Source organism: Sesamum indicum, linkage group LG7 (assembly GCF_026168435.1).
Source record: "Sesamum indicum cultivar Baizhima isolate 11 linkage group LG7, ASM2616843v1, whole genome shotgun sequence".
Taxonomy (NCBI): domain Eukaryota; kingdom Viridiplantae; phylum Streptophyta; class Magnoliopsida; order Lamiales; family Pedaliaceae; genus Sesamum; species Sesamum indicum.
Window position 1 is genome coordinate 5,535,328 of NC_142663.1, and position 63,235 is coordinate 5,598,562.

General features: G+C 32.8%; 2 protein-coding genes across 2 annotated transcripts; both read right to left on the reverse strand.

Annotated features, from left to right (window-relative positions):
• Positions 1 to 22,862: 22,862 nt before the first annotated feature.
• Positions 22,863 to 23,913, reverse strand: LOC105166019 (auxin-induced protein 6B-like). Its single transcript, XM_011085208.3, has one exon. It carries the CDS (start codon positions 23,792 to 23,794, stop codon positions 23,348 to 23,350), a length of 447 nt encoding a protein of 148 aa, XP_011083510.1. The 5' UTR covers positions 23,795 to 23,913; the 3' UTR covers positions 22,863 to 23,347.
• Positions 23,914 to 39,403: 15,490 nt separating this feature from the next.
• On the reverse strand, positions 39,404 to 42,834 carry LOC105166018 (DNA-directed RNA polymerase). Its single transcript, XM_011085206.3, has 7 exons — positions 42,638 to 42,834; positions 42,300 to 42,451; positions 42,069 to 42,178; positions 41,893 to 41,978; positions 40,801 to 40,905; positions 40,508 to 40,697; positions 39,404 to 39,813 (listed from the first exon to the last, which is right to left on the reverse strand). The coding sequence occupies exons 1-6, from the start codon at positions 42,745 to 42,747 to the stop codon at positions 40,550 to 40,552; spliced, it is 711 nt and encodes a 236-aa protein (XP_011083508.1). The 5' UTR covers positions 42,748 to 42,834; the 3' UTR covers positions 39,404 to 39,813; positions 40,508 to 40,549.
• Positions 42,835 to 63,235: the final 20,401 nt, after the last annotated feature.

The following is a 63,235-nucleotide window of genomic DNA, read 5'->3' on the forward strand; positions in this document are numbered from 1 at the left end:
AGAGAAAATATTTAGTGATTTTATGAGAATTCCGAAAAGTCGTAATTTCTTTAATTATATAATTAAAGTGTTATTAATTTTTGTTCAATTATTCATCAAATTAAATATTTTGTTTTTTCATTTCTTAAAAATAAAATTTATGCACCAAGAAGTTCAACTTAGGTGGGGGCCACTCCTGATGTTATCATTTTTTTTACATCTCCTATTTTATTTGTTGAAAAAAATAATAATTTACATAGGAAATTTGTGTATATATAAAATATTTAAATTATAAATTCATATTTTTTAATAGTATAGCATTTTATTTGAACAAGAAATGGTGTTTTCCTTTAAACACACAAGTAAGAATTCAAAAGAGGTAAAACCCAGGCATCCAATGTTAGTTCCGCCGTCCCATGCTTTTCCAGAATAATTCTACTTACTGTATTTTTTAAAATTAAATATGAAAATCTATAGAGGAAAAAAAATTAAAATAAAAAAATTACTATTCATAGTCCACAAGAACAATTTGGTCAATTCACCATAAAAATGGATGAAAGCCTAACAGAAACTAATAGCTTGACTAATTATTATATGGCTATAAAAATCATGGGAGTATTGATAATTTTTTAAACAACGACTGAGTATCTATATTATGTCAAAGACAGAAGAGAATACGAGCAACAAAAAATTAAAAGCGACATTAAAATTGCTATTAATAATATATGTTAAGTGATAAATTTTTTATTTCATTACTACAATGATTTTCATAATTTTAATGAACATAATTATAAAACTGTTGTCACTAGGTATAATTAGTAACAGGATTTTGTTTTTATTACAAACAACTACTAGAAAAAAATTAATATTTAACCATGATTAATTGTCATGGTAAAATAAATAGTCGTATTAAATAGTTATTCACCACAGTCACGAATGATTAATTTTTGCGAGTACGACTAACAAATTTAACATGGTTTATAGCCACGGCAAAAATAATTTTTATGATGAATATTGGATATTTAAAATTTTACTTCAATTTTTATTTAATCACATGAACGAGGAAACATGTGCATTGGAGAAGACAACATAACTCTGCATAGCAACAGAGTCGGCGTCTACTCTGATGATATTTGGATGTGGTGCTGCTTTTCATGAATTAATTTCATTATTTTAATTAATTGCTTAATTATAATATTCTTTTACTTTGTAAATTTAATTAAATAATTTGTTTTTAATCTTGATAATAAGACGGTAGAATATCCTCGACGAGATGCACTTAGCTCGTAACCCCAAAAACCTGAATTGACTAATTTTCCAATTGTTATTTAATGACATAAAAAATAAATTATAAAGATTTTTCAAGAGATTTTGCATAGTTATAAATATTTTTTTGTTATTTAAAAAATTATAAATATTCCAGTTATTTGATGTAATTATGTCACTTTTGAATGAAGGTATGGAATTTTCAATTATGTTTTTATTGGATTTTTTTCCTAAAAAAATAAATTTTGTAAAAAAATATTGAACAGGAAGGATGATAAAATTTGAAAAATTATAAAAAAGTTATTCACTTAGTCAATAAAAAAATACTTTTTAATTTTTAATTCATTAGGGTATTTAGTCAATTCACCACAAAAAATGGATGGAAACCTAACGGAGAGTAATGTAATGGGCTAATTGTTAGACAGACGACTGTTAAAATCAGAGGGTATTAGTAATTTTTCAAAACAACGAGGGAGTTTTCATTATGCCAAACCTCATGGAGGTTGTCGTAATTTTATCCTAGCATAAATTGTTAAAATGTAATTTATCGAGTCAGTACACTACAAAATTTGAGCTTTAGCTATATTATAAATGACCATGGCTTAAAAATTATGATAAACCAATACCATTAATTATATTTAAACAAAACAAAAGCAAAAACTTAAATTTTACCACGATTAATCAATATTTGCCACGATTTTTAGTCATATCTAAAATATTTATCATGATTTTAGCTATGACTAATATATGTGGCCACACTTGATAAAACAACAGCTAATAACCTTTGTAAAGCCGTGGTTGATTTGTATTTGTCACGATTTTTTTCTTATGGCTCTAGTAATTAACCGTAACGAAAATCATAATTTTTTCTAGTGGTATTTTAACTGTAGCAAATTGGGCTAATTATAATTTTGGTACTCAAACAGAATCGCTTATGAAGTTTTGGTCCTCAGCCAATTTGACGTTGTAGTTTTAGTCTTCGAATTGTTGTTTTTTGACCTTTGTAGTCGTTTCATTAATAAGACCGTTAAAGTGAACGGATGTTTTATTTGAAGGGGGAGGAAATAACTTTTTTTTTTTTTTTTTTTCCATTTTATGGTATTTTTCAAGTTTTAGTCAAATGTATTCAATTTTTTTTTTCAATCAAGGGAAAAGAAATCAAAAAATGAATTTAAGCAACAATTTTTCTATATAATTTTAACTTTGACTTTCCTTCATTTACTTTATCTTTTTTTTCTTCTAAATTTTTCTAATCTATGGATTAAAAAAATATGTTAAAGCCAATATTATAAAGACAATAAAATAAATATGATAAAGTTAATATTTTGCATTGCATATATATTGCAGGTATTGCATTACTCAAAGCAAGTTATTGGTAATATTTTGTTAAAATTATATAGAAAATTTATTTCTTTTTTTTTCTCTATTGAAATTTGTAAAATATATAAAAGTACATCCCAAAGGATGTATTAATGTAATTTATCTCAAGAGTGTTTGTGTTAGTTTTTACCCCTACAAAATCATCGATATAAAATACAATTACAACCTTGATAGGGTGTATCACACATTTAAAAAAAGGACAAAAATAACCTCCTTTATAAGCAAAAATGACACCCAGGCCCCAAGCTCCACGTCCTTGACTTTGGATCGGGTCACCTGACCTGACTCCTTTCAGGGATCCAAAATTCTGACCGCATACTGTCTGACAGCTTCGGCTTGAGATGACACCACGTGGACCAAGCATATGCAGACATACGGTGCTATAAATATTTTATGCTACTGTATTTATGATAAGATACATTTATTACTCACGACCTCATTTACTATTTGAGATGGTTATTTACTATCTCGAATTTGACCTCAAGTAGGTATTAGAAGGTCGTCGCCAGGGATCATCCCAACTAGTCTAACGTGTTTTCCTCTTTTCAGGAACAACCAAACATATGAGATACTCATATAAGATTGCAAACTATCACTTCTTGAAAGAACGCTGGTATGACCCGAATCAAATTTAAAAAAAATATATTTACATTTTGCAAAGAATAGAAAATGCTAGTGTAATCAAACTTAATTTTAGACAATATAACAAAATTTCATAAAAGTGTAGGAAGGAGTGAATGCAAAAGAATAGTAATAAGTAGATGTCCTTGAAATTGGTAAGGGTATGATTGCACAGGAAATGGACAGTGAAGTTCCGGGAAAGACCTCCCACCCCACCCCACCCCACCCCACCCCACACTCTTCTGGACCACTAAATTTAATGGGGTAATCAAATTGCATTTGGTGATGGGATATAAATAGCAACTTATGTATTCCATCATTATGAATTTATCATTTGCTTCTGTAAATTTTGGTTGTCGGACTTCCCAACTCTAATGATGAAGCGTGTTTTGTTTTTTTGGTTTTCTTCCCCTCTCTCCCCATTAATGCTGCTAATGCTATTGTTTTTATATAGAAATATAACAGTTGTTTTATTATTTTATTTTTTTTTAAAATATTATTTACTATATTACTTGATACATTTAGTATGAAATAATTATAAATTACTTTCAAAGTAAATTAATCGCTTTCAGGTGACTGAAACAAAAAGAACAATATTAAAAAAGTTAATTAATAATATATTTGTAAAATTATATCACGAGGAGTATTTTGCTCTAATATTTGACAAAATACACTCGTTGTACATATTATTTCGATTAAATCGTTTAGTTGAATAGATGTGAATAATACTATGATACTTCACATTTAAATTAGTCTATCCATAATGTATTTATACAATATTTTGCATTTATATTTTATTATATGGAAATCCATGTGATGTGTATTACATTATTGATTAATATTTCATAAGATAAATAATTACCTTAACACCCCCACACTCCAAAGAGTAAATTACAATAGGCTCCTCAAAATTTGGCACAATTACAAATATATTTTCGTTGTTTGAAAAATTAAAAATACCTATGGGATTAACGATCGTTTAATATATACTCTTTCGTGATAGCTTATTTTAGGAGGTACTTGTTAGACGACAGTTAATTTCATGAAGTATTTATATTTTTTCAAACAACAAACTGGGAGAACTTAGGACGGAAAATTGTTGTTTGGTGGTCATATATGGGATGCCTGGGCTTGCGGCGGATAAAGGTCAAAAGTCCCAGTAGGGACAGCAGCATCGAGAGGCGGAGGTGAACAAGAAGGAAAAATAATTGTAATTATATCAAATTTTACGTGAAATCGTTGTAATTTAAATAAAAAAAAAAACAGAGAGAAGGGTAATGATAATAGATAGGGTGTATAGTAAGGGTAGAAGAGTAAATGCAGCGGGGAATCCAGAAGGAACAATAAATAAGGAGATCATCATCCTAGGTTTTTCCATGTATAGAGTCAACCCCCCTGCCAATCTTTTCTTTTTCAACAGTTACCCCTACATATTTTTATCCCTAAAAACTCCCCCCCCCCCCCCCCCCTTCTAGCTATAGGGTATACCCACTGTCTGTATAACCTTCTGTTTTTGGACGACTGAATTTGTAAAATTATGTCGTACTAAACTGTTAAAAATACAATTTAAGGGTGTAAAGTGCTAATTGAGTATAATTGGAGGGTACAATATGTAAATTTCCCCAAAATCAATTATTTCAAAAATGCCCCAAAATTTGTTTTTGGTAACTTTTCTCCTGAAAATAGTTATTATAATTTATATATTTATGTATGAATAAAACTTATTTTATCTATATCACTTCATACATATTTGATTATAAATTTGTATAAATTTTATTATTATTGGTGCATTATATTTGAAAAAAATAATTTTATTTAAAAAAATTCTTCAAGTAACTTTTCTAAAGTTTAATTTTTTTTATAAAATATAATTTTAATTATAATTAAACTAAATTCGTGCATACCACAAATCACACATCGGTATATATATTATAACATAGGCCCCATGACATCACATTTTTGGTAAGCATTAATTTATAGAAATGGTTCTTGTTTTCTTTTTTTTGGTTTAATTAATTGTTACATTTTAATATTTACTGAAGAGCAGGTAAATACATATATATATATATATATATGTATTGCACCGTCACAACAGTTGAGGGAGCTGGTAGCAGAACATGGTTGGGTTGGTGAGAGACCAGATGAACCCCAAAGTTTAATTACCGTAGGCCCCCTCCTAATTTCACTAATTACTACTTTGTCCCACTTCTCTTACATTTAGGTTACCTGTCCTTGTTCTCTGCTCTTCTTCATTCATAACAAATCCTATAATATATATACACCCTACATCATAACATCTCCTTACATTTTACTTCTTGGATTAGTCGTTTGATTTATGATATTGAGTAAGGAGTCTACCCTAATGTTACATTCAGGCTCCGTGATTGGGAATCCAACTCCATATTAAGTTGGCAGGGGTTGCAAAGGCTAGTTTTCGAGATTATTTTTTGGTCGGGGGTAAAATTGTATTTTAACAATATTTTATAGGTGCTAATATAAAATCGTCGATAGTTGGCTTTTTATTGTAATTCACTGAAATCAATTTTAGTAAAAAATCGATGTTGAACGATTTGGACGTAGAATAATTGTTCAAACCACGTAAATCTTGTGTCTTACAATTATTTTTTTTAATTTTGAGTAACACGAAATCCTAACAAAATGTTTCTAAGGATATCTGAAATGTTGGTAAATAGATCCATTTACAGGACGGGAAAAACGTTGTTGGCCTGACTGAAATAAATGATCAGAAACTCTGTTTATCAATCGATAAAAGTTTTTTAAATTAGGTAAATAATTCTAATATAATTTTTGATTTTTGAGTAATACGAACTCATTCTTATAATAAATTTTATATCATTGCAGAAGAACTCATAATCCAAGTTCCAATAAATAGAATCATCAAATTATTGTTAGAAACGAGTTAATAAATAGTCGAAAATAAGAAAAGAAAATCAAACCTAAGATAAAAAAAAATGTACATGGTCTAAAAAATTATTGTATTTCAAAATCAAATTTTACTAGAATAAATATTTATGAATTGTAATAAAAAGCCACCACCTATAATTTATTTATAATATTGTTCCTGTAAAATATTGTAAAATTGTAACTTTACTCCTAATAAAAAAACCATATGCTAATTCTCTCTAGTATTAGACAATTCTAAGCGCATTGTTAGACCATATTTCATAGCGATAATTATGTTGTAATAACGAGTATTACAAAGCGACATTTTGTATATGAGAAATTTGAGCGGTTTATAAGTCTTAATTAAGTTTTCATTTCTCTAACAATAATATTTTACGAAATAAAATTATGAAATTCATACGAAATCAGAGCAAACAGTATTTCGCACAATGGGATTTCAATTGGATCACAAGATACGTGAAAAAAATATTATTATAAGATAATGACTCATTTAGAACAAAAAAAAATAAAAAAAAAAGGTGGAAGAGGGAGAAAAGTGGAATTAGTCCATAATGAGGGTTTAAAACTCAAAATCCCAACAACAAAAAAACACAGGGGGACCAGAAAACCACACGTTTCAGTGAAGCAAACGCTTTTTCTCTGAATTTGGGGGGTGGGGGGTGGGGTTGGGAGTGCATAGGCGAGGCGTCACCTCTCCAGCGCACAGTAGCGTAGGGGACACGTGTCCGGTGTTGACGCACTGAGCTGTGAATGCCCGAACAGGCATTTGTCGGCAGAGTAAGCAGTTACAACTATAACCCCTCAAAAAAGTGAAACCTACTCTAAACATAATATATATTTGAAGAGTTGATGTGACTTGACTAATTTGTCCTTGGGAGTTATACAAAATGCCAATCGGATCCCTCCACCTACACCTACATGCCTTCAGCGTGTAGCAAACGGGGGGCAGTTTGTTTGTCGGTTATGTACTTGTCGGAATCTGAATCATAATAGACCAAAATCCAATTACCCTAAACTCTTTGGGCTGTTTTGTAATATTTAATTGATTTTTTTTCTATTCCTTTTTAATGTGAAAGAGAAGGAAATGAGAAAAGAGTTCATTGGTCTTATGACTATTGGTGATGGTGTATTGAAATTTATCATAATTATAAATATTTTATTATTATTTAAAAAATTATAAATATCCATTTGAAATTAATGATCATCTAATAAATATCTTATCGCGACAATTCATTATAGGGAGTATTTATTAGACAATCATTAATTTCATATGATATTTATACTTATGACAAACCCATAAAAAACCATTATAAATCAGTTTTTCTTTTTTTGAGAAGAAATCAGTGGTTTCGGCTCTAATTACCACCACATGTCAGTAAATGATTCGAAAATCAAGATGTCAATTACAATCTCATCGTATATAAAGAAAATCAAACCCACAATTATCTAATCTGAAATGACTCGCAATTACCTACTAAACCAACAAATGTTCAAATTTTTTAGAGTAATTACCGTATTTATAACATATTATAAAACAAAATTCTGACATATTTTGAAATGAAAAGGTCATACGTTGATATCACCTGTCCTAATTTCCTAAAGAAATGGTTGGATGATTTTGCACCAAACAATGGTAAATATCTCCGTCGCTTTAATGGGAATTTCTACTGTTTTTACTCACAGAGATTCTAACGTTTCTCTTTGCTTTTAAAATTTATGTATTTGATTCGTTACATCACTAATTCAAATAAACCAACATGTTCAAACACTATTATAAAAATAAATAAACACTATTTTCGTTGTGGTCGAACTCACAATCTTCAGATTCCTTTTTAATTTTTTTCACTGTTGATTATAGCGTTTACGTACTGTCAAGATTGAAACCTCAAAATTCTTCGTTTAATAAAAATATGTCTTGAGTTTCAATCCTCTTTGTTTTTCACTGTATGTTTAATGTGGAATATTATATTAATTTTCATACGTTTTATATATCAAATAATATGACCAATAAAATTTTATTTTTTTTAATTTTATTTTCTAGGAAAAAAAAAAAAAGAAAAACCCATTTGGTTCAGAAAAATCAGGTTTATAGTAAAGTATAATATAATGGGTGGGAAGTCGCTTTTGCAACAAATATTACATTACATGACAAATAATGTTTGGACAACATTAAAGAATCAATTGGTGTTATGGAAAATACAAATGAAGTCCTCTGCTCTGAAACTGCTTCTCCATTTCTATGAATAAATATTGTACAATTCATATAGTCACATCAACCCGTGTTCCTCTCCAGCTCATCAGTAACTTATATTTATTCAGTACACGTATGCATATACATCCCGTATTAGTTGTACATATACAGCTTTACTGATTTTTAGTTCCAAAACTTCTTCTTTTTAGCGAGACGAGAGCTTTAACGGCTTATAAACTCCAAAACTCTCTCGTCCTTAATAGGACAAAAGTGTACATTTTCTTTTTACAGGATTGAAGTCAAAGTGAACAAATACCTCGCTACGAGACTCGATGGACTAAGAGCACCTCTCCTGTAAGCCGACAATACCTCTCGCAAAGAGACACCAACCAAGTTACAATAGTACTGAAATAAAATAAAACAGATACAACTTGTCAAATTTATATGATACTTATGTTTTTATTATTGCTTAATTATATGAAAAATATCGTTAATTTACTGATTTTGGTTTTATGTAGTGAATATTGAACAATATTTGTAACTATTTGAAAAATTTTAATCACACAAAGTTATCAAGAAAATGATTTAATGTTATTAACCAGTAGAAATATTTATTAAACTGCAAAAGTTTACATTTAAATATAGGGTAAATTACATCGACCTCTCTTGAGATTTGGCTAATTACGAATATCCTCTCGTTGTTTGAAAAATTATAAATACCCCCTGATGTTTGATGAAATTATGTAATCCTTGGATGGATGTATGAAATTATCAATTTTGCCCTTACTATATTTTTTTTTATTTATTTAAATTAAAAATTTATAAAAAAATCGAATGGGATGGATGACAAAATTTTAAAAATTATAAAAAAATTATCCACTTAGTCCATAAAAAAATAAAAAAAATATAATTTTTACTTCACAAGGGAATTTTGGTCAGTTTACTATGAAAAAAATGGATGGAAACCTAATGGATTGGGCTAATTTTTAGACGGTCGTTAAAATCAACGAGTATTGGTAATTTTTCAAACAATGAGGGGATATTTATAATTATGTCAAATCTCAATAGAGGTTGTTGTAATTTATCCTTAAATATAAATGGAAAAAACAATTATTTCAAAAATCTAACTTTTACTTAGACGCTCAATTCCATCAATTGAATTAGGTATTGAACATATATGTATAGATAGATATATATTTCCAACTCTGATGCTCGACATTTTTGCATCTTTACTTTGAGTCATAATCGTGATTGATTATGGACACTTTTTAAAAGTTAATTCTGACACTTTATCAGTGCTTTGAATTGAAGCAAAACCTAATTTAATTAACCTATATTCAATTCTTTCACAAGTCTCGTTCAAATAATAATGTTGATGTTAATGTCGAGTTTTATAAATGTAGTTGTATCTGTATTTTTTTAATTTTCTTTGCGTCTATTTTTTATATTTGAATGTATTGAATAATATAATAAATTTTATATAATAATATATATAGGAAAAAAATGACTATTGGCTACAATTTTATAGTTATGGGCTTAGATCGGGGTAAATATTTTTTACTGATCACGATTCCACCAAGAAAAAGTTATTTGTCATGGCTAAGAACTATGAAAAAGCTTTAGTCACTCTCGCAGATACCACGGCCAACAACTGTTGTATGATCATAGTCAATGACTATTTACTACAGCTGTTTTATTTTTAACTATGACAATTAATCATGATTAAATATTGCAATTTTTGTAGTGATGGGTTGTTTCAGTGAAACAATTGTTTAGCTTATTCATGAAAATATATATAAAATTAGTCTAGTGAAATGGGATGGATGTGAACTGATATATAATTCTGATTTGGCTGATGATAACTTTAAATAAGTGCAACTACCAACCCAAGTTTCAGCTGTTAAGTGAAAGTGATAAATTATTATTCATGAGATAAGTATCTATATCTAACGTCACCTGACAATTATAATAATTATTTAGTAATTATTAATATCAAATAACTATATCTAATTCATTCATACTATTAAAGTAGAACAATACTTACTATTAAAGTACCATAACATCCCACGAGTTAGTGGTTTCGAACCCATGACATCAAAATCATGAGGACTCAGTTCCGCTCATCGAGTTAGGCCTTATCGGCCAAGTTTTAAGTATTTCTAAAGATCTTAACTATACCATAAAGTCATATTTAGTTTTAATTTAATTACAATATCACCTTTTCAACTTCGATCACCAACACGAATCAAGACATACCATAAAAAATATAACTACATCACTTACTGGTTCGTGTAAAAATAATCTACCAACACAACTTTTACATCAGTAAATAGAATTAATCATACAACCATATAATCAAAAGTGACCCATTATTAATTACCAATTGAACCAACAAGTGTTTTGCTAGGATTTTTTTTGGGAAAAATCACACTTTTGATCCCACTCGATAGGGCCGTTCACACTTTTGGTCCTCCACTTTATGGGTCGACACTTCTAGTCCAAAAATTCAAAAAATTTGACATTATTGATCCTTTACTGTTAAATTTAATGGCAAAAGGTCATGTGCCATCAGTCAACAGCTGTTGACTTGACAAAAAATACTCCATTTTCATTTTACCCCCTATGTTTTTTCAAAAAGGTTAAAACCTTCTACATATTTTAAAATTAGCTAAAAACCTCTTGTGTTTTGCAGAAACTCATTTTGAACTCAATTTGACTAAAGCACATTTTTTTATTTTATAAATTAACCCTCCTTTGTTTCTTGTAATTTGATATTTTTTTTTATATTTTTTCTCATCCTAAAAACAAATAATTATTTTTTAAATATATTTATTTAAATATAAAAATACTAAAAAAGTATATTGAATTTTTAAAAATAAAATTAACAATACATAATAGATTAATATACTAAAGTTCATCCAAAGTTAGATATCTATATGAATATAAATTTTAAACAACTATAACGTTTATATATTATTATTTTGTTTATATAAATTTAAATATATAATATTTAAAATTAAATTATTATTATAAATTATTTAAATTAAAATTTAATATTTACTTTTATTTATTTATAAGTTTCAAATTTCTTAATTTTTTAAAAATTTCAAATTTACAAATTATAAAAAAATAAAATTATTATTAAGAAATAAGTTTACTAGAATTAACCCCCTACCCTCCAATCCCACAACCAGACCTCCTTCCTCGCCGCACAACTCCTAAGTTTGGGTGATCGCGACCGAGGGATTTGGGTTGAGGGAGGGGTTCCAGTGGTGGGGAGTGTCGGTATAAGTTAATTTTAGAACAAAAAATAATTAATAATATTTTTATTTTTTATAATGTATACTTTTTGAAAGTTCTTAAAAAATTAAAAAAAATATTTTAAAATAAAATTTTATTTTAAATAATGATAATTTAGTTTTAAATACTATTTGTAATAGATAATATAATTTATTTATATGCTTCTTTTATCTTTCGTAAGAGGGAGAAAAAGTACAAAAAAAAGCACAAAATAAAAGAAATATAAAGGAGGGTGATTTTTATAAAATCAACAATGGTATTTTAGTCAAATTGAGCTCAAAAAGAGTTTTTCAAAATACGGGAGGTTTTTAACTTATGTTTAAAATATTGGGACAGGGGTTTGGCCGTTTTTGAAAAATATATAAAGATAAATAAAATTTAGGCATTTATTTGTCAAGTCAACAACTGTTCACTAACTATACATGACCCTTTACTGTTACATTTATCGGTACGAGACCAATAATGTTAAAATTTTGAAATTAAAAATGTTAATTGAATAAAATAGAAAATAGAGGACCAAAAGTGAGAACCAGCGTATAATAAGTGAAATTTTTGATTTGCAAGAAAGGTTAGCAAGTGTTTGGAGGTGGGGTTTGGACAAACATTTATGTAATGTCATCAATGGTCTAAACTATGAGTAAGTAGGAGTAATGAATTGCAATCAATACATTGATTAATGCCACGAGATTGAGACAGTTCAATCATGCAAATGTCAACCTTACTACATGTACTAGATACCAACTTAGCTTCATACTCCCTCTACAATAATTTAATGATTAAATTTTTTTAATTAAAAATATATATGGATTTAAACTTTATTAAGGATATAAAATTAGGAATTTTATGGAGATGTATTATGGGTTGGTGGGGGTTGAAAGTAATCATCCTAGGAAAAAAATAATAGATGAAGAATTCTTTTGAACGCTAATAAAAAACAAACAGCTACGTGCATCGAAATGCAATAGGTAGTTGATTTTTGATCCGTTTTAATGTTGGAAATTATTAATTTTAAAATATATATTTAAGGATAATTTTTTTGTAATTACCAAAATAAAAAATACTAACTAGGCTAAAAATGAATTCAGAGATATTGAACTTGTTATTTAAACGTTTAGACGGCTAGATTGCCTTCTTTTGTTTTGATTAAAGGGTTTTTTTGTTCATTCGTCATTTTATTTTGTAGGGCGTAAAATACTAATAATTTTGAGCTGGGCCGGTGATAATTTACTTATAATGTTTAAATATTAAAGATTTGAATTATATGTTTGGTGGGGCTGATTAAATTGTGGAATATTTCAATGAGTTTGATAAAAATACATAAATAATAAATGATGGTTAGGTCTCACAAATCAGAATAATCACAATAAATTTAATTCAAATTTACCTTTTCTTTTCCCGTAAAACAATAAGGATAAATTATATCGATATTCCCTCAAAATAGAATAAAATGTACAAATACTTTATATATTTTTTAAAATTACAACTACACTCTCTATTTAAAGACAAAATTTGCACAAACACCCTTGAAAAATATTACACTAACATCTCCCGAGGGGTGTAGTTATAATTTTATAAAAAATAAAAAAGTATTTATTTCTGAAAAAATAAAGAAATTTAATATAAGAAGACAAGACTTTAAAATGGAAAAAAAAAGAAGATAAAAATGATAATATGTATAGACAATAAATAAAGACAATTTAAGTATGGAGCAGAGGAAGGAGAAAAATTCCAAATTAGAAAGTATAATACACTTGTCATGTATAATTTATATAAAATGATCAAATACTTAGTACGATAATTAATTTGATACGATGAAACCTAATTTAGATACAAATTTTCACATACATATATATATATATATGTGAATGAATGAAAGTCTATAGTCCCATAATGTCTTGTCTGAGACAGGAGATGCTTCTGCCACAAGTTTCATTTTCACACTATCAATTTAGGGTTTCTCTCATCAAATTGTAATGGAAAAATGAGGTACAAAGATAAAAAAAAAAGATATTGTGGTCCTTCAATTCTCCATCAAATACTGCCACAATATTCCATAAATTTCAAAGTCCTTCTCTGTTTTTGCACTCTCCTAATGTGTAAGCATTTTCTTTCTTTTTTGGAAATAATTGCCATTCTTTTTCTTATATGAGTTGTGATTTGATCGGTAACCCGTTGCACGATATATTGTCCGTTTTAGCTCTGAATGAATCTTATGATTATGCCCTGAAAATATGTCTCACTAAGTAGAGCAAACCTTAATATTTATAAACCACTTAAATTCATCGTTTGTAACCAACATGGTACACTTGTCTGTTTTTTTTGTTTTTGTCCTGAATTATTATTAATTGATTCAGCCATCATTTCTCACCAGAAATGGCACTGAATATATACATTGACTTTACGTTTGGACACAAAAAGAGAGAAGAGAAAGAAAGGGGCATGATTATCCCAGTATACATAAAGTAGTGCGATACAGAAATTATCATCTTTTATTCAAAATTCATATTGCGTTGCTTTTATTATTATTATTATTCTTTAGTATATTTTGTATATATACATTGTGTGTATAAAATTTATTTTATTTATATATATATAAATAGCATTTAATATAAAATTAATTACGACACTTCCTGATGTTAAGTTTAAATTACCCAACAACCCCTGTGATAATATAATATTACAAGTACACCTATATTTATGCTCCGATATGGAGTGTACTTGTAGTTATGCAAATAATAAGAAATTTATATTATTAGATCTAACTTCAATGAGTGTTAAATGAAACTTACTTGTAAATATAGAGTTAATTACACTTAGTGTCCATTTAAAAATGAGAAATTAGAGTTTTTCTCAAAAAACTTTTGAAATTATACTTTCGCCCCTTTTAAGAATTCTTCGTTTACAACATAAATTGAAATAAATATCCAATCTTACCCCTCATTCAAATTGGTGCGTATGTCTTGAGAGTGTGTCTGTGCATTGTGTGTTCATATTTGCATATATATGAATAGCATTACATAAGTACCCTTCCTCCTCCGCAAAATCACAAATATATTGTCTACGGTTGTGATTGTAATTTATATCAACGTCCCTTCAGGATTGAAACCATACATGGACACTGTTTGAGGTAAATTAAGACGATATTATAAAAAATGTAGCCGTTTTTTTGTAAGCCAGAAAACTTATATAATTAGACATAATTTCAGTAAATGTGGATGTAAAATACCTTCAAATGTATATAATATGAATTAAGAATAAAGAATTGGAAATGAGAAGAATGAAATGAAGGGAATAATAATGGGTTGAATGTTTGCTTTGTTGATACGAAAGGGTATTATGAGAGTAATATGCATATGTGTATATATATATATATATATAATAAATAATAGAGATAAGATTTGGAGGCAAAATAATACAACAATGGGACCCCTCACCTCACTTTTCCCCTTTTACATTGGATTCCACTTTCCCTTTCTCATCATCTCATACTGATTAATCTTTATTTATTTATATATATATTACCTTTTATTAAATATTTGTATTTAATTTTGAGTTATCATATTTATTTAATTTTTCAATGAATTTCACAGCAAAATTTATGTTGGAAAATTTATCAATTATATAGTAAGTATAATTACATTCATAATAGAATTAAAGTAGATAATATACAGCCACGTCGAGATGGGATATATAGTTTAATTGGGACGGGCAATTTAATTTTCTATGATATGTTATAATCGTACTGAATTAACTTAAATACAAAAACTGATATGTAATAGTATATCCATGACTTGATTGTGAGTGATGGTTTTAATTCACGTCGCATCTCGATTGCACTGTGATTATGGGTTCACCCTTTAAATAATAGCTACAGTTGAGATAAGATAATCGTCCATGACTATATGATGAATCAGTTGTAGATTGGTTAATGGGTGGGTATTATCTTACAAAAATACATATATATATATATATATACAGACCCCATGTAGTTTTAAAAATTACATTTAATGCTCATAACGTTTGTTTTCATCTAACAAATAAATCCATTCACTGGTCAAGATTAACTAAATTTATTGATATTTACAAAAATATTGAATGAAAATCCATATTTATCCCGATTGATTTATTTCAGCCAAACAAATTTTTGAGTCCGGATATATGTATTAAATGTTATAATGAGATTGAATTTTAAGTATAGTTCGTAAATTGACATGATTATTCAGTGGTAAGGTATAATCAATCTTAACTTAAGTACGTACGATCAAATTTTGACTATTGTCATGAATTATTTTGTGAGAAAATAAGTGTGCAATTAATTTTGGTGGATTCGAGGAAAACAATGCAAAGTCATGTACTATTTAATTTGTACTGGGGGGTGGGGGGGGGGGGGGTAATTACAGATTGGTGTTGCCACGTGGTGTAATTAACATCCTGTTAGTCTAATAATACGAGGGAATTATCATAAGAGCATGATCCCGACAACATAATTTAGATAATGGATGATAAATTAGACCTATGTGACTTGGCATGCAATAATTCTGATTTAATGTTCATACTCAATCCCACATCGAATTGACCTCCAATCTGAACTACCAAAGTGACTAACCACAACAATTATTTGATTTCATCGTTGTTATAAGATTGCAGTGCTTGATTTCTCATTTTTCTTAATTATTATTATTATTACAAGAAAAGCATTGGCGGTACTTTGTGGAACTGTAGGGTAGATTGTGTGTCGGTCGTCTCATAACTGACTTTACAGTCAAGAATCAAGATTTAACTACGTGAAAATCAACATATAGATTAAGACGTATGTTTAGCCCCACACAATCAAGAACTAATATCTAACCACATGGGAGGTCAAGACGTACTTTTAGCCCTTACTAAACACCTTAGCAATGATTCGTACCACATCATAGGTGTGACAATGTTCGACCTTAACTATTAAACCACAACGATTGATAGTTCTCGTAAATAAGTTATGCTTCAAGCCTTGGATGGTTCCAGGGTAAATCATTTTAAAACTTTGTGACAAATAATTGATTTGTCTGATTTAATTTTTGTTCTTGATATTCATTAGGTACTCTGAGATGGTTTCACATGTTATTCCATCAACAGTTAATATGACGTATATCCAAGTTGTACTTAGTTTGGTTTTAGGTCGGATTGATTCACGCAAAAATCCAAAACTTTCTTTAGCGTCCGTAAAAGACGAGGGCCAAAGTTCTGCTTCGATTCACTTTCAGAAAGGGTTTGAACAAGGATCCCTATCCTGTTTCAATATATATTTTTACCCATGCAACGAGTCATATCAGACAATTTGATAATATTTGAATTAATAAGAACAATCAACATCCTTCATATATAATCTAATCTAACACAAATAAAAGAACGTGATATTCTGAAACTCACGAGACTTAACAAAAATAACCCTTCCCAAGAACACCAAAATAAGTCAAGAATAATTGATAAAAGAAGCCATAATTTACAACATGCAAAATTTACCTAGAGGGGTATCTAAGTAATTTGACTAAGCATCAACAATGTACAATACTCCTAAGATTAACCTATTACTTGTAGTTCTAGGAGCATAAACTCACTTAACCACTACGGCACTACCCCTATACATTCATGCCCATCACACCAACAAAAAGACCAAAATACCCTTCAGACTTGAGACCATCGTAATCTAGCAACTGGACACTCTCAACAGTAAAAAATTCTGAACACATATTTTGGGAGATTAAAATACAAAATGGGCATATTGGGGCATGGCCCAAAGGACCATTGTCTTTACATGTTTCCTCATTTTGCACTCTTGGAATCCTACATTTCTTCTGATTCTCTGTTTCTTCCCACTTTGTCTGTTTATTTCTCAGTTGCTTTTGCTTTAGTCATAAACAAAACATGAGGTGAGCCCATCAAAAGCCCCTCATCATTTCTCACATTTCCTTTTTGTTTTCTTGCATATGGAAGTGTAGATAAATTGTGGTGGGTTTTGCACGACGATCCCTTGTCGAAACCTTCGTATTCAGGTTTTACAATTAAGAGGTCGTAAATTCAAATTACACTAATGTGTCTGCTTTTAATAATAGTATTTGTTGCTTTCGAGTTGTTGATTGATTTAAAAATATTTTTGTATGGGGTACTGAATGTTGTAATTGTATATTGATCAATATGGAAATATCAATGTATTTAAATGAAAAAAAGAAAAAGAAAAAGAAGATACCCAATTATTGGTTGACATGTGTAACCAATCATGTTCTTAGTCTTTAAAGGGCTACTTTATTTTGGGCTGGAGCCCATGTAGAGATTCTTGGAAAACGGTTTGAGGGTGTTGGGCTAAATTTAAGTAAGACTGTCTTAGAAATAGATGGATTTGAATTTGGTAGAATATTTGAAGAAAAAAGCATAGTAAAACATTATTGAGCATGACTACGCAATATGTGTGAATGTAGCTAAAACATTAATCATAACTAAAACATAACTTTTATAGTAGATAATTTAAGTTTTTGTATCATTTTTTGTTTAATTATGATGAATAATAATTATTTATCGTAATTTTAGTCCGTAGCATATAAAATTATAATCAACAGTAAATTTTCTTCTAGTGTTTATATGCGCTGTATCACAAAGCCCAAGGACTGACTAGCCATTGCATTTGTAATGTGATTGGTTTCGTTGCAACTAATATTTTTTTCCCAGTTGAGAATTAGATACGACCAATTCGTTAAGTTTTCAGTTTGGGCCTTTATTAGTTTTTGAAAAATGGAGGATATGGGCCTGCTTAATCCTTTCTGAGAATCAATAGACAAAAGAGGATCCAAAATACAGTGATGTTGTAAGAGATCCGGACAGCACAATTGTCATAAGAAATCTGATTAGTGCATCCAATGTTTCAAATATATTGTCAGAGAAAGTGAAATTAGATGTTAATTCAAGAGCAAAATTTTAAAATAATATCCCACATCTTATCAGATATAAAAAATTTGTTTAAGTAAGTTTAACCAAACACCCTTTACAAGATTACTAATTTTTGTAGAAACATCACCGTTTGTAATAAATATATAATCATTACGATCCCGTTTATTTTTTATTATTAGGTCGAATAAGCTGTCTCATACACTATTCTAACGTGTTTACTCGCCCGAATTTTTATCCCAAGCCTATTTTTCTTGAATAACTCAAGTGGATTGAGTTGTTCAACCCATACAATCCAAGTAAACATAGTATAATTAACTCTGAATTTTTTTTATTATCCTATCATAAAAATAGCTCATACGCAATATAAACGCGGTTGTTTGCTTTGCATTGCATTATAGAGGTCTTTCTATACTAATAACTATTTGGGTTCAATAACAGAATCAACTTATTTAGGTCGATTCGAATTATTCAACCCAAACAACATAATATATTTAATACCATAAATTAAAGAAATATTTTATTCTTGGACATTTAGTATATATGTATTTAATATTTTATAAAATTTCAAAAAAATTATAACAACGTCTTCTTGATAAGTTATGAGAGAAGCATGTGGTGGCCTCACTCTTTGACCACTCTTCAAATTGACCATAACATCATCGGATCCTTCAACATTTCAAAATCATACATTAACTATTACGTCTTATACCATAATTAAACTCATAATTAACCTCTTTTATTTTTTAAATAAATTAATCAAAATTATATAAAAAAATTTTATTGTAATTAAATTAAATCAGTACTCACACATTAATAAGGTCCGAATTCATAACTTTTTAATCATGAGATCTCAGTTATTCCGACGAGACGACGAGTATTCTAGAAGGAGTACAAATTATTAATTCATTGCTTAATGATTGTGTTATCCAAGACTCATCACGCATCTCAATAATCATTACCACATTCCTCTAACTTCTACCACAAATAAATAAATAAAATAAAATAATTGATATCAATAATTAAAAAATATAATATCATTTTTAAGTAGTCAATGTGTTAATAAATTAATAACATCTTTCTAAATTTATTTTATTTTATTTTTTTATAAGGAGGGTAATGAATTAGCACAACTAAGACTCCTCTTAAAATAAATACGGTTATATTATTATATACATTTTGCCTGAAATGCGTATTTTTTTTAATATATTAGTTATTACGGCACGTCGTTTTTGTGTGCATATAATAAATAATTTTTCATACTTTAAAAATAAGATCAAGATATATTAAAAGGCCAGATAAATTAACATAAATTTTAAAAAATTGAATAAGTTTATTCTCTTAATCGTTGATGGGCATTTTTGAATAACAAAAAGTTAACGTAACGGCGTCAGAACCGTCACTTTCTATCTATAAATATAGATAAATGAGATTGTTTAATTTAATTCGATGATTTTTGCCAAAAAGCATAATTTAAAACGATTATTTTGATATTACGATAAGATAATTAATATTTATATTAAGATCAAGTTCGCACAACTCAATAAATCAACGGCCGTAATCAGATCAAAGGGTGCGGTGTAAATATACTAGAAAAAATGGTCAACACAACTCAAAAAACAATGTGTCCTTTGATTGTTAGCAAAGGACTTATCTATGTATTATAATTTTGGTAAGGGTTTGCTTTGTCTTATTCTATTGTCGTATAACTTATCAAAAATAAAAATACTAATTTTATATTGGGTTAATTACACTTTGCACCTCTGAACTATGCATAAAATGTATTTATACCCCTGAATTATAAAACGTAACAAAATGCGCCTCATGATATACACTAATTTTTTTTTTTTATGATGAAAATGCCCGTACTATTTACACCCTTGAAATATCTATATTACTATCATTCTCCTAAATATAATATGAATTTTTTAATAAATAAACACTACTCAAAATCTGTAATTTTTATACGGAGTGTAGAATCTGTATAAACTCTATAAATTTACACTTGTTATATTTTTTACACAATTAATAAAAAATTTACATAATTTTTGCCTACGTTGTTATATATATTGAACTTTTTTTGAAAAATCTAAAATATTATATCGAATATATATATACTGTAAAATATACAAATATGTAATATAATTAGTGTATAATATTCTATATTTTTTAAGTAATGATACGGTACATTTTTATTATGTGTGGACATGTAAGTGAATAAAAATTGTAAGTTATGTAACGTTTTTTTCGATAATATTATATGCATTAGGTATTGATACATATTTACATGTATTTTTTAATATAATTTATTTACTTTTTAGAAATTACCAATTGCATCGTATAATATGTTAGCTTGTCAAGTACATTGATAGTGGAGTGGAGTTTTCTACTCTAAATTTTATTGTATTTTCAACTTTATTTAACATACGCATATAAAAACAAAAATTAAATAAAATATATGACGCCAACTTTATATATATAGTGTGGATATGTTAAATGAAGTAAAAAATACAATATGATTTCGAACGAAAAATAATATGCATCGATAATTTCATAACAAAGAAAACTACATAGATAATAAATTATAAACTGTTATATAAATAGAACAATATAGTGAAAGAGTTTTGGAGCTTCAAACTTACAGTTTAAGTAAAGTGCTTTCCTTACGATAGTAAACTTGAACTTACTTACCGTCATTTGTGTCGATATAACTTTAATTCATTGTATCACAAAAATAGATTTATAGTTAAGAATTTCAAATGACATTAAAGTTAAGTGTTCGTCAAATTTACCACAAATAATGTAAAGTGGAATTATCAAAACAAACTCAATGCTTATTATTATTAGAACATGAAACTTTTAGCCCAAGATAAAGGGATGGTGGGGTTCATTTGCGTAGGCGAATTCAACTTGTTCGGATCGTTTCTAGGAAGTGGCAAATCATTCTCCTCTCTCTTGGGAGCTAACTGAGCTCTCCCACCAGCGCTACTCTTAACATTTCCAACTCCTTCAATCAAAGTGAAGTATGATATTTTAGGTTGATCGAATTTTTTTTTTATCTGAATCATATATGAACATATATACTTAAATAATCGTATGATAAATACGATTTAATATCCCAAAAGATGTACACAATCTAAGAAGGAGTCTAGCCTGAGAAAAGCTTAATGAAGACTCAAAGATACACGTGATCCACGAGGGAAAATGACTTTAACTCCCAATCCCTCGAAGGGATCGAATAAGTAAAGAAGCCCAAAAGAGACCTATCAAGGTTTATGGAAGGCTTAGGAAGGGAATTGGCATGACGACCACTTGGACGCGAAAGTATACTCGCACAGAAGTGATTGGATGCTAATTAGACAGCTCGGAGGGGCAACCCCACTTGGCCACCAAGAGCGCCCAAAGATCTAGGAAGTTTTGTTTTAACTGCCCTCAGAATTGAGGAAGCTTATTCGATGGGGAGGTGTATTCTCCTAAAAGATAAGCCTTCAACAGTTAATAATTTTGAAATTCTTGCCAAATGGTTGGAGTCTATTTTTTGGCAACCATTTTCCCGAGTCTCAAGGGGACTGGACTCTCTCAGCCAACAGAAGCAAAGGCCATAAAAAGGACCCTCTTCCCACAGTAAGGGGGTAACATTTTTTCTATATTCACACGGACTAAAAACGCTATTTTTCTCTATATATCACTCTCAAACTTAATTTGTCATCTTACATTAGCTTTTACTAATTTAATTGTTATTTTGACCATTATTTACTGACTTGATCATCAGCATACTTGCATACTTTTTGCAAGTCACATTTTTAAGATTTGTTAGAAAACTAGAACCAAAGATCCAAGATTTGATGTACCTATAGCAACTTTTTACTTGCATAACTATTGCTTCTCATGTATTCTCTTTTAAAATCGTACTTTAATCATATGACAATGTGTAAAATTCATATGAGTGCGATCAAATTCCATTTCAATTATAATTTCTCGAGAAACCATCTTCACTCATATACATCATTGTCATTGTCAAATTAATCACGACTGCGCATCATTAAACAAAGAGACAACCTAGTCCATGGTATCTCGCCTCTTACAACAAGTAAAAGGTTGTAGAAGCTCAGGTGAAACAGAACAAATACTGCCCCTTGAGATCAAAAGCCAAAAAGACAGAAGGCGCACTCACATGGGGCTGCCGCCTCTATCAACTCCCGCACACGTTATATATCACAAGATCACTACTAATTAATAATTTCAATTAATTATTAAAAAGTCGAAATTCCCACATACATAAAATAAAAACATTAATGCTATTTATATATATTTGAAATTCTTTACAATTTCGATTAATCGAACGGGTAAAAATCGATCGCCAATTTCATCATTTACAAGGGGTGACCTCATCGTCAATTCATTTGTGAGGAGTGTGTGATGATTGATCAGCTAGTTGTTCCTGACTCTACTACACTCCGATCCGAACCCGGGACGACTCGGTGGTGACCCGCCCACCCGTTTTGCCATCTCCTTCGTATTCGGGTCACTCAGCTCGTTGACCCACTGACTCACCACCCCTCTCCCAATAATTTTACGCACACCAATTACAAAATTTAGGACAAAAAAGAAAATTGGAAATTGGAAAAGTCGCATTCCTCCTCCTTACTAATATAGCACCTTGAGGAATTCAATCGGAGAGCGTCGAGACGTGAATATTCGCCAACTCAAACGGGTCAAAATCCGGAGCATTAATTATCGATCCGAATCCGGCCATTTTTTGCTTCACCAAACGGCCTTATCGGATCCTCCATGCAAAAGGGGCCGCGACTCGGCCCAAAACTCGAGGTTGGTTCTGAACCCGACGTGGCAGTGTCTTTGAAACTCCTCGAAGCTCATAAACCGGGCAGAGCTGTTCATATTCGACTCTGTTCGGGCCAAGTACCGAAGAATTTCCTCAAACAGAGACTCGTCGCATGGGATAGCCAACGGACCCGTATTACTGAACCCGTATTCTTCCTCAGCCTGCACCAGGAGCTTCCTAAACACAGGGTGGTTCAGGTAAGTTGTCCGTACCACGAATCGCCTACAGCTAGCGCCCACGGTCACCGCCACGTGCCCCGCCGGCACGTCGGAGGGCGCACGACGGGCCGCCATCGCCGCCTTCTTGCGCCACCTCCGGAGCATCTGGCGAATTCGGACAATGTGGCGGATTTTGCTGCACGCCGACATCTTTTGAGCTGCTTCTCGAAGAATATAGAGAGAGAAAATGTGAGATCGATGTTTATGTTCCGGTTCAAGTTTTGAGTGTTGCAGAGGAAGAGAGAAGAGAGAGAGTGAGGAGGGGGTTGAAAGAGGGGAGAGAGTGGGGATTATATAGTGTTGGGAGCAGAGAGATTGCCCTCGGTTGTGGTCGATAATTACGGTACGGGGATTGCTGGTGCTGGGTTGTTTTAATGGCCTGTGATTGGATAATCTGGAAGCGTACAAATGAGGGGCGGTGAAAGCTGCGGCTGCATGATAAGGATATGTGTGGGATAGGTAGAGTACCATTTTCGAGTACGGTAATTGATCCAAGTCTGGATTTAATTAAATTTATTTAAGTAGGTTCAATTCTCAATCAAGAGCCGTCTGATGCTATCATATTAAACTGCCATTTGATTTTTCCCCCCTATATTATTACATATATAGAACTCTAAATCTCTATTTTCTTTAATTATAAATATATATATGTAATGTAAATATTTATTTAAACAATTCATATGTACCTTTTGTATGTATAATTTATCGTATCGCAAGGTACATTTAAAAATATTAATGATCGATTAAATAAAATATTCGTATAATAAATAAATAAATAAATAATTTTAGTTGCGTTGAGATTCCAACTTTACAATTTGAGTAGAATTTCATTAACCTATATTCAACTTATATATAAATCGGAGTTCAAAATTAAGTATCAACTTTTAAAAAAAATCATTCAAACACAACGTCGCAAAACCATGTCAAGAACAGTCTTAAAAATATTTCATCAGGTACTTAGTATAACGGGTCATTGAATATCTCCTACATACTCCGCGTATACCTTTTTGATAGAAATGATTGCTACATACTTTGCTTTTCTAAAAAAAAAAGAGATGTATGTAGCATTAATTTATGACCTAATATACAAAAAAAATCAAATTTATTATGAGTTTAACTGATCCAAAACGTGAAAATAGTTAATTGTATTACACGACCACATCATGATCTAACAATTGAAGTTGTGAAAGAGAAGAATCATTTGATATTTAATATCTTAACGTGTCTCCTCACATACAAACGTCCCTCTACGTCTATACATGTGTAGCAATAAAATTCGAATCAAAAGTTTTATTTAATCTGATTCTAATATCATATATTAAATATTTAAAAATTTAAACTTAAGTCAAAAAATTCAAATGACAATTAATGTGATAGAGGTACGTACGTACCACGATGCATGTTCAACCATCTTGTAATTCCGTTATTGAGTTTAAAGAAAGAAAGAAAGGGGTAGGACAAAGTGAGAAGGCTCCATTAATGACAAGATGCCAATTCAAACTCACATTCTCAAACTAATTATTACAACTCATTACCAAAAATCGTGTCCAAATTACACAATTAAATAACGCCTAGTACCACGGCACCTTACCCAACTACTTACCAAAGTCAATACCATTATTATTATTATTATTAATTAAATGGAGTTCACATTATTGTATTAATTAAAAATGGTAGTTATAATTAACTAATCCTATAGAGTTAGACTAATACTCCCTCCCTTGCACAAAAGATGTCTACCTTTCTATTTTCATTTGTCCCGAAATATTTATCATTTAATATAAATTTTAAGGTAAATTATATTGAGATTTTATGAAGTTATGTTCAATTATACAAACATTTCATATATTTTTAAAATTACCACTTCACACCCTGATTTTGCAGTTTTAGTTATATGTACAGTCCTTATTCATGGACAAGATTTTATAAATACACCCATGGGGTAAGTTACATCGACAAATTAAATGGTGACATAATTTTAAAGTTTCAATTATACAGATTATTGGTCGAGTCGATGGGTTCTATAGGTAAGGATTGATGTGTCACAGACGATGTATTCTGTAGGGAAGAGACGATCGCGACGCGCGTGGTCAATACAGTGGATGGTCGGAGATCTCTCATTTTTTATTGTATACATCTTGTGAATTGTACTTGTAGTTTTGTAAAGATTGTGAAGTATTTGTGTAATTAAATTTAACTACAAGAGTGTCGATGCCGGCCGGTGGGGCCGTCGGAGATGGACAGCGGCAAAGCAGCCATAGTGGTGGGCGTGTGGTGTGCTTTTTAGGCGCATGCACGTATTCTACAATAACTCTAATTACACTCCAAAACCCCAAAGGCCAAAACCCTCCACATGCTAAAGTTTTTAATCAAAACCCCATTCTCCTCTCCTCTCATCTATAGGTAGTTGGCTTTGGCCCTATTCCAAAAGAGATGCTTTTCTTTATTTAATTCCCCCCTAAAAAATTAAATAATTACACAAAAAAATTATTATATTTCCTAAGAATTTTTTATCCTCCACAACTGGCCATGAACCATGTGCACCACTGCCCCATCTATCCCTTTCTTTAAAATCCCTTAGCTAGCAGCCAAATTTTGACCCTATTTGATCAATTCTTGATCCTTAATTTGGTACTTGATCAAGTTTACTTATATGTTCGCATTGGGATGATTTGCTGACACGTGTCGTATATTAATATGAGCCCTCAACGTCGAATATATTTTAATTAGTCCTAATTTAGATTTTAGAAGGTTAGTAGGGAGGCATGGGCCCTAATTAAGGGGCATGCCAAAATTCATCCCCCTTAGTGTTGTAAGGGCACTTGAACTGTCCCACTTGTCAAGATTTAAGGATCATTATATTTATGTACATTAATTGTTCAATGGGTTAGGCAAATTGAGTTATTGTGTCCCAACAGAGATGAATGTGGTATCCCCAACATAATCTTGCATTATGGATTTCGGAGGAACATGGATCAAATGTCGGGATTGAGGTGATCTTATGTTCTTGTTCCCTTGTGTTGATTCTTCGAATTTGGGATCTAATTATCTTATAAGGGATGTTTTGAAATTGTATATGTTAATAAAACTGATTTAAGAATTGGGTTTTTATCTTTTAATCAAAAATGCATGTCTAGGTAATATTGGGATTGAAATGATCTTAGATTCTTGTTCCTTTTTCTTTATTCTTGAAATTTTAGGATATAGTTATCTTGCAAAAAATAAAGTGAGGTTATATACGTTAACAAGGCCGATTTTGAGTTTTTCTCTTTCAGCTTGAATTATCCTGCACTAATACTTATGATTTCAAGTAATCTATTTATCGAGACGGCTTACTTCAAAATAACAATACTTTAAATTTTGAGAAATTGTAGTACAAAAATATTATTTTTAAGAATAAAAATAGTATAAAAATAAGTCTTTAATAATTTTCTTTTTTAAGAAAAACATGGCTTATGTTAAATGAATGTATTTGTTGAAATTAGGGTTTCCATCTAAATTAATGGAGAAAAAATCCCAATTTAATTTGAAACAAGTTGTGGAAAAGGGGGAAAGAAAAAAAAATATATCGGAAATGGGGCCTGCACCATTGCCTTGGAAGTTGATGACGTGGCAGTAAGCACAGTTATCCGCTGCGGCTAGGCGCGTACTTCAAAGAATACCGTTACCTCACGTCAGACGCAGAAGTCCTACGTGGCACGTCTCGGGAGACTTCAAACCACTCTCCGCATTTGATCTCTGTTGGACTTTGGGCCCCATTTCTCCCCTCCCTTTTCCACTTTTAATTTAATTTTCTGATTCACCTTTATTAATTTCCACCCCCCCCCCGCCCTTGTCTTTAATTACTATTCTGGTGCATTTATTTATATTATAATTATTATTTTATTTTTAACAATGATAAATTAATTCTAGAAATATCTCTCAATGATTTACTAATTATTTGACTGTTGGCGGCTGTATGTGTTGTCCGAAAAGAGAAGGGCTCAATGATTATTTTTTGCGGAAACTAGAAGTAAAAACTTTGATGGATAAAAATCCTGTAAAGACTTTTTTCGAGCAATTGGCCGAACCGGGTCATTTCTCAAGAACAATAGCTAAAGGACCTGATACTACCACTTGGATCTCGAACCTATAAGCTGATACTACCAGTGATTTGAGGTATAGACTTCCATTTTTCAAAATATTATTAGTTCAACTTCTCTTCCTTTAATATTTTTTAAAGGTTTAATATAATTTATCAAATGATATTGTAAATAAGTAAATTATCTTTGTGTGAGAAGACAATAGCAATTTATTTTTTAAAATAAAATAATTTATCTCCTCAAACAGATAGTTAAATTGTTTCATCTTAAAAAATATAGGGAGATAAATTGCTATTTATTTTTTATATAAAGATAATTTGCTCATTTGTAATATTATAAGGGGTTTGCTTACATTTTTTCTATTTTTATTTTTAAATAATGACAAAAAATTTTATTGTATATTTTGACATTCTTAACTAAAAATATTCTGTTTATATGAAACTTATTATTATTTTTTATCAATAGACATAAATTTGCAAGACCATTAATGTAATTATGTGCCAATTTCAATTTTAAATACTAATTTTAAGAATATTAATTTAAGCGCGCATAAAAATTTTACTTTTTTAAATATTTAGATAATATTTGTTATTGAATTGAGTATTATAAAATAATAATCGTCAATTTATAATAAAATGATAAAAGTTTTATCTTTTTTATAGGGTGGAAGTAGCAGTTGTGTGATGCCAACTTGGAGGGACGCAAAGAAATTGACCAAAATGCCATCAGTGGGTCCCCCTTAAAACCAGTTGGCCAGAACTTTGGGGGGATGAGAGCTTTTGCTTCAAATGTCCAGGTACAAAGTGTGCTTAGTTGTACTGACTGCGCCTGCGGGCCCACCGGCCCGTCTTTCTCTTTCCTGTGGCCCGTTTTTCATCTTTTGTTTCTCTTTTTAATAATACCCATTAATCAACTGGTAAATTACCAAAACCATGGGCTGCACCAGTGATGCGATTTCTGATTTGATCGGTGTTTCTTTTTATGAGGTATTATCTGTTTTGATTTCGAAAAAGTCTCACGAGTTTGTCTAAAAAATTTATCTCATTAGAAAAAGGAGGTCTAAGAATTTATTGATCAGCCAGACTCCTCATCCGCAATCAAGGTGTGATGCTTGTTTATATCAACAAGTATTTCACTACACAAAACATTGAATGTAACATGAATTTATACTGTCGGTAATACAGTACAATACGGTAACTATAGTTTGTCATGCTTCTTTAATTAGTTGGACCCAAGTTGTTATTCATAATCGACCATGCATCAAATCTGTAGTATTTATTCGCAAGATAAATTTCTGAAATAAAATATTGATTTGTAACAGTGAATTTACCATTTCGTTACGATGGGCTTACAGTTTACATATATATCAAATCAAATCAAATATTCCACTGTAACAGAAATTATTATGTTGATCGTCCTTCCTCTACCTATTATTTACCAAAAAATAAAAATAAATATCTATACAACTCTTCAATTTAATTCTTTATTAAATATATTATTTATGTCAATTTTATTTTTTTTTTGTTTCAAAAAGGTATTTATCTCGAGTTGTTCTTACAGATTCTATACAGCACAATCAGACACTCGTGCACATACATAGGTATAAGATAAAAAAAGTATGTAGGATGAAGGAGGTGCTAAGATGACGTGCATGTGTCCCCTTAAACGCTATCTTAATGCAAAAATTAACCTGGCTAATTTTGTTTTAATCATGTACATACCTTTTGGAATCTCTTTAATTAGTGTATGCTTTTTCCTTTGGCTTTTTCATAACGAGGTTGCCTTATCCCCGACAATCTCATTATACTATTTATATTACTAAATTTTGCAAGAATTTCATAGTTTGGGACAGTTCAGATCTTGATCTAAGGGTACACTTGGATTGAACGATGATGCAGGAATGAATCAAAACGAAAAAAGAAACGTTAATATTCCCGGAAAAAGAAGGTGTTGACCGTACCAAATCGATGCATATGTAGCAAATTACTGAATAGCCTTGGTCGATTAATCTTATCCATGTAATAGTTAGGAATAGGTAAGGGATTATCGAAATTTTGTATTAGTATAAATACCCAATTAATCATTAAAACGAGGGAAGGGGAAAAAAAGCGGATTGTGATGCTAAATTGCACCTGAATTAATAAATTTAGTTGTCCATTTTTCTACCATCATATGAGTTTTAAATCCCTAGTAATTATGTTTTGTGAATCCAAATGTAGTATAAGGCTATGTTTACATAAAATTATTTGGATATTGAGGAATGGATTTCAAATGTCTTGATAGTAAATAGATTTGAAATCCTTCATTATGTGACTGATCCGAGTCGAACTATTCGATCTCCTGAGACGATCTCACTGCAGACAGATTAACTCTTCCGAACCAGATTTTGGGTTCCCTGAGAATAAAGCACGAACCGTGAGCTCGTCGGGCACGTCCCCGACAATGACCCTCTGACGCTCAAGTTAGGTTGATCGAGAGAAATATATGCGATCTCAAAGTTCGAGCTCAATTAATGCACAACAGTTACCTCATTTATGGCGCATCGGGGTCTATTTATAGAACACAGTTGTACGTCAAGTACTGGGCCACGTGACCTTATCTTATCGGTGTGTGTTCTGATCGAACGGTTGTCATCATCCGGGTCTTCGGTCAGTTTGTGCGATCCGGGTCGGGTCAACTGCGACCCGCCCGCTACAAAACACGCGAATCCTAATCGCGAAATGACTATAATGCCCTTGATGAAGGTGTTTTGATCTTTTTGCAGGGGTGGTATGTGTATACCCATCAGTGACAAAACATAATTCAAAATGGAATTGAAGAATTTGAAATTTTTTGCAGTATTGAATTATCCAAACAAGTTAGATGAGTTTGTTACTATAAATTTGAAATTTTTTAATTTTAAATCCGTGGATTCAAATACAACAAAAATAAATTTGTTTAGGGATTGAAAATTCTTAGTTCCAAATCTAATAGATGGATATATTGAAGGAATGATTGATGGAATGATGCATAAATTCTAATTAAAATTATCCTAATTTGGGCGCCAGACTGTAGGAACAATTAGTAGTCATAAGAAGGGATTAATAATTTATTCGATGATTAATTCTTAATCCATATGCAGTTTTGGAATTATGCAAAGCTGGTTTACGATGATGCCACATTGCATATGTTTCCAATTTTATATCTATTTTCATCTATATATACATATATGTATGAGATTTAATTATCCCAATTAATCAATCTTTGATCCAATATTATCCATAATCTGATGCCTAATTAAACAAGATTAATAAAGGGCATAAAGGCAGAGATTACGCAGACAACATAGGAACGTGAGGATCAGAATTATTAATTATTTTTTTTTATGAATAATGTTAGTTCATCAATATAAACGGATTTTCACGTGGATCTTAATTATTCATTACCCTTTTTTAAGCTAAAAAAACCCACATTTCTGTGTGTACATTGTATGACTTTCATCCCCCGTTCACTATCAATATATCCACCACACCCACTGATCATGCATGACACACACACACACACGCACGCACACGTGTGTGTGTGTGTATACATAAGTAATTAATTAGGTAGGTAGAGATGAAGAACTAATTTCAGGATTAAATGAACCTTAATTGTTTGCTGATTGCCGCAATTTGAGGTAATCTTCACGCAGACATTAAATGACACGAATCAGTAGCCATATATCTATTATATATATATATATATATATATATTAATAGTTATTTTTTTTAATTGATGCAATGTAATTTGAAGAACAAAATCTATTTGTATTATTAATTTAAAACATCTCTTTTATTTGATTTTTAAACAGTAAAATTTTTATAGAATATATTTTAATTATTAATTAATTTAATTTGTGCATTAATTTAATTATTAATGTGTGTATATATATGTGGGGGGGGGGGGGGTTCAGATTTGACTATGTGTAGTAGAATTAATTTGTTTTGTCCGTAACTGAAATATTGGGTTCATTATTTGAATCGATTTATCCTAATTAAGTCAAACAATTAAATGGATCAACTCATGAAATAATAATGGGTTTTGTCAGTAGCCCTTAAAGTTTATTAATTATTTTTAAGATTACTTGTAAGATTTTGAATATCAAGAATTAAAAGTTGCCATTGTTTAGTCATGATTAATTAGTGTTTATCGTAATTTTTAATTTAACCGCAATAATTAGTCTTTCATGTATACATGCAGGGTGAAAAATTTAAGTCACCTTTTTGAAGTATGAGCGATGAAATATTATGAATTGAAATAAGTTGATTACAATCGTTTCTGTCGGATATCAATATCTAACAAATTTATTACAAGATCAATAATATCAAATACATTAATTATCTAACAAACGCCTACTATTACGATGGAACTACTGTCGGATATCAATATCTAACAAACTATTACAAGATCAATAATTATCAAATACATTAAATCTAATCAACGCCTACTATTACAGTAGAAACACCACACCTACTATTTAGTATCAGTAGAAGCAATACACATACTATTCATTAGAAACAACATTTCGTGCGTAAAACGGGTTCAAACCCATGACGGCCTCAACTTCGCCAACTAAGATAGACTTCATTGACAAAATTTAAGTCAGGTGTGTACTAAAAAATACAATCCGAACTCATGTAAAGATATGAGATTATCGTATTAAGTCCTTTAAGCTAATGGATTATTCAGAAAAAAGATATTAATAAATTATAAATTCCCATTCTTGCCTGGCTCCATTATGTTAAAAGCTGGCCATTCATTTTTTTCCGACCTTTCTACCAGCTCTAATAATTTATTTATTAACATATAAATAAATTGGGAAATACAGCAAAATCCAGCAAATTAATTCTGTTTGGTAGGAATTTAGAGGTAATTAACATATGATGATGTTTGGTGCAAAAAAAGACATGTCTGAAAATCAGACCAATCAATTCAAAATACATTGATAACTCCTAACACAATTAATGAAATAGAGGCACTATGACTTTAAGGTTTTGGGTTCGAACTTTATCAACGTGTGGGATGTTATCTATTTTAATAGTAAGTGTCGATTAAATACAATTATCTTTATAATTGTTATAGTTTGTCAATAGTCGTTGAATATAAGTATTTGAATATTAATAATCGTAATCGAATTATTCAATAAATAATAGTTTATCGCTTTCATTTACAAAAAAAAAAAAAAAACATTTGGAAATACATTTCTCAGAAACAATCATACTACATAAAGATATGATTTATGATGATCATGTATCGGTTTTAGTGTTAGCTAATCAAGAGTTGTAATTATGATTAGAATATTAATTAATCCGTACACGCAAAGTCTTGAATAATATTATTACGTGAACTAAATCATGAAAATATTGAATGTATAGAGTGGGAAAAGAATATTTAATATTTAATATGACTTATTATGTACATATGTTTTTATTTTGGTTTTTAATGAATACACCAATCTCAATTAATGGATATTAATTATTGAAGATTTCAAGTGTCAACGACTTTTTATTGTATCTTTCTTTTTTCAATTGAAAAAAAAAATTGAATAATTTTGGTTCTAATCATTACTAGTCAGGGAATAAGGCATGCCCGTTGATGTGTGTTCGAATTTAGTAAGTAGACTTGGATTCAATTCAAATAAGGAAAGACCATAACGTGCTTAGGTAAGTGAAGAATCTTGAAACATGACCTGCAAAATAAGAAATCGTAAGAACAACGTTCGAAAAACCTCAATTATAGCCCCATGATTTTTAGACCGACAAGGTTATAAGTGGAGAATTGTTAAGGCTGCAAGATAATATAGGAAAACAAAAATCATACTTGGGGCATAAAGGACTGGTATTTATAAATATTTTGACTTGTACTATTTTTCGTGAACCATTAACCCGAAATGATTGATGATCATCATGAGTCCTTTCATACCGGAACCCAACCCAAATACCAAATAAAATGTGCGAATTCTTGATTTGTGTTGTGATCAATACAAGAACGGAGGCTATTTGAGCAAATTTTTAAAACCTTAAGGTAGCCCTTCAATAACCCTAGAAATTATAGATCGTCTAGGAGATGTTTATATATAGATCATCAATCAACTCAACTTTCATACCGGTGAATGGAATCCTACCCAGAATTATTTGTCCCTAGCGGCTATTTTTACCAATTGAGCCAATAAATCTCAGCGACTACTATTTTTATAAACGTATGTTTTTTTATTTTAAATTATTAACATATTCAATCAACTATAACTAACTTATTATATCATGTGATCGACTAGACTCTAGCAATAGTCCAGTTGTATCAGTACATTTTTGTGAAACGAACATTACATGGCGTTTAAATTCCCTTAGTTAGAATAATGTCAATAAAATTTATTTTATTCAAACATTTAATTTATTAAAAAACATAAAGAAAAGAAAAAGAAATCAGAAGAAGAAAACAAGTTACACCAAATTGATAAATAATTAGGAAATTAGGAAGACAGAAGTAGAGGAGTACATGTGGAGGTGCAATGACAGTACGTACTTCCAACCTTAAACAAATCAACAAGAGTTGTAATCCTACGTAACATATGTAAAGCATATTTGTGTAGGTACTGTTGGCATCTTCTTATCATTGATTATTAGTTTTCAGTTGTACGTCGTCTCTATATTTATATAATGAATATTTTTTTACATTTTAGAAAATATTAGAAATGTAAAGAATATATTTAAACCCCAAAACATCATATTTCATAAATTAATAAATAAACTATTTAAGGGTATTATAGACACAATAAAAAAAAATTGATGTCGCAGAGACACAAACTATCATTTGTAAGTGAAAAAGCCTTATGAGGGGATAATCTGCTCATTTATAATACTATAGGGGGTTGCTTGGATTTTTTCTTTTTTTTAATATTAATGCTAGCCATCGTGACATGTTGTTCATATGTGCAAATAATAAATAATCTTTCATGAGAAAATATCAAATTAAAAATAAACAAATAAATAAAATTAAGACTGCAAAAATTAAAAATTTAAATAAATTGATTATTTTTATCAATTGAAAAATATTTTTTATATTAAAAAAAATTAACACAACAGTATGAAAATCACTTATTATTATTATTTTTTTGAATAATAGTATAGAAATATTATAATGCGTGAAATGGTGAGCGCACGCTCAGCCGAAAGTAGTTTCCAACCACCCACTCCTCACTGCTCACCACAATCAATCTATCTACTTACCCAATTCCTAAGATTCTTTCTTCGCTCTTCTTTCTTTCTGTTAATCAATAATGGTGGATAAGTATAATAATTCATTTCGATACATTCAACAGTATATCAATTCAATCAATATATTAATATAATTAATAATGATAAATAAACTATAAGAATAATTATACTCCCTTCACTGATATTTGGTGTAATTATACATAAATCTCATGTAGTTTGAAAAATTACATCTAGTATTCATGAGGTTTGTTTCTATCTAACAAATAAGTTCATCCATAGTCAAAATTCACCGAGTTTATTGATATTAAAAATAAATAAATAAAAACTATATTAACCCCCAATTGACTTATTATTGACTTGTTACAGGTCAAATAAATCTTTTTATGAATAAATTACCCTCATACGTCTTCACGCGTTAATGTATATGAATAGATATCTCTTCATTAGTACAAGGGTAGTTTAGTCCGAAAAATTTGACCTGCAATAAGTCAGAAATCAGTCAAATGTAAACAATAATTTTCATTCAATTTTTTTGTTAATATCAACAAATTAGTAAATTTTGACTAATGAAAATGGACTTATTTATTAGAAGGAAGCAAATCTCAGGGGTGTTAGATATAATTTTTCAAACCACCAAATCTCAGGAGAGGGGAGTGTAATTATCCCTGAATTCTAATAACTCACATAAAGTGGGACAAAATACACACATATCCAGTGGAATTCAAAGTTATAACTTCGAACTTGTTCATAAGGCATCAGCCAACTAGAATATTATTGAACTTTATTCCCTTTTCTTAAGTACTTGTTATTGCAGCACACTTAATGTATATGTATAATTTATATTTTTTATTATATTTATTTAATTAAATGAGATAGAAGGAAACATAAAATGAATAGTTGATCAATATTTTTATAAAATAAAATAACCTGGAAAGTAAGGGGTATAATAGTCGATTCATATTTTATATATCAAAATTAATTTCTATAAGACTTTGAGCCTTATAATATATATCAAATAGAATAAAATATATATAACATTATTTTTTTAATAAAAAATCTGAATTCAAACAAAAAATTTTAGAGTATTTTAAAGACCCTCCGAGATTTAAGTATATAATAAATTTAAAATGTTATAAAGATAAAATTGAAGGAGTAGGGAGTGTTGGAGGGGTGTATAGGAAGGATCGCACAAACTCCAACTGAATTAAACGTTGCAGTTAAAAGCACGATTTTGTACCCATTTCAGTGGAAATAAATATTTGGATTTTATAGAATGAAAACGGGAGCACGTGAAGATATTGAAGAGCAAGGCCATGTTTGGCAGCTTATCTTTACCGCGGCGCCGAAAACATGGCATCTAATGAAATTTGATTGGCCGTTCCTTCCCGAGAAATCATCCGTACCATCTCCATCACCATACCTTCCATCAAACTCCTGCACCCGCACGTACCGCCGCCCAACCCTCCCATTCACTTCCGCAGACCAATCATCAAACCCCACTTTCTTTTTTTTTTTTTTTTTCAAAAAAGAAAAAGAAAAATACACACATATATATATATATTATGCATAGACTCAACACACTCAAGTACAACCAAGTTCAAATACAAGACATTTCATATGGATGATGGCTAGCTCACTTGAGGAAGTTGGCCCCCCATGACTCTAAGGTCATGAATTTTAATTCCACCAACGTATGGATGTTATTTTACTTTAATAGTATATGTTATTTAAATATAGTAATCTAATATTGATTTGTATATAATTACTATAATTGTCAATTGTTGTTGCATATAAATATATAATATTAATAATTGTAATCGATTTACTCAAAAAATAATACTTCATACTTCACTTGCAAAAAAAGAAAAGACAAAATGCATAAAACCTCCGATAAAAAAATTTGAACTCAAATCATTGGGTTGTTCCCAAAAGATATATAGAGAAATAGATCTTTGATTAAAGATGATTTTTTTCATATTCATATGCATTTAAACTTGTGTCATCTTTTGTAACAACTAGTATTGGTGGCACATTCTCATTTGATGTGTGTTTATATTTATTCCATATTGAAATTAGGGTTAATTATCCTTGAGTCTTTTCTAAATACAAACTCTAGTATCTTCTTTGAAAATTATCTCACTATAAATATACATTTCTCGTTAGGATTTGAATGGAATATAATGATGTTGGCCCAAAATTTATATAAATTTTTAATTTTACTCTCATTCAGCATTTCGTATGTATAATTTAACAAAAGATTCTAACAATACTTTTATATTTGAAAGGGAGTAAATGTATTATATATATAAAGTAATTAAGAGAGTGCATTGCAATAAAATATTATTTTCGAATTATTGTCATTAAACACAAAGTAGCAGCTAATGAATAAAATTAAAGAACCAGTCGTTTAAATCGAGAAATCTTGATCGCGTGTAAATGAAAAATTTTATAATATAATTGTAATTTTAAAAGCATTTTACGAAAAGCATTAAAACATAGAATAACATACACAATTATGTGCATTAGGCATGCTGTGGTCTGAAGGTTGAGCTTGATCGAGTCTTTTGACCTGACTGATACCCACAATCATGTACGTTAACGACCTTTCTTCCGACACTACAATTTGTGGCGGGTGAGAATGGTGGACGGCTTCATTAGTCCTCGCTCATCATCATTTACTTTAGATATTATGATATTATTCAATTGAAAGCAATGATTGAAAATGATTGATTTATGCCATCTTTGCTGTTCAAAGTTGGAGGGGGTTTGGTTTTAATGATTAAACGAGACTCACAATGTGAATCTCTAGATCCAATTAGTTGACAAACAAATCTCATTTACATACAATTTGAATTCTTGAAAAATATTCTGTTTCGGTTGTAGCTACTGTTCAAAAAGTGCGTCGATCACTATAATTCTATTAAAATGTAAAATGATCTAAAAATCATGTCTTATAATTAAGAAAATCAAATTATGAATCGATACAACAACAAACATGTTTGTAGTTAAGTCGATTCAATATGTTAATGAGCCTAACTAAGTTAATGAAATTGAGATTTCATGATGACCAAGAGATTATGAGTTCAAATCCCACAAATATGTAAGTATTAATCTACTTCATTAGCGGTTGTTGGTTTTAGTGGGACAATCAGCTGTAGTTGATGGTAACCCATTCAACAGAAATTATTTAATTTCATGAGCAGCTGCAGAGTATGAATTTATTGAAGAAAAAAAAGTGATCCATAACATCAGGCCCAAGGAAATCGCATCGGCAGAGATACTCTGAAAATCCCTTTTCCCTTTTCAATCAAAAGGGAAGAGAGAAGGAAGGTAGCTGCAGAAGTAGGTCAAATTATATATTATGAAGGGAAAGGTAAACCAAACAAATATTCGAACCAAACTACTACTGCTGCTGCTGCTACTACTACTCAGTGGTATCACAATTTCAAATAATAATAGAAAAAGATATGAGCTTACAGTTGAAATTCATATATATATATATATAAGAAACGAAAGGAGCACGTTAGAAGTCCTGATTACACGGGAAATATTGTCATAACCTTCTCTGTATTCTTCTGATTATAAAAATCCATCTGCACATGGGAGGAAGATGCAACTCAGACCATCATTTACCAACCTGAAATCTCCCATCTTTCTCTCTCTTTCTGTCCACATTTCAGAAAGAATAATCTTTCATTTTCATTTGGATTTTATGGGAGGGGCCATAAAAGGAATATAGGACTAGTTTATGAAAACACCACCATCCATACCTGTGTTGTGTGTTGATTGATGATGATCATGAATGGTGAGATCCCACTCAGATATGTAGATCAGCTGTCATAAATTCTCAACACAAGATTTTGATCAAATCAAGATGGTATGCCAATCATATGATCAAGAATGGAATGCATGCATGCTCACACACCGTGCTCCATGTCATTTAACTAAACCAACACCAAGACTACTTACCTGCTTCTGCCTTTTGTCCAATATGAAAATCTGCTAAATTATCAACGTTGATAGAATGCAAGAAAATTAGTCTTGGGAATCTGTCTGATCTAGGAGCTAGCTATTCTTTCATCACTTAATCATAAGGCTTCCCTACAGCAGACTTTGAAATATAATTCCATCACAATCCTCTAAATTCTGATCCCCTAGGTACACCCAAAAATGCTAGGTGGACCTGAAAGGGATTGATCAACTAAAGCAAAAAAGCAACTAGGACATCCCCACTACCAGACTGAAAGAACCCACATTCAATGTTTTTTACAGACCACAACCAATTCCAAGTCCCTGTATGCTTACAGCCTTGTATCAGAAAACTAGGAGTTACACTATTTAGAAGTTCTCTTCGAATTAGTTATAGCATAGCATAGTTCTCTGCACCATCTGCTAAAATACATGTGATGAATATAACTTAGCCACAATTTTTAGAAACTTAATGAGAAAATTCACTCATATAAAGGGTATAATGAGATATTGAAAATAGAAGTATCTCTTTATGCAGCATTTACTGGAACAAAAATAATTAATTACATAGACAATTACAGATTTCGACTAGAGCCCTTTAGTCTAATGTACTATATCACTTAAGTAGCAACAACATATTAGTGAGGGAAACTTTAATAGACACGACAACAGATTAACTTCCTCCACCCTCCATCATGTACTTCCATGTGGAAGCATCAAATAATGTCAATCATTTGTCCCTGGATATTCATTTTGATTGCATATCATGTGTTGTTATGGTCAGCAGAAAGGGATGCGAGTCTCCAACTTATCCTCATCCAACAAAAGAGATACTGACGAACTTAGGGAGGGTGTTTTTCCTCTGATCTGGATGCTTAAGAACCTGTATGGTTAAGATGCCAAAGAAAATCGTCATGAAAATGAGTAACAATAAATGAAACATTGAAGGATCAAATGCAAAAGAAAGACGTTACATGAGCTGTTCTAGGTGTGGTAAAATGCACAGATATCATAAATCGGAAAAGTCTAAGCATTGCACATGATTCGGAAACATATACATAAACGGTCCAAAAGCGATAAGGGGGTCCCAAAACACTTATGAAAATTTAACATCACGAGATAAGATATATCAAGCAACTATGAGGACTCAAACCCTCCCATCCAACCATACGTCAAACCAGGTTGATTACAGAAACATAATTGAGATCCTTTGTGAAAAAAGGAAAGAGAAGGGAAGGCAAGCGGAAAAAAACTCCTCTAAGGCAGTGCAGAAAAATGACCGATCGTATGTATAAGATTAATAAGCAAAGGAAAACAAAAACAAACAATTGAACCTTTCAGGTGAGAGATATGCGATGCAAGTTAATTTTAAATCTCAACTGACTCCATAAATATCATTTGAAAAATCAAGACATACAGCACCAAGAGGCAGCAAACTGAAGAGGAAAAGGAAAAGAAATAATAATAATTATTGAACTGCATCGAGAAGCTACTATAATTCATGGAAGTAGTGATTAAGTGACAATGGGCATTACAGAACAAGCATCTCTTATTGACAAGCTACAGAAGAAATATACCTATAGAGTCTTGTGTATACAAAATGCAAGAGTGCCTTTACGTCAACTTTCAACTATGTTCTTTTTCTTTTTCTTCGCTTTCTTAACCTGCCCGTCATTTTCCAATGACAATATTTCCCTTTGCACCATCAATCTGTCACTCCTTGGCTTTTCATGTTCTCCTTCCCCACTCTTTCTCTTTTTAATGGTACTGCAGCATCATCTAAAGAATGTAAATAGTTCTGTACGGTAAAAAGCAAATAGCATTACACTATGTATAAGGTTTGTACAGATGAAAAAGTTAAGGCCGCAACCTATCAGCTTGAGACCACTCATCCAAATTTTTATCCAGCCATCGAGCACATCCAGTGTGGTCAGCGACTAAAGATCCTGATATGTGAAGTATCTCTTCATCAAAGCTACAATAAAATTGCGGACGGTGAATTATAAACACATTATCACATAGGTTAAAAATGAACGATTTCGGCACTTTTTTGGAAAGACAGTCAACTGATGCATCTAACAAAGACATTTTCCTTTTTCAATGACTGAATCGGCGTACAGTAACTAAAGAAAGACTAACATTGACTAGCATTTATCTCCACTAATTTGAACATACTTCAACCATTCCTCCAATTTTCCGACATCCGATAACTGTGATTGAGTTATAGGTCTTCATTCAAATATATTTAGTGAAAGTTAACTCTGACATCTCTACAATCAGTTCCTACCGATCTGGTTCAAGATGATGAATTTTCCAAGTAAACAAGTCTAGTTCCAGCCAAAAAATTTTAGGTGCTCTGCTGGACTGTGTAAATTAATGCAAATGCATCTTAATATTCATTGTCACAGAGGTGAGGAGTCTAAATAAAAATCCAGAAATTACCTCGGGGTGGGCTCAACGAACTAACTAAAATATTTGCAGAAACATGAGATATCCTTTTAGGAAATAGTAATGTTAACTGAGCATTATTCTAATATTCACGTAGTAGGGACGTCATTTCTAGAACACCAACAAAAGCCTAAATCTATATTTTGTTACACCCAACTCATCCCCTGAATTTGATGCAGCAGGAGACTACAGCAAGTAATGGGCTTAAATACACCCTTTTAGAATCTTCAAATGAAATCGAGTTAACAGTCCACTTTAATGCATTCCACTTCAATATGTTAACCTAATTAATCCATTTTCAGGAACCACCAATCCTTCGAGGCACTATCCAATTATGAATGAGTTATACCAAAATTTGACTTGTCAGTATCCATTCCCTTGAATGCTGAGTGCAGATACATACATTCTGACCTCAAAACCAATTTCTTCTAGTTCAGGTTCACCATTGAAACAAAAGATTAAGAAAGTTTGGAATTTCATAAACGGAAAAGGGAAAAGGGAAAACATGATTCACCTCTTCACAATAAACCGCAGAGTAGTTCCAACTTTTATCTTGTGTTTCTTATGCGTCCGGCTAACATACACTTCCTTTCCGCGTTTCTACAGCAGAATGAGCATACACAAGCAATAATTAAAACTTCTCAAACTCAATGGTAGATAATGTATCATTTTCAAGATAAGGCCATTTACAATTTTATGCTTGAAATCGTGACGGATGTCTTCATCTGCTATAAAAGCGGAGGAAAAACCAAGAACCACAGCATGAATTGACTGAGGAGTAATTTTAACAACCTCTCCCTCTGTCAAAATAAATGAAAAAAGAAAAAAATCAATAGAACTGATCCACATAAAGTTGTCATCACATTTATTAAATAAAGTATCTATTATCCAAAAATAATTAACACCTCGCAGCTAAATTACCTACAACCATATCGGGCTTCGGATTGAAAAGCAACAACCTAGCTTTCAATTTCACGCCAAAATATGGTTGAATTCCTGGCAGAATCTTCGCCAAATTACTACAAATATTCGGATCGTATGCCAGTACAACTCCTTCAAAAGTCTCATTATACCTATAATAGAGAAGCAAAAGCAAAACCTTTCAAGCAATTAAAAATCCCAACACTAACCCCAAAAAAGCACAATATATACAGAAAATTCTACGGCGCATCATTCATTCTATGTCCAAAAAAGTGAAAATATAAGGACTCCGACGCGTCATAATAATAAAAACAACAGTAGCTCATATGAGAAAGTACGTGAAGAGCAAAGAGCTGAGCTCGCTGAGGATGGCGTCACCGGCGCACTTAGCCTTGGACGGGTGTAAGTACACAACTAAATTCGCCTCGCATTCTTTCAGCCCCTCCATTAATCTTCAAATTAACAGAAATTTTCAGTTCCTCCTGCTGTTAATTGTGTTCAATTCGAACTTTAGGGTTTTAGGTTTTGAAAGATGAAAACCCTGAAAAACCCTAACTCTGCCCAATTAGATACAGAATCTGGGCTTGAATAAGTGAAGGTCCGCCCAATTGCTTGGGCTCAAGCCCATGGACAATCATCTCATCCCCTTGACACTTGGGCCCATATATTGCTACTATTGGGCTAGCAAAATTTAAAACAATTTAATTTTCACCCTAGATATATTATGTATTTGTTTTGAATTTTATTACATAGAAAATAATATAATTCTAGTCTATCATTTTTTTTATATGAATCAAACGTAAAAATATTAAATTATTTTTACTCTATCATGTCAACAGTGAAATCTATATTATGCTGCTCAAAAAAGATACGTAAAAATATTTTTCTTGAATTTGGATAATATATTTCAAGCATATATTTCTATTTTAATTCCATATCATAATATTGAATATGACGTGGTTAAACGAGCTTATAAGTTTTTTAAATAATTTTATAAGATATTTTTTTGAAATTATGATATGTCGCAAAGTATTTAAAAAAGTTCTATAAAAAAAGAACTTATAAGATCTAAAATAATATATCATAAGCTTATAAGCTCCTTTAGAAAAAAAAGTTAAAAGTTCACAATTTATTTTCAAAATCTTAATAAGTTAGAATTTACAAAATTATTACAAACAGCATATTACAAGCTCCATAAGATTATATGCCATTTTCCCAAATAGAAAAAAAGAAGAGTGAGGATAGTGTAACTTTTATGTTGATGGTTTTATCCTAAATTGACTTATTACTGATCTATTATAGTCAAATAAACATTATTATGACCAAATTACCTCCATACATCTTCACGTATTAATACATGTGAAGAGGTATTTTTTCATCGTTACAAACGTAGTTTAGTCGGAAAAGAATTATTTGATTTGCAATAAGTTAGTAATAAATCAATCCAAGGTAAATATTAATTTTATTAAGACTTTTTTGTTAACATCATCAAATTTAGTGAATTTTGACTAACGGATAAACGTATTCGTTATACAGAAGCGAATCTTAAGAGTGCTAAATATAATTTTTTAAATCATAAAGAAGTTACATATAATTATACCAAATCTTAAGGGTATGAACAGATTCGATTTGACTCCGAATTTCCCTTTCACATGTTACTTTAAATCCAAAAAAAAAAGAAAAGAGGCTGAGGTATCGGCCCACAAACTTGACAAAATAGACAAAAGGGAGTTCTCTTACATGTTCATGGATATGTCTCCTTACATCCCTACATTGTACTCTGTCCTTATGTTCTTTCTCCTCCTTACCCACGCCTATTTTTTGCTTCTTTCACTTTCAACTATCATGCTTGGGAATGGGCCCCACTTAGGACTTTTTATTTTTCCTCTTATTATATGGTTATTTATGATTTTTATACCCTAATAATGAAATCTTCTTGTTATTACAATCATAATCTTAATCATTTGATTGTTACTAAAATACTTGACACTAGGACCACAATCCACATCATAAACTTGGTCCCCTCTAACCAACCTATTTCACTTGTAATTTCCTTAGTGGTTAAAGGTCAATTTGTATTAATATTATTACTTATGTGTAGAAAAAAATTCACAAAATTCAACGTATATCGTTAAGAGTTTTTTTTATTTTTTCTTGTTTTTAAGGGTAGTCAAAACCAATTTCCCCAACACCCCTCCTAATCGAACTTGTAATCTATTTTTCTTAAGAATAAGGTGTCGTTAGTAGACCACTTGGTCGCTCCTCATCTATCACTACAGGTTTGCAAGCAGCACATCTGGATGCCCCCCTAATCGATCAAGAGAACCTAGTGTTGACGCGACTTTTGATGTACCAAGTCACTCTAAAAATACATTAAGAAGAACTAGTCGTTGTGACACGCTGTTCCTATGTACATATAATAATTAATATTTTATATTTTAAAATATATTATGAATAAAAAAAAGTATATATAAACCAACACATCATATTTTAAAAAGAAAAAAAAAAGAAAATCAATTTAGGGGTGTTATTGGCGTAATGATAAAATTGGTGTTACAGTGTCATAACCGCTGTTCGCGATATAAAAAAACCTTTTCTTTTTATATAGTATAGATTCAGAAATCATGCTCGTAACTTAGGATAATATAATTTGCAAACCTAACAATTCACATTCAAATACTCCCTTGTAGCAGCCCATTGTAAAGGGATATTTATTAGACGATCGTTAATTTTTTGAGGTATTTATAATTTTCAAATAATGAGAAGATATTTGTAATTGTGACATATGTCCGAAAAAATCACCGTAATTTACCCTTAAAAAAAATATAGAAAGAATGATTATCCATAATCACAAGTTTAGTGGTTTTACTAAAGTCAAAACCCCAAAGTGAGTGCAATATCATACCATAGGATATAGCCTTTTAATTTGTGGCATGGTCAATGGGGTTCAAAGCATGCTGCATTCCTTTGATTGCTTGGATTAAAATCCACCCCTAACCTCTTTAATTAATATATTATAATCTAATTACTCATAATTACTGAAGGGTAAGTGCTACTGCTTTTTCATTATTATTAATCTTTTTTTGTATTTATTAAATAGTCCTTTAATTAACCAAAGTCTATTGCATCACAGCAGTCACGCAATGAGAATTTAAAATCTCATTTTCACCAACAAAAAAAAAATTATTTAAATTGACTATAAATCATGATAATTATGACTTAAGTGCCTGAATTAATGAGCATGTATGGATATATGTTGGAACATTGCAATAAAAAAAAAAAAAGGATTCTGTGATCCTAAATTAAGTATGTCCGTAACCATTGAAAATTTAAACCTGGATCAGATTTGATGAAATTTGAATAAATTATACGATAAGTGCAATATACTTACGATGTAATTGATCTATAATTTAGAAAAAGTAACCAATCACATGACAAATATATCATACTTGCTCCGTGATTGATTTAATTTGACCAAACTTAATTTGAATAAGATTTTTTCCGATCATTCATGTGAGTTTTGATAGGACAGTGTTATGAGATCATTAGTGATTAATGTAGCATAAAGTTCCATTTCTCATGATAATGTCTCTATTTTCTTCAGTAGAATTTTATTTTTTACAACAATATAGAATCCGCACAATCACGTTCAATAAAGATTGTTATGTTTATCAACGACAACGAGATGGGCTTGATCAGACCTGAAACCCGTCTGCTCGCCCTCACCCTGCCTTTGACCTGTCACAACCATCCTGACTTCAGACCCTGCGAGTTTAATCCGCAAATTCGATTAATTTTTTCTTTTTTATTTTCAATCAAGTAAGATATTTTTTTTACCAAAAAAAGAAAGGTTACTGTCTATAAATATCTGAAAATTTTATTATTACGTTAAAATATAATTTATTTTACATGAATATAAGTCTACTGATTTTCCAAAATTGTATTGTTCCAATAAGTCCTGGGGAGGGGGGAGGAACGTAAATTGATAGTTGATCAATTCTTGGAGAAAACATATTATATATTATTTTTTGGGTCAAAATAACTTTGCCTTGGATCAATATGTTCCAAAGGACATAGAGAGATGGTCTCTTCGAGGAAAATTTCATTAAATAAAGAGGATGTTTGGTAAGTGTATTTAAGAAATATGTATATTATATCATCCCTTATTTATTTATTTTTCTTTTATTTTGTAATACTATAGAAAAGATTACATTTTTGTTATATTATAAATTATTAGTAATTACGGTTAAACAAAATCAGTGCGAAAAATTTAAGTGTTTGCAATAATTAACTCGATATTTGTTTTGATTTTAGTTATGGTCTAATGCTTTGACCTCATTTATAAAAACAATACCTAGTGACTGTCGTGAAACTGTGGTTAATTTGTGTTTGTCATGATTTTTTTTATTATAGTAATTAACTTTAGAAAAAAAAAATCATATTTTTTCTAGTGTAAGATATTAAATTAATTTTATAAATAAAATTTTTCAAATTCATTTTATAATAAGAATATCACTATGTCAAATTATTGTTCAAATAAATTAGAATTATTTGTTTGTTCTTTGAATAAGGTTTTAAATTCTAATAAGACTTTATAAGTTACGTTTTAAAAGAAATTATTAAATAACTTAAAATATTTTATAAACTTTTAAATATCTCATAACATTACCTTTTAAGTCAACCAAAAAATCACTGACATATTACATGTTCATTTTTGTATTTTTCCCCGAATACCTTACATTCAATAAATTAAGTATTAATGTTTTTTTTTTTTTTTTTTTGTGTGTGTGGGCTTCGGTTCTAACTTACAAATTATCCGTGATTGCTAAAATATGTATAGAATCACTGGTAAGTGCACTAGCTATCAAATAGTATAATAGATATCGTTCCCACGAGAATTTAAATATAATAATTACCAAAATTATAACTAATCTACGATTATTTGGACAATCGTAAATCAACTGATGAGTTAACTACTACTACTATTAATGATAATAATAATAATAATAAAAATAGTTACTAACTAAAATAAATCCCAACAAACGTGTTGTAGAAAATTTAAAGATAAGAAAGATGCTAAGGCTATTGATCCACCTAATTGATCCAATGAATGTAGAATTCACAAATTAATCTAGCATGCAATATTTTCATACACTGGGTTTTTTTTCAAGTTAATTTAACACACTCTCTCGAGCTATATCAAATATATTATTATCAAGAAAATAGTGGATTTCTCCAATTTAAGACTCGTAACAATAATGCATTAAGATTTATGAAAAACATGTGAAATCAGATGAATCAGGTCTATGTCAACATATCATTTAATTCACACCATGAATTACCCCTAGCAAAAAGGAAATTAGTTCTTACTAACTAAATAAAAAACAAACGAAAAGAAAATAGAAGAACTCATGGAGTAGAAAATCGGGCGTGAATGATCTGTCACTCCGGCACCGGATGGCTTCTCCACTTGTGCTTTTATGTGTGACTCTCAATTTTCAGCAAAAAGAACTCCTCCAATCTTCTTCTCTTCCTACTATTTATAATAATTCTTAAGAGTCCTAAATTTAGTCTAATTCCCCTTCCTTCTAATCCTATTGTCACTAAACTTCTCAGCATAATTACAAAGAGATAAGTTGCTAGATATGATAATTTGATTAAGCAATTATATTGGGGACTCTTCAATTCCCGCCTGGTATTTGTCTGATAACCCTGAGTCATGAGTTATGCTAAATTCAATTTTCTGTTTTGCGGATTCTTGATAGCACGTGACTCACAAATTATCTTTAATACACTTTTTGCTGCATTTTTAGATTTTTCTTGCTTTTGAGATGTTTTCTTACAACTTATATTTTTTCCATGAAAGCACTACCCAAAAAACAAGCATCATATCACAAGAATATAGTATTAACAGTAAAATATATTACATAATTTTCACTAATCAATCTGTGAATACAATTTTCATATATAAGTGAGTGCTTAAGTAGCATAACATAAATAATAAAAGGCTTCCACGATATTTATCAATTATAAATACTCTATTATTTAAAAAAATTATAAATACTCTAACAAATACCCCCTAAAATGAGTTGTCACAATGGGCTATTTGTAATTTTACTGAGTATTTAAAAATTTTTAAAAAATGAGGGGTATTTGTAATTGGACAAATTTCAGAAAAATTCATTGTAATTTACCCTAACTTTAATATACTTTTACTGAGCAATAGTTTTATTTTACTCATTACATATAAATTTTCAAATAAATACTCTAAAGCTACATTTGAATGGAAGGATTTTAAAATTCATGAAAAAGATTCAGAATAAGTATTTGAAATAACTTTATATTAAATAAATTTGAAATTGATTATAATATGGATAAATTACAACCACATCCCCTAAGGTTTGATATAATTGAAACAAACACCTTCTCATTGTTTAAAAAATTAAAATACTCCTATGATCTTAACATCCGTATAACAATTAACCCATTTCGTTAGGTTTCAATCCAGTTTTTATGATTAACTGCCCAAAATATCTTTTCTGATGATGAATTATAATTTTAAAGACTTTTAGGATTTTATAAAATATTTTGATGAACTAATATTCTCAATAAATTATTTACTTTAGGGTTAAATACACTTTGCACCCTTGAGCTATGCATTTTGTCTCATTCACACTCCTAAAGTATGAAAGGTAACAAAAATACCTCTGACCAAATAGTTTGGTATTGATAAAACTAAAATGCCCTTCTCACTTACCTCTATATTTTTTTATCCTACTTCCTAAAATATGTTTTATTAAAATATCTTGGCCAAACTATTTTTAGTGATTTAAAATTTTACTCATATTTTATTTTAAAAATAATATCTATAATTTATATTTTTTTATAAATTATAGAACACAAAAAAAATTATAAGCTCAATCTAAGCAAATATATTTTTACAAAGTAAATAAATTATGTTACAAAGTATATGTAAATATGTGTCAATATATAATGCATATAATATTATAGGAAAAGTATGTTATATAACTTACAAACTTTTAATATATGTCCACATAATAAAAATATACCACTTTAAAAAAATATAAATTATTATATATTAATTATATTATAGATTTTGCATATTCTACAGTATATATATGTTCAGTGTTGTATTTTAAATTTGTATTGACAATTTATTTTTGAAAAAGCTCAATATATATAACAACACAGACAAAAATTATGTAATTTTTTTACGAGTTGTATAAAAAATATAATAATTATAAATTTATGGGATTTATACAGGCTCTATACTAAGTATAAAAGTTATAAATTTTGGATAATATCTATTTTAAATAAAAAAATTATAATAATTCAGATTATATTTAGAAGAATGATTTTAATAGAGATATTATAGGGGTGTAAATAATAAAAAAATTAGTGTATATCATGAGGGACTGTTTTCTTACGTTTTATAGTTTAGGGGTGTCAATGCACTTTATGGATAGTTTGGGGTGCAAAGTGTATTACCATTTACTTTATCCACCCTCATATTCTTTTTATATTTTTTTTCAAATATTCTTTTAAAAAAAATTAAAAGAGTAAAATAGTAATTTTTACCTCACATCTAATACTACATAATTATTTTTCACTTGGAGTGTTTATAATATTTCAGACAATAGGAGAGTATTTGTAATTATGCCAAGATGCAGTTATAATTTACTCATATAATATTACAAAGTATAGTTTAAAATCTTTCAGTATGTATTTATTCAAACAAGTTTGATAAATTTGTTATTGTCAATTTAAAATTCTTATCCCAAAATTTATCGATCAAAATACAATATGAAATAATTAAAAACCCAAAGTAATAATGTAAGCATTCTAAATATTAGGGATAGTTGCACTCCAGTCCTTTAGGTTTGGTGTAATTATATGTAAACTCTATGTAATTTGAAAAATTATATTTAGTGTCCCTAAAATTTGCTTCTGTATAATAAATAAATCTATCAGTTAATTAAAAATCGCCGAATTTGATAATATTAATCAAAATTAGATAAAATTCATATTTACCCTAAATTGATTTATGACTGATTTGTTATAGGTAAAATAAATTTTTATAACTAAATTATCCTTATACATATTTACACATATTAATATATGTGATGAGGTTTATTTTCAGGGATATAAGGGTAATTTAGTCATAGAAAAGTTATTTGATATGGTAATAAGCCAATATTAAATCAATCGAGTTTATATAACAATTTTCATTCAATTTTTTTGTTAATATCAACAAATTCAGTGAATTTTGACCAATGAAGGAATCTGTTTTTTAGGTAGAAGAAAACTCAGTGGTGTTAGACGTAATTTTTCGAATAATAAGGAATTTATATGTAATTTAACTAAATTTCAACAAAGGGAAGTGTAATTATCTCTAAATATTATTTCTGTATATTTATACCGTATAGTACCGTCTCTATACTCGTACAACATCGGATCAATATGATCGGCTGCATGCCCGACACGTGGGTTCGGGTCAACAGTGTCGAAACAAGAGAAGAACGGCGTTCGGGAGTACCGAATCTGCTGAGATTGCGGCGAGTTTTAGTCCCAACGCCCTCGTTAAGTGCACTAGAGTGACTAGCCCGGCGTGAAAGCTCCCATCACACAATCGCCTCCCCGCCGTCGATCGCTCTCTATAATCTTGACGGATGGACGCGCGATGAAATGTGGAGCCCATGGGGTGCAGAGACCATCTATTGGTAAGAGATACCTGCAGTGCGGTCTCTGCAATGAAATGCTTTTCAGGTGCTGCATTGCGCCGACGGCCCACATACGGACTACCACATTACTTTCTAGACATTAGGAAAATATATATATTATTTGCTACAATATTAATAACTATCATTAAAAATCACAATTAATAATGATAAAATAAAATTAATACCAAAAATTATTTTTTTTATCATAAAATATTAGTTGCCACAGCTAGAATTATGGTAAAAATATATGTCACGAATTTTAGCCATAACAAATATATAGGCTTTCTTGCAAAAATTATGACCAACAATTATTGTATAACTGTGATAATAATTATTTAATATGATTATTTATTATTAACTATATTAATTAATTATAATTAAATATTATATTTTTTATTGCGAAAAGGGTTATAGGCCCATATAAAATAATTTTATATATTTTTGTATTAAAATAATTTAAATTAATAGTTACACAATATAGTTGAAAAATAAATTCAAATAATTTCAAATTCTTTAAATTTAAAATGATTATAAAAAAATCAAATAATTTATTATTAAGTATTTCAAATCCCTCAATCCACCGAACCACAAATTTATTTATATGATTATAGTTTATATGAGTCATGTTCTCTATGGAATGTTGGATTTGAATTATAATTAGGGCTAATTATATTTAAATCTCATTTAAAAATATAAAATTACACTTTTTCTCGAAAATATTTTGAAATTATACTTTCTTTAAAAAATATTTTGAAATTACATTTACATCTCCTAAAAAATTCTCTGTTTATACCTGACTTTCTTTCATGATAAATTGAAAAAATTATATAGATTTTTAATTTTACTTTTCATTTAATATTTTTATGTATATTTTATATTTAAGGAACAAAAGTAATAGTATACATGGAGTGATTCTAATATTATTTTATTTTTTTTCTTACAAATATAAAAGTATTACATGAGAATGTTAAATGAGGAGTAAAATAAAAAATTTATGTAATTGTTTTGTTAACGTCATCATTTTTTGTCCAAACTCCAACAAAATAGAGTCAGATGTAAACAATAAATTTTTGAAGGGAATGTAAGTATAATTTTAAAATTTTTTTGGGAGAAAGTATAATCTCATATAAGATTTGAGTTTAATTAACACTTATATAATTATACAAAATATGATCAGTGGTTTGTCACAGGATTTTACCTGATGAGGGAATTTGCATAATTACCGAAATACCCCCCCTATTTTTGGCACAAGCTCCACACCCAAGACAGTAATCATGCTGCACCTATGACTGAGCCTATGTCTGAGCATGGTGGGGCCCACTGTGCAGTTGCAGCAGCGGCGGCTGCAGGTTCAACAGAGGGTGACGTGGCGCGCTCTCACTGGAGCCACGTGTGGTGCGCGCAGAGGGTACCGTACCAGTATAAATACCCTCATTTATGGTATTTTAAATACGTTTTGACTATCTACTTTTACCGCCAATTTGTGGTCTAATTCGATCCCGTTACTTTATTTTCGATCCCATCCTTTCTGACTTAAGCATCGGCGGGCCATCGCCGAGGGCCTCTCGGCTAGTCTGACGTTTGCTGTGTTCTCAGGATCCGCTCCAGGTAGCTTGAAAGAGGGAGTCAGCGATCACGACCCGGTTGCTCGACCTAGCGACCCCGATCCGAAAATCCTGATTTTGAGCGACCTACATCATTTGGCGCCGTCTGTGGGAAATTGAGGACAAGTCAAAATGGAAGGGACATCAAGACGGGATCAACCGGCAGAAGAGACTCCGAGGAAAGGAGATGAGAGGATGATTCAAATGACGAGAGAAGAATTGCAGCACATGATCGATGAAGCGAGCAGGAAGGCCATTGTTGAGTATGAACGCAGAACGGTGACCCCAGCCAGGGAAGGGGTTAAGCGGCAGCTGTTCCAGGAGTTGGAGACGGAACAACGAAGAGAGACCTTGAGGGCACCGGAGAGAGGTCCGGAGAGAACCTTATCCAATGAGGTGACTAGTAAGCGAACAGTGGCAAGCAGAAAAACTGCTGCGAGACAGCCAGCTATTTCGCGCGAAGAGGTGGACAGTGTTGGTAAGCAGATTGAGCAATTAGGAAAGCAAATCGAGGAATTGAAGAAGAGGGGAGAGTTAGTATCGCAGAATCGGAGCTCGCCCTTCACCAACCGGATATTGCTGGAAGTGGTGGATAACAATTTCCGATTCCCTGACCTGCCCAAGTATGATGGAAGTAAGGACCCAAGGGAGCATGTCGCCGCTTTTGACCTGGTGATGAATCTGTACGGTCAGACCGATCCGATCAAGGCAAAACTGTTTGTCACCACGCTGAAGGGAAAAGCTCAGGAGTGGTTCACAAGCTTAGGTAGTAGAACTATTGATTCATATGAACAGTTAATTCATAAGTTTTCTTTTCATTTTGCCAGTAAGAGAAAAGCAAAGAGATCGGCGACCCACCTGTTTACGATCCGACAGCGGGAGGACGAGACGCTAAAAACTTTCATGGGGAGGTTTAACAACGAAGTGCTGGAGGTGCAGGACCTAAGAATCGACATGATGGTTAGTATTTTGATCCATGGTTTGCAGAAAGGTCCTTTTGCATCAGCGCTCGCCCGCGACCCGCCTACGGGCACGGAGCAGTTAATGGAGATGGCCCAAAAATATATTGATGAGGAAGAAATGAACGCCATGAAGGATAACTATTGGTCTAGAGATCCGACCAGGACGAAGGGAGAAAGATCGCGGGAAGGAAAACAACGAGCGGAAGGAGATCGCGAGAGGAAAGGACCTTATGTGCCCCGTTACCATAGGTACACCCCGCTGATGACTACCAGAGAAAAGGTGATGATGATGGTGGAAAACGAGGGCCTCTTGCAGCAACCAGAGAAGATGCGGGATACCCGAACAAAAAGGAACTCAAATAAGTACTGCAGATTCCACAAGGATAGAGGGCATAATACGGAGGATTGCTACCAACTAAAGGACGAGATTGAACGGTTGATAAGACAAGGGTATTTTAAACATTTGATTGACAGGAGGGCAGAACAGCGAGATCGCAGTAGATCGCGAAGCCGGGAAAAGCTCCAGAGGGATGAAGCGGGGGCGAGCGGAGCCCGAGACAACGCTCCTAACAAGGGTGTCATCCACACCATCTCGGGGGGACCCACGAGTGGGGATTCAAGCAGAGCAAGGAAAAGGTACGCTCGAGAAAGCAGGTGGAAACACGATGGGCTAATGATGCATGTGGAAAAGCAGGAGAGCATTATCTTCGGTGACGAGGACTTAGGCGCTGACATGGCGGAGCAAAACGACCCTATGGTCATAAAGGTGGACATTGCGAACTACCAGGTACATAAGGTATTGATTGATAATGGCAGTTCTGTTGATATTATTTTTAGTGATGTCCTCAGGAAGATGGATTTGGGAGATGTGAAACTAAAGGCCGTACGGACACCCCTAGTTGGGTTCGGAGGGAATGAGGTCATCCCAGAAGGTGTAATCGAGCTGCCAGTGTCGCTAGGTGAGGAGCCCAAGAGGAAGACATGCATGATCTCGTTCCTGGTCGTTGATAGCCCATTCGCGTATAATGTTGTTTTGGGAAGACCAGGATTGAACAAGTTTCGAGCGGTGGTATCTACCTTCCATCTGAAGATGAAGTTCCCGACGCCACAGGGAATTGGGGAAGTCAAATGCGACCAACGAATAGCAAGGCAGTGCTATAATCTTGCTGTGAAGCAGGGGGAGTCAAAGAGAGAAAAAAGGAAGGAGGAAACAAGCCGAGAGACGGCAAAGAGAGGAAAGATGGAAAGGATTGAACCTTCGGGCGAGTATAAGGAGGTAGAGTTGATCTTTGGGAACTTCCAGAAAACGACCAGGATTGGATCGCAGATGACTACAGAAATGGAGACGATGATGATCGACTTCTTACGGAGTAACCACGACCTGTTCGCGTGAAGCCCATCAGATTTTCAAGGTATCAATCCCGAGATAATTGTTCATAGACTAAATATTGACCCACAGGTCAAACCAGTGAAGCAGAAGAAGAGGGTTTTCGGGGTCGAGAGGAATAAGATAATCGAAGAAGAGGTCGCCAAGTTGTTGCGTGCTGGCTTTGTTCGAGAAGTCCAGTACACGACCTGGCTATCAAATGTTGTGGTGGTCCCTAAAGCAGCAGGAAAATGGAGGATGTGTACGGACTACACGGACCTTAATAAGGCGTGCCCTAAAGACCCGTACCCGCTGCCAAGGATTGACCTGCTGGTGGATTCAACGGCAGGATGCGCGCTCTTCAGTATGATGGACGCGTACCAAGGCTACCATCAAATTTTCATGGCAAAGGAAGACGCTGAAAAGACTGTGTTCGTAACCGAAAAGGGAGTATACTGTTATGATGTAATGCCATTCGGGTTAAAGAACGCAGGAGCAACTTACCAAAGATTGGTTAACCGCATGTTCAAAGACCATATTGGGAACACGATGGAAGTATACGTGGATGACATGCTGGTCAAGAGTAAGAAGGAGGACGATCACTTGACAAATTTGCGAACAGCTTTCGATATCATGCGATCATATGGAATGAAACTGAACCCGTCCAAGTGCACCTTCGGGGTGCAGGGTGGCAAGTTTCTAGGTTACATGGTCAGCGAACGAGGCATTGAAGCGAACCCAGAAAAAATCAAGGCAATTATGCAGCTAGAATCACCAAAATCTATAAAGGAAGTGCAGCAGCTGACAGGAAGGATCGCCTCGCTGAACCGTTTCATCGCCAGGTTTGCAGATCGCAACTTACCCTTCTTTAAAATTTTGAGAAAGGTTAACAATTTTGAATGGAACGAAGAATGTGAACGAGCTCTCCAAGAGCTTAAAGTGTATTTAACCACCCCACCCTTGCTCTCTAATCCCATGGTGGGGGAAAAGCTGTACGTGTATTTGGCTATTTCTGATTATGCAGTGAGCTCAGTGTTAGTTCGCGAGGAAGGCGGCAGGCAGAGCCCGGTATACTATGTGAGTAAGATGCTGCAGGGGGCAGAGAAAAAGTATATCCAGATAGAAAAGCTAGCGCTAGCTTTGGTGATTACGGCGAGAAAGCTGCGACCTTACTTCCAATCCCACCCCATTGTCGTACTAACAAATCATCCTCTGAAGCAGGTTATGGCGAAGCCGGATACATCGGGCAGGATGGTCAAATGGGCTGTGGAGTTGGGGGAGTTTGACGTTGAGTTCTAGACAAGGAACGCGATAAAGGCGCAGGTATTCGCCGATTTTCTGGTCGAGTTCGCGGGCGATCAACCACAAAAGGAGGAAAAGTGGCTTTTACATGTGGATGGATCATCGACCTCAAAGAACGGAGGAGCGGGCATTTATCTGCAAGGACCAGCGGGTGTCGAGATCGAAATTGCGGTCCGGTTAGATTTCCCGGCCACTAACAATGAAGCCGAATACGAGGCTCTGATTCAAGGGTTGCAAACGGCAATCGATGGGGGCATAAGGCAAATAGATGTGTACACGGACTCACAGCTCGTTGCAATGCAGGTGCAAGGTACGTACGAAACACGAGAGCGGTCCATGACACAATACCAAGCGAGAGTAAAGGAGATGATGAAGAAATTTGAGCGGTGCACGATCAGTCAGATACCGAGAGACGAGAATATGCGTGCGGATGCATTGTCACGGTTCGGGTCGCTGATCGAGGGAGTTAAAGAAAGAAAGATCACCGTGATGGTGAAAACTCGACCAACGATTGAAGAGGCGGAGGTCCACCTGGTCGAGGCGGAGGAGTCTTGGAAAACACCATTTATTAGGTACTTGAAGTATGGAGAACTGCCGAAGGATTCGATTGCGGCGAAGAGATTACAGTTCAAAGCTAATCGTTTTACCATGATCGGGGACGACCTATACAAAAGAACCCCGGAAGGTGTTCTACTGAAATGCTTGGATGCAGAAAGAGCGCGGTACGTCTTAAGAGAAATACATGAAGGCAGCTGCGGAAATCATTCAGGTGGGAGATCGCTGGCGCAGAAGATTTTGAGGCAGGGTTATTTCTGGCCTACGGTCGTAGAGGATGCGAAGGATTTCGCCAAGAAATGCGAAAGTTGCCAGAGGTATGCTGGACTGCTGCACTCGCCAGCGACCCCTCTTGAACCTCTTAAGGTCGCATGTCCGTTCGATAAATGGGGAATAGATATCGTGGGCCCTTTCCCCCAAGCGGTGGCACAGAAGAAGTTCCTGATCGTGGCGGTCGAATACTTTTCCAAATGGGTCGAGGCTGAGGCTCTCGCCAAGATCTCTGAGAAAGAGGTAATTAATTTTATTTGGAAAAATATCATTTGCAGGTTCGGAATCCCCCGCATTCTTGTATCAGACAATGGAACCCAGTTCCAAGGAAAGAAGATCATGGCGTGGTGCAAAGAGTTGAAAATTCAGCAGAATTTCACAGCGGTTGGGAACCCTCAAGCGAACGGTCAGGCAGAGGTCACCAACCGAACCCTGTTGCAACACTTAAAGACCAGGTTGGAAGGAGCGAAGGGGGGATGGGTCGAAGAATTGCCTGGGGTTCTCTGGGCATATCGAACGACCCCGCGAACGGCGACCGGCGAGACCCCGTTTTGTTTAGTGTATGGGAGTGAAGCAATCATTCCTGCTGAAATTGGAGAAGAAACTGCTCGGGTCACTCAATACACGGAAGAAGAGAACTCTCAAGAACGGGCCTTCGATCTGACTGTGATTGAAGAAGGAAGGGATCGCGCTTACGCAAAAATATTGCGCTACAAAAGCATGATGACCCGGAGTTATAATCGTCGAGTGCGACCACGGCATTTCCAGGTCGGAGACTTGGTTCTAAAGAAAGTGGAAGTATCTAAGCATGTGGGAAAACTCGATCCGACTTGGGATGGCCCATATAAAGTTGTGAAAATCCGGAAGAAAGGGACGTACATCCTCCAAGATTTAGAAGGAAGGAATTTGCCGCGACCATGGAATATTCATAACTTAAAAAAGTTTTATGCTTGAAACGCTTGTAAGCTTAGTCGTGAGAATTTTAGCTGTGAAGGGTTTGAACTCGTCTAAAAAAGACGATTAGAAGAGAGTTGTGTACTTGTCTATGAAAGACATTCCCGCCTCAAAAAGGCGACCTATAAAAGGTCATTATCTAAGTTACATGCGTACATAATCTTGTACTAACCTAACAAGGTTCATAAGCGATCTCAAAAGATTGCAGGATTTCTTAACCTAACAAGGTTCATAAGCGATCTCAAAAGATTGCAGGATTTCTTAACCTAATAAGGTTCATAAGCGATCTCAAAAGATTGCAGGATTTCTTAACCAAACAAGGTTCATAAGCGATCTCAAAAGATTGCAGGATTTCTTAACCTAATAAGGTTCATAAGCGATCTCAAAAGATTGCAGGATTTCCTAACCTAACAAGGTTCATAAGCGATCTCACAAGATTGCAGGATTTCCTAACCTAACAAGGTTCATAAGCGATCTCAAAAGATTGCAGGATTTCTTAACCTAACAAGATTCATAAGCGATCTCAAAAGATTGCAGGATCTAACCTATTAAGGTTCCTAAGCGACCTTAGATGATCGCGATAGGAGATGTAAATGCAGGATTCCTAATCATGGAAAGCGATTAAAAAAAAAAGGGGGCAATAAAAATGGGTAACTTGAAATGGTATATATTCCCGAGGCGGCAAAAACGACCTCGGTCGTGATAGTTACAAAATAACAGGGGGGATACCCCCTGTAATCGTTAAATGCACCAAAAAATTACAAAAAAGGAGTTTTGTCCCATGAGCATAATGAAATAGGAAATGGAGGAGGAAGACGTCCATCAAAGGTAGGAACTCCGGAAAGGCATCAGTTGGTTCAGGGCCGGTGGGGTAAGGCTCGAGGTTTCTGTCCAGGGAGATATCCAATTGCTCGAGATCGAAACCTTCGGCCAGTCCGTTGAGCTTCTGGATTTGTCCTTGGCATTTTTCAAATCCCTCAATCATCAGCTCCGTGGCTTGATTTTCCACGGCCGCTCGGAAGGTTTGGGATCTCAGAAAGTCCCGAGCACCGTTCAGCCGAGCCTCTTTCATCATGCCTTGGAAGTCCTGGCTCTGTAGAAATGAAGCTTTGCCCTCAGCCATGCCCCGATCTCGACCCTCGGCCAATCCTTCTTCCCTGCCGGACTCGAAAGCAGCCACCCGATCGGTGTGGGCTGTTCGCTTAGTCTCTTCCAATTCCCTTTCGGAAATCCCCAGCTTAGAGACAAGCTCCCCCTTCTCTGCATGCAGGGATTCGACCACCGTCTGCAGCTCGAGTATCTTCCTTTCCATCTCCACGGCCTTCCCCTCAATCTGGATCTTGTCATGCCTCCACATGGAGCCTTGCAGGGTGATATGGTGTGCGAAAGCCATGGCCTACATGGGATCGAAAGGTGAGTTCGTGCTGATGGAGCAGTTAACGAAGTAATAAAGTACCTGGGCGATGTTGTGCGCAAAATGCTCCTCAAGAGAAGCCAGGGAGGTCTGCGCAAGGATGACCTGATCGCGTTCCAGGCAGGCAGCTTTGTAGACCTCCCAGGAATCTTGCCCCGCAAAGGTACGCAGGACGCTGCTGTTCTTGGAGATGTTCCAATCCGGTAACCATTTTTCTCCGGACATCTCAGCACGTCGGGCAGAAGCAGGTCGCTCGTCCCTCATCTTTTGCCAACTTTCTTCCAAAGCGGCGAGTTTCCTTTTATTTTCGGGTTCGGCAACCCGATCTGCAGCAAGTTTAGCCTCGAGTCTGCCCTGCTTCGTCGATCTCGAGGAAGGATCGCTTTGGCTCTCAGTGAGTTGCGTGGGCTCAGGCCTCGGGATGGATTCTTTCCCCCTCTTTCTCTTCAGACTCGGTTCTTCAGAGATTTCTACCACCTCGACTTGCTCGTCTGGGGTACGATCCCTAGTGGTAGTGGGGGTCGATTGTGGTTCGGAGGCAGTGGCGCGGGGGGAAGGAGTTGGGGTCGCGGCCCGGGTCTTAGGCTTTGCCTTGGCAGCCGCTGCAGCCTCTTTCAACTCGCGATCAACGGAAGGAGGAAGAGTCCCCTTCTTAGCTCTCGCCTTGTTTGCAAGTCTGGCTAGCATAACTTCAGTTTCTGCGAAGGCAAGTCAGTCGTCAGAAATTGTCCAAAAGATAATAAAAGATACATGAAGAATATGGAATCACCTAAGGAGCTTTTGATCGGGATAGGAGCAGGGGAGAGGCCCGCGAGCTTCAAAACCTTTTCCTGTAATAGTACTTTCGGACGGTACCAAAACAGTGTAATATGATTGATGAGGTCGCTCTCGAACCCCTCCCCAAAGGTTTCGGGGTTGGGTTTTGTTTCCCGCCAACCCAAGTGAAAATCCCAAGATTGACCGGGCGGAGGTCGAATAAAAAAATACCTATCACGCCAAGGACCGACGTTAGACCTCAAATCGTCTAGGAAGCGGCAGTCCTTGCGTGCTGTCAAATAATACCATCCAGTCTCGCCCGATCTCTTAGAGGAGGTGATATTGTACAGGGACCAAAAATTATCAAACGAAGAAGGTAGATCGAGGTATTTCATGACGATTATAAACATGAGGATATGACTGATTGAGTTGGGAGATAGTTGCATAGGGCAAAGGCCTAGCCGGATTAGAATGTCGTTCACTTCTCGAGGCAAGGGAAAGCGAAGTCCGGCATCCAAATGGAGTATGGACAGAGCACAATAACCCTCAGGGGGTTGATGCATACGATCAAAGGAGCGAGGAATTTTAATATCGTAATCGGCAGGGATATAATATTTTCTTTTTATGGCAACGGGAGTCATTTTAAGGTTGCTCGCTATCCCTAACCAAGGCTTCTGTTGCATCATTTCAGAATATTTTTGGAAAATAGGGACATCATCAGAATCACCTACTTCTTCGGGAATAGCAGAAGATTGAGAGACGGAAGCAGTAGGGTCGCGGGAAGTACCCACTGCCTCCCGAGGGGAGGTCGCGGACGACCCAGACGACGAACTCGTTTCCGAGTTCACCGTAGACTCGGAAACAGACACATGAACTGATACACTCCTAGATTCAGACGACATATCGAAAGCTGGAAGGAGAAAGGAGGAAAAAGTACCTGGAATTCGGAGATAGATCGCAGGGAGAGATCGAACGCGACTAAGCACAGCGGTCAAAATGGTTCAAATGCGGGGCTATTTATAGAGGAGTACCAATAGCGACGCGCCTCTTCACACACCATCAGTAGGGGACGCGTGGCGTGGATTGAACGGCCATGATGCTTCCTCCAACGGACATGACTGTTCATTTCCCTTAGTGTCATTAATGACACTTAGAGAAATGGGGGAGTAATGATGAGGGAATTTGCATAATTACCGAAATACCCCCCTATTTTTGGCACAAGCTCCACACCCAAGACAGTAATCATGCTGCACCTATGACTGAGCCTATGTCTGAGCATGGTGGGGCCCACTGTGCAGTTGCAGCAGCGGCGGCTGCAGGTTCAACAGAGGGTGACGTGGCGCGCCCTCACTGGAGCCACGTGTGGTGCGCGCAGAGGGTACCGTACCAGTATAAATACCCTCATTTATGGTATTTTAAATACGTTTTGACTATCTACTTTTACCGCCAATTTGTGGTCTAATTCGATCCCGTTACTTTATTTTCGATCCCATCCTTTCTGACTTAAGCATCGGCGGGCCATCGCCGAGGGCCTCTCGGCTAGTCTGACGTTTGCTGTGTTCTCAGGATCCGCTTCAGGTAGCTTGAAAGAGGGAGTCAGCGATCACGACCCGGTTGCTCGACCTAGCGACCCCGATCCGGAAATCCTAATTTTGAGCGACCTACATCATTACCCAAATCGATTTGATTCCATATCATATTTAATGAGAATATACAATCTGTTCTATTTATGATGCAGCATGCGACGTGATTGGAGTTTTTAGACGAGAAATATTGTCTTTTTTGACTTTTTTAAATTTATAGGTTTCTCCTAAAAATATATATATTTTAAAATATAGTATTAGTTTTAAATTAAATAATATTGATCGGGCTCGAAATCGTCTAGGTCGATCTACGATCGCGTTCGCGTTTCGCTCCCAAATCCTTGAGATACTGTGAACAAAAAGAAAATGTTATCTAGTCAGGTTGACACACCCGACGAAGACACTCTGACACTTAAGTCAGTTATCGTTCTTAAATGTCCAAATGCTGAGATGTAAGATATGATTATTTATGAACCTTCCAAATTTTCCTATGTTGGAGAGATTTTCCCCTTCTTATACTGAATGAAGCTCCCATACCGGAAATGCCACGTGCCCACGATCTCAGACTTTTGGATTCCACTTAAATGCATATCTCCTTAAATTATGCACCATGATCACACGTGATGTGCTAGAAATTCGTGATTATGCCCTATTAATTACGCCCTTAAGTATTTACTTACTTTGTTTGAAATCATGTCAAATTTAGGTCAAACCATCTTAGCGCATAAAGTCACTTTTACCCTTCTTCGGGGCTATATCCGACTTTTTCTAAGTTCTCCCCCATCAAATATATTATTATTACAAAGAATGTAATACATCAGTATTTATAAACCTCAATTTCACCACTTATATAAGGAATCATTGATTAAAAACAAAAAATGTCTTGTCAGAAAAAGGCTTATAAACCAAACAAACTTTTCATTTACAACTAATTTGGAACGTCATAAAAGCAACTTATATTACCAACTCGATTCTGAGTATCTATACAATGTGTTATTAGAGATGACTCTTTCAATGTCCAAATTAAGTTTGATCGACCATTTTTAAAAATTTTAAATTAATTAATTATTTTAACTTTCTCAGTCATCAAATTAGTAATAGAATAATTAAAGGGTTGTTTGCAAAAAAATTATGCTTCTTTAATTTTTTTTTTTTAAAAAAAAGTGGATAAGTGATTATGATACAAAAATTGATTGTGTTTCGAAGGAAAAATCATAAATAGAAAAAAAAAAAAAACTGATATGAAAAAGTGTTTGATAAAAATGTTGGTCCATTATCAGCTTATTTGTGAAATTACTAAATTATCCTTGAGTAGTTTTTAGCGATTATGTGGGGGTACTTTGAAAAATATAAAAGAAAAATTATAATTAGGGCGAAAAAATCATAAAAATATTCAACTTATTTATAAATATACATAAAATCGCAATAA

Excerpts from the sequence above, each read along its gene's own strand:
- LOC105166019 (XM_011085208.3), bottom strand. The coding sequence starts at position 23,794 with ATGTCGGCGTGCAGCAAAATCCGCCACATTGTCCGAATTCGCCAGATG.
- LOC105166018 (XM_011085206.3), bottom strand. The coding sequence starts at position 42,747 with ATGGAGGGGCTGAAAGAATGCGAGGCGAATTTAGTTGTGTACTTACAC. Across the intron at positions 41,979-42,068 it reads ACGATTTCAAGCATAAAATT|AAACGCGGAAAGGAAGTGTA; the intron begins GTAAATGGCCTT and ends ATTCTGCTGTAG. Across the intron at positions 40,906-41,892 it reads CTGCGGTTTATTGTGAAGAG|CTTTGATGAAGAGATACTTC; the intron begins GTGAATCATGTT and ends ATTTTATTGTAG.